At 36.4% G+C, this 68,888-nt stretch overlaps 9 protein-coding genes, 3 non-coding genes and 2 pseudogenes across 12 annotated transcripts in view; 5 read left to right on the forward strand and 9 right to left on the reverse strand.

Moving 5' to 3' along the window:
- LOC116107590 (E3 ubiquitin-protein ligase HAKAI homolog) overlaps nt 1-1,069 on the reverse strand; it is a 3,478-nt gene extending 2,409 nt beyond the window's left edge. Inside the window, exons 1-2 of the mRNA XM_031393885.1 lie at nt 933-1,069; nt 149-456 (exon numbers count right to left, since the gene is read on the reverse strand). Of these exons, the coding sequence (XP_031249745.1) occupies nt 149-403 (255 nt within the window). The 5' untranslated portion in view covers nt 404-456; nt 933-1,069. The remainder of the gene's footprint in view (nt 1-148; nt 457-932) is intronic.
- Nucleotides 1,070-5,019: 3,950 nt separating this feature from the next.
- Nucleotides 5,020-8,474, reverse strand: LOC116107591 (mitochondrial uncoupling protein 1). The gene is made up of 9 exons (XM_031393886.1): nt 8,058-8,474; nt 7,313-7,531; nt 7,136-7,214; nt 6,796-6,929; nt 6,612-6,710; nt 6,410-6,514; nt 5,959-6,033; nt 5,610-5,696; nt 5,020-5,352 (listed from the first exon to the last, which is right to left on the reverse strand). The coding sequence occupies exons 1-9, from the start codon at nt 8,139-8,141 to the stop codon at nt 5,317-5,319; spliced, it is 918 nt and encodes a 305-aa protein (XP_031249746.1). The 5' UTR covers nt 8,142-8,474; the 3' UTR covers nt 5,020-5,316.
- A 6,766-nt stretch (nt 8,475-15,240) lies between these two features.
- Nucleotides 15,241-20,150, reverse strand: LOC116107598 (neutral ceramidase 2). Its single transcript, XM_031393894.1, has 9 exons — nt 19,792-20,150; nt 19,291-19,499; nt 18,602-18,931; nt 18,150-18,414; nt 17,799-18,069; nt 17,569-17,694; nt 16,925-16,988; nt 16,488-16,657; nt 15,241-16,045 (listed from the first exon to the last, which is right to left on the reverse strand). The coding sequence occupies exons 1-9, from the start codon at nt 20,133-20,135 to the stop codon at nt 15,497-15,499; spliced, it is 2,328 nt and encodes a 775-aa protein (XP_031249754.1). The 5' UTR covers nt 20,136-20,150; the 3' UTR covers nt 15,241-15,496.
- A 4,573-nt stretch (nt 20,151-24,723) lies between these two features.
- On the reverse strand, nt 24,724-26,378 carry LOC116107592 (60S ribosomal protein L35a-1-like). The gene is made up of 5 exons (XM_031393887.1): nt 26,273-26,378; nt 26,145-26,180; nt 25,837-26,065; nt 25,699-25,741; nt 24,724-25,016 (listed from the first exon to the last, which is right to left on the reverse strand). Exons 1-4 carry the CDS (start codon nt 26,302-26,304, stop codon nt 25,700-25,702), a joined length of 339 nt encoding a protein of 112 aa, XP_031249747.1. The 5' UTR covers nt 26,305-26,378; the 3' UTR covers nt 24,724-25,016; nt 25,699.
- Nucleotides 26,379-27,366: 988 nt separating this feature from the next.
- LOC116107597 (protein SSUH2 homolog) lies at nt 27,367-30,862 on the forward strand. Its single transcript, XM_031393893.1, has 7 exons — nt 27,367-27,483; nt 27,581-27,796; nt 27,909-27,978; nt 28,691-29,022; nt 29,228-29,369; nt 29,716-29,841; nt 30,260-30,862. The coding sequence occupies exons 1-7, from the start codon at nt 27,462-27,464 to the stop codon at nt 30,645-30,647; spliced, it is 1,296 nt and encodes a 431-aa protein (XP_031249753.1). The 5' UTR covers nt 27,367-27,461; the 3' UTR covers nt 30,648-30,862.
- Nucleotides 30,863-43,181: 12,319 nt separating this feature from the next.
- LOC116107593 (O-fucosyltransferase 19-like) lies at nt 43,182-46,965 on the forward strand. Its single transcript, XM_031393889.1, has 8 exons — nt 43,182-44,080; nt 44,664-44,736; nt 44,833-44,903; nt 45,013-45,101; nt 45,182-45,314; nt 45,407-45,639; nt 45,716-46,192; nt 46,288-46,965. The coding sequence occupies exons 1-8, from the start codon at nt 43,508-43,510 to the stop codon at nt 46,541-46,543; spliced, it is 1,905 nt and encodes a 634-aa protein (XP_031249749.1). The 5' UTR covers nt 43,182-43,507; the 3' UTR covers nt 46,544-46,965.
- A 2,249-nt stretch (nt 46,966-49,214) lies between these two features.
- On the reverse strand, nt 49,215-51,584 carry LOC116107586 (annotated as a pseudogene).
- A 58-nt stretch (nt 51,585-51,642) lies between these two features.
- Nucleotides 51,643-52,465, forward strand: LOC116107582. Its single transcript, XM_031393843.1, has 2 exons — nt 51,643-51,770; nt 52,268-52,465. The coding sequence occupies exon 2, from the start codon at nt 52,271-52,273 to the stop codon at nt 52,463-52,465; it is 195 nt and encodes a 64-aa protein (XP_031249703.1). The 5' UTR covers nt 51,643-51,770; nt 52,268-52,270.
- Nucleotides 52,466-53,012: 547 nt separating this feature from the next.
- On the reverse strand, nt 53,013-61,146 carry LOC116107580 (annotated as a pseudogene).
- Nucleotides 54,455-54,576, reverse strand: LOC116107601. Its single transcript, XR_004124495.1, has one exon. It is a non-coding gene; the product is annotated as a small nucleolar RNA SNORD14 (small nucleolar RNA).
- Nucleotides 54,643-54,730, reverse strand: LOC116107603. Its single transcript, XR_004124497.1, has one exon. It is a non-coding gene; the product is annotated as a small nucleolar RNA snoR27 (small nucleolar RNA).
- On the reverse strand, nt 54,774-54,868 carry LOC116107602. The gene has a single exon (XR_004124496.1). It is a non-coding gene; the product is annotated as a small nucleolar RNA snoR26 (small nucleolar RNA).
- On the forward strand, nt 57,679-60,005 carry LOC116107581. The gene is made up of 4 exons (XM_031393842.1): nt 57,679-57,857; nt 58,001-58,123; nt 59,241-59,343; nt 59,515-60,005. Exons 1-4 carry the CDS (start codon nt 57,763-57,765, stop codon nt 59,758-59,760), a joined length of 567 nt encoding a protein of 188 aa, XP_031249702.1. The 5' UTR covers nt 57,679-57,762; the 3' UTR covers nt 59,761-60,005.
- Nucleotides 61,147-66,340: 5,194 nt separating the features above from the next.
- LOC116107588 (tubulin beta-1 chain-like) lies at nt 66,341-68,192 on the forward strand. Its single transcript, XM_031393884.1, has 3 exons — nt 66,341-66,833; nt 66,927-67,196; nt 67,295-68,192. Exons 1-3 carry the CDS (start codon nt 66,440-66,442, stop codon nt 67,972-67,974), a joined length of 1,344 nt encoding a protein of 447 aa, XP_031249744.1. The 5' UTR covers nt 66,341-66,439; the 3' UTR covers nt 67,975-68,192.
- The last annotated feature ends 696 nt before the right edge of the window (nt 68,193-68,888 follow it).

Raw genomic sequence — 68,888 nt, forward strand, 5'->3', positions numbered from 1 at the left:
ATTGACCATCACAACCAAGGTTGCATTGTCAATTTATAGAGAAAAATCACTATTCACTTACTCCCTTGCCCTTGTTTAATTTTAAATAAACACTTCACAGTTTCTAAAAAGCAACTAACAGATTTAAGCAGTGATTATAAGAACCTACCAAGCGCCCATAGATAGCAATTGGGAAATCGCAACGAACACAAAAATGGACTCGCTCGCCAAGCTGGCGTCTGGACCTGCGACCCACAGTCTTGACAAGTGAAGCTGCAGTTGCTGCACCAATGCCCTTAGCTACAGGAAGATCAGCAAGAACAAGATGGTCTGGGCACGCAACTGTCACCGTCTCCACGGGCAAAGGCTTCACTGCTCCACCACCATCTGATGATGGGATCTTCCTCAGCCTAATTTGAAGCATTCTTCAACTTAAAAGTTTTTGCCCACCTACTGAATCAGCTTCAATCTCCAAATCTAGTATGTAACAACCAAAAATAATCAATTTCTGCTCTCCTAAAATAATAAAAAAGTCGCTAACTTGAAAATGAATATTCAACTAATTCGATAAAAGCATAAATAGAATCCACTACTCATGAAAGTTGAAAACATTAATCAAAATCCACAAAAGAAAATGATAAGCAGAAAATCCATAAAAATAAAATTATATCCTTCAAATTTCAAAGCGGTGAAACAAGAGATACCCACATGTAATATGCCATAATAATGAATAGAAATATGCAAATAGTGAGAATCAAGATAAAAAAGAATAAAATAAAAGCGAAACAGCGAGGATTTAATACGATTTTTAGGGGAAAAACGAAAAACCTGAAACCCACAAGTTATAAGAAAACAAAACGAGTCCTTACATGCTTCGATTTTCAATGTAAAAATATCACAATAATGTTTAAAGGCACAATTTATGAAGCGGAATAGTAAATAATGAAACTTACCGGCGAGGCTTTGCCAGTAGACAGAAATTTTTGTTTTTCTTGCGACTCGGACTGAGTTCAATTACAGAAGGAAAATGTTTATTTGAGAGTGAAAACGACGACGTTGGCGATGACGGTGACTCGGTGATTGAGGATTAATAGTGCTGTTGGCTGTTGGGTTTTAGGAATACGTATTTATATACACATCATTATACCATTTATTTGAAGCATAATACACACATATAATATTTTTATACAATATAATATGATAAAAAATAATTGACTGATTTTAAATAAAAAATAAACTTTAATCCAACATCATATTGTATGATAAATATTATATGTGCAGTATTACTTTTATTTGAATAGAAAACATGTAAAACTAATTTTGAGAACTTAACCCTAAGAAGATGTTTGGTTCAGGAATGTTAGATTACTGAAAAGATAGATTATCTTAGAAGATTACTAGGAATCTTTAAGAAAATGTGTTTGGTTAGTTGGTGGATATGTTATATTAATATGTTTGGTTATGGGGAATAAATTGGTGGGTATGTTATTTAAATTACTAAATTATCCCTTTTTCAAATATTAATATAATATTTTTTTATTATTAATTTTTGAATAATTTTTTTTAACCCCCAATATTTCAGATTTAGTTAAAACACCCTCGCTTATATAAAACTTTAATTTATTACGAAATCACCGCCATCTCCTGCCGCCACCGCAAACCACTGTCGGAAGTCTCCGAAAGTCCCCATCAGTCGCTCGCTGTGACCAAGAGGCTCCACTATGGCCGTTTCTAGCCATATTGATGGCCGAAAATGGCCATGTCAGGCCAAATATGGCTAGATCTATTCTGGCCAGATCTGGACAAGATCTGGCCGTTAACAGCCAGTTCCATCGATCTAGCCTGATATGGCCAGAAACTGCCATATCAAAGCCTCCCGGAGCCTCCCACCGAATCTCGTTCTTTTTTAGGGACTCCGACGACTTTTCGGCGGCGGTTCGTGGTAGTTGGCCCGTTGTCAGCAGTGATGGCTGGGTGGCAATGGTGGTCTGTAAATTGTTTTAAATATAAGGGCATTATTGTCCAAAATTTTAATTAAACAAGGGTAAAATTGAAATAGGATATTAATGTAAATTTCTTTTAAAATAGGGGCATTATTGTCCAAAATTTTTATTAATAAGGGATAAAATTGTAACAAAAGAAGATAACTCTGGTAATCTTAAAATGTTTAAGAAAATGGAGGTAATCAGATTACATCCAATATTATCAATAATAATCACTATTGGTATTTGAAGATTACCGGTATCTTATATTACTTGACAACCAAACATGTTAATCAAGTAATATAAGATCACTTACCCCCAGTAATGTCAAATACCCTTCAACCAAACACATCCTAAGGGTGATCTTAGAAGTTGACTCTCTTCGTTGACTTTATAGATTTGAATCTGAAGACCACTTATCATTTTGTGACTTATTTGGTCATTTACTTTTATAGGGTGTTCATGATAATTAATAAAAGTGTATGTAAATAGGTCCGAACACCCCAACTACCAAAAAAAAAAAAAAAATATTGAGGCCTTAACAAACTTCACCGGGATTTAATTTAAATTATACTACTATAATAACTATAATTTTTTTTAAAAAAAATAAAAGTTATAATAACTACGATTGTTTATATATATATCTATCTAAATTGTGCTAAAGGTGCAAATGGTTTCAGTTTTTCTATTTTTTTTATTTTTTAGAAAAAAAAAATGAAATAAATTCAATTGATTTAAAACTTATTTGATTTTTCTTTTTCAGTAAATCAATTGTGAAATGCTTTTTTATTTATTTTCTAGAATGTCCAATATCTCTGTTTTACATCTTTTATACGAAAATATTCTATTTCCATAAGGTCTTCTTGACTGTTATTCAAAATGTTGAATAATGTATATATATTGGACTTTTTAAGACAATTATAGATCCTGTGAGACAATTCTGATTATATATATATATATAAATTTTAGTTTTATATTTAAAAAGAGACTATAGATAATATTATATATTAGATCCGTATGTATGTATGTAGAGATGCTAATTATGGAAGTAAATTATTGTTATTATTATTATAATGCATAAGTTTATAAATATGTAAAAAAATGAACCATTAATAATATTTAATTAATGTTAAATTTTAAGAGCATAAGGGTCGTTTGAGAGTTTCATGATAGTGGTTATGAAAGTAAACAATCATAACAGTTTTGAGTATAAACCACTGTAACGATTTTGAAAGGTTTTTAGTAGTGGTTTTTAAAATATCCAACCTATGCTTGAGAGTTCATTTTCTAACGGTTCTGACAGTTTTTTAAAATGATAAATTTACTTATATACCCATAAAAATACCTCAACTTCAACCAATACTCGAAAGTTTTGTTTTTTCAATTATAAAGTAAGAGTTTTTTTATTTGTTTTCTACTTGTTAGTATTTTATAACTTCAAATATGATAAAATCTTTTTATCCTTCTTTGCCATTCTTTGCAACATCTAAAATGATTGAAAAATTGTAGCTCCACTTCTTCAAAAAAGTATCTAGAAATAAGATTTTAATAAATTTTTTTTATGATTGTTTAAAATTATTTAATATTTAATATGGTTAGAGACACGTATAATACGGTTAAATATTTTTTTGGATATAATTAAGATAATTTTATAAGGAATAAAGTATTTGTGAAATAAAATTTTAAAACCAACCAAAATATCTAGATTTGAGGTGTTTTATAAACCCCTAAAAAAATACACTACACGCTTTAAAACACCTCAAAAACCAGTCTAATTAAAAACCACTCAAAACCAATGAAAAAAAAATCCAAAGCAGACCATAAGGAATCATCAAAAAAATTTCTCTCCGAATTCGGGTAATGGGTGATTCAACATTTACCAAAAAAAAAAATATATTATTATATGTGAAAAATTGAAATTAAAAAAAAAAAAAAAACTTCTTATCAACCAAGTTCCAACATTGGAAGTGGACTAATACTAAGACAAAAGCAAAAATAAAAAAAAGCAGAATAACTAAAATAGTATGAGGATTTACTTTGAGATTGAATATTAATTCATTATTCATTCATACTTTATTTATTCCAGTAACTTTCCTTCAACCAACCAGTATTATATATATTGGAACCAAAATCTTCTCCTTTAATGGTAGAAGACAAGAAATTTTATTCTATGGAGAAGCTTTAACTAGTAAAAAAATAACAACTTTATAATTTTAAATGGAACCACCAAGAAGAAAAAGTAGCATTTCGGACCCCATCCATGGGGGTAAAATCAGCAATATCAATTGAAACAATGTTGAATCCCAGAAATGAAATTCACAATTATTGATATAGTTTCTGAGTTCCTAAAAATCTCTTTTCATTTGATTGTGTCTGTCTCTTGCCGGATTCCTCATCTTAATAGTTAAAATGAGAAGAAGAATGACTCCTGAGGACTTTATTATTCCCTGTATAGCTTCCATGGCAATCGCTATGCAGAATTCATGAACTAAAGCATTGATCATCACGCCTTTAAGCTCAAGATGATTCTATGCTTCTCACAAATTTTTTAGCCTGTCATGTAAAAAAAAAAAAAAAAAAAAAAAAAAGAGAAAAAAAATAAGAAAATCACTCTGTCATCGAGCACACATAGAGACAGGAAGAATAATTCTATTCAGGCAGGAACCTCCTATTTCCCATTATAACACCATAATTAGCTCAACCCTAAAGTTGACGAATTTCGCCTTCTCGCAGCTATAGGGGATGAAGAGGATAAAACNAAAAAAAAAAAAAAAACTTCTTATCAACCAAGTTCCAACATTGGAAGTGGACTAATACTAAGACAAAAGCAAAAATAAAAAAAAGCAGAATAACTAAAATAGTATGAGGATTTACTTTGAGATTGAATATTAATTCATTATTCATTCATACTTTATTTATTCCAGTAACTTTCCTTCAACCAACCAGTATTATATATATTGGAACCAAAATCTTCTCCTTTAATGGTAGAAGACAAGAAATTTTATTCTATGGAGAAGCTTTAACTAGTAAAAAAATAACAACTTTATAATTTTAAATGGAACCACCAAGAAGAAAAAGTAGCATTTCGGACCCCATCCATGGGGGTAAAATCAGCAATATCAATTGAAACAATGTTGAATCCCAGAAATGAAATTCACAATTATTGATATAGTTTCTGAGTTCCTAAAAATCTCTTTTCATTTGATTGTGTCTGTCTCTTGCCGGATTCCTCATCTTAATAGTTAAAATGAGAAGAAGAATGACTCCTGAGGACTTTATTATTCCCTGTATAGCTTCCATGGCAATCGCTATGCAGAATTCATGAACTAAAGCATTGATCATCACGCCTTTAAGCTCAAGATGATTCTATGCTTCTCACAAATTTTTTAGCCTGTCATGTAAAAAAAAAAAAAAAAAAAAAAAAAAGAGAAAAAAAATAAGAAAATCACTCTGTCATCGAGCACACATAGAGACAGGAAGAATAATTCTATTCAGGCAGGAACCTCCTATTTCCCATTATAACACCATAATTAGCTCAACCCTAAAGTTGACGAATTTCGCCTTCTCGCAGCTATAGGGGATGAAGAGGATAAAACATACAGTTGCAAACAGGTACAAATCAGGATAATAAAAAAGGTTAACAATTACCTGCTCTAAGGTTAAAAACATGATTACGTTCCAAGATCCTAGCCTTCCGAAGTTTGGGATAAAGCCCTTATAAAATGCAAGAGGCCCCTGCAACAAAAAATCAAATGCTGTAAGCTGAAGACTCTTCTGTTTGGGGTTGTTGCCTTCACTCAAGTACTCAAGGGGTGACACATTAAAATCAAGAACCAGATAAATTAAATGCCTCAACTGCGAAGCATGAAGGGAAAAGGTTTATATTGTAATGCAAATAAGAATGTAATAAAGTACGCTTTTATACCAGTAGTAGAATAGAAAAAATTGTCTCATTAACAAAAGAGTGTAAAAAGGATATGAGAAGAAGCAAGCATACATCATTTTTCAGAGTCTTAATGAAACAATCCAGTGTGCTCTTATAAGCAGAATCCCCCATCATTCTAGATTTAACCTGTAAAATAAAAATAAAAAACAGCGAAATCAAATAAATTAGCCTGATGTTAGGACACTTAACAGAAGCAGGCAAGTCAGTAAAACAGTTGACAGACAAACAGATAGCCATATCCTTTACTCCCGAACCATATTAAAAGAAAATCAAGCCCCAGCCATGGTATTTTCTCATATGAGCATACTTTAAGAGTATAGCCCACCGATTTTGTATAGTTGCTTAGAAGATATAGAGTCCAAGAGTAATTTGCAATATTTACAATCATAACGTAAATTGCTATGCATGTTCTCTTTCACAAAATTACATGATAAAAGTGGAACCAGAAATACTAGATCATTATTTATCTGAAAGAATTCAGAGGTGAAAGTAGATAGAGTACCACATCAACTGGAGAACCAATACAGACAGCGACAAATCCGGCTCCAAGACCAGAAAGGAGATGAGTGACAACATTATCTGTGAACCCTGGGATTTTCAGAATTGTCTGCATTCGAATATATATATATATTTTAGAATTTGAATAAAAGTCAGAATTAAGATGAGAAAGGTTCAACAACAAGACAAATTTTTGTTTAGCTAACCTGCTTCACTTGATCATAACTGGCTAGTTCAGCTGCATTTATGATAGCATTTCGTGCAACATTAGGTCCAAGTCCAGTCCAAAGAGCCCCAACTCCTTCCTGAAAGTCAGAACCGAGTTAGGAACACAGGATAAAGTTAAAAGCATCACTCCAATTTTAATTTTTCCAGGGTTAGATGCACAACCTGTCTCATAATTGTAGAATAAGCATTCAATGCTCCTGAATAGCGCCTTGGCACACCGGGAGGTAATTTTCCTTCAGCTTGAAGTCTTACTTTGACAAGATCAGTTGGATTTGCAATTGTGATTGCTAGAGCACCTATTGATGAGACAAATCTTAAGAAATCAGAAAATGAAAAGGTACAAAAGTAAATTAAAGCATTTCTTGAGTAAGAAAAACATCCAACTATACGATTAAAGTCAACTTATATCATATACAAAAATCCAATAAATGTTGATAAGATTTTTCCTCTAAACTTGAAGAAGCGAAACATAATTCCAAAAATATTCAACCATTATACTTACCAGTCGTAAGCCCAGCAAGTATTTTCTTGGATAAAGGAACATCTCCAACAAAGTCACTACCAACATAGAAGTTTTTAACCTGTCGAGGACACGGTCGACAACCATGTATCAGATATTAGAAAGCAAAGAAGATATCTATGATAATAAGTGCACATTAGATGGCGAATTAAAACCTACAGGCTCATACAATCCAATCCTCAACCCTCCAAATAAGCATTGACGATGCAATCCAGGTACAATTCCTTTCCAGAGTGCCGCTAGACCTTCTTCCCGAGCAATAGTACCAACTGTTCCCAACAAACCCCTGTATTTCGGTAAGGCCAATGCATCTCCAGCTACACCTTTCTTTTGCAGCTGAAGCCTAACTTTAGCAGTGTCCAAAGGAATAGTGCAAATCTACACATAATCACATAAAATTGGATAAGTAAAATGTGTTTCAAAGCCTACATATACTGGAATTCAACAATTAAGATGATAGTATATCAATGGAATTTAAAAAAAAAAAAAAAAAAAAACAGTTAAACAAACAGCACGGAGTTTCTCCAGGCCCAAATTGATCAGCATCTCCATAAAATATTTTCCCAAACATATCAATATGATTCGCCAACTATGAGAAACTTCAACGTTAAAATCAAGATTACGAGTTGATTGTTACAGAATACATACGGATTTGAAGATTTGACTTTACAAACAAAAGCCATTGCGTTCAAAATTTCATTTTTGATGCATTCAATACGAAAACTAAAATACCCATAAACAACATAAGATAAAAAAAATCCAAACTTTGACTATTTGCAACCATTTTTCGAGTAAAATATTAAAACAAAGATCACAACAAACTCGATCCAATCGAAACGTCTCAAAGAAACGCATGATCAAGTGATACATAAAACAATGAACAAGACTTCGAGTTGACACACACCTCGGCGAAACAAGCGGCAAAAGCGCTACTGGCGAAAGTACCAGCGAGGGAAATGTCCGATTTACCCTTGGAATCGGCCACCATGTTGAAGGCCGAGGAAATGAAGAGTGCAGAGTGCAGTTGGTGAGTGAAATGGAGAGAAGAGTGGAGATTTAAAAAGAAGTTTAAGACACAAATATGGAGAGATAAAAGTGATGGGGCTAATACGACGGTGCGTTTTGTGGTTATGAGAATCTCGGGAAAAGCAACCAACTCGAAGAAGATGGTTGCCCAATTGGGTACTTTTTCTGGCCCTCTGTTATGTTCTGCTCTGTTCTCTGCTCATCGCCATCAATTCTCTCGTTTATATAAGCCAATATTTTAACGTTACTGATTTATTTTGATATAGAAGTTGAATGGTGTTGGATACAATCGTCATTTTAGTAGAGCAAAAGGTCGCCTTGTGGGATTGTGATTGCTCAATCCGTCAATGTGAGGAAATTAGTTTTTTTTTTAGCAAGTAATTAACTTTGTTAGCAAAACAGGAGATAAAGTTGAAAATGGTAATTACAGTCAGAAATGTTAAGTGGAAAAGTGGCTGTCTTTATTATTAATTCAATTATTATAAAGTATGGAGGATGATGAAATGGGTAAGAGTCTGAGTCAGATATTAGCTGGATGTTTTCAATATTTCCAATAACTTACCTGTTGTTCATTTTAAAATCTGCTTTGTTAGCAAAATAAGGCGGACAATTTGGGATTCTGGGTTTTCTATCCTTTTATATTTTGGCTACAAAAAGGGGGCAGTAATTGTGATTTTGTGAAGGCATAAAAGAATATGAAAAGTCCAAATGGACCACTTGGGAATGACAGTGGGTTGCGTAGGAGGGATAGAGATAGAGATAGAGATAGAGATGCCTGTTGACTGTTGTCGTTCCATCTTGCCACCAAATCCCATAGATATGAAGAGTTGTGGATTTGAGTCACCATTTCATTTATGTTAACATGGAGAATGGCCTCAAATAACCCATTTGATTGCCAGGCCCGGAGGCACTCAATTTATGCTTCCTGGTAAGATAATTCAGATGAGTCTTATCAATTAATCAGCTTGTCCATCTTTATGACGCGGAAGAACTTTTTAATTAAGATCCCATGAAGTTTTCTTCTGTTCGTATAAATCACTGTTATTTATTGAGATCTTTACTGAGATTGTAAGACAAAGATTGAAAGATGAAAGTAAATAGATTGTATTGTTTCTGAATTCTTACAAAAAAAAATGGCCACCTTGGTACCTTCAATGTAGAATAGAACACCAAAGACCAAGTAATTACTCATAAAGATTTGCCATCCTGTGCTCAGCTTTGGTAGAAACAGATGGAAGTCTTCTTCTCTGGTTGCTATTAGAAAAAAAAAAAAAAAATATATATATATATATATATATATATATAATTGCATAAGGCATCGACCAGAAAATGTATTAAAGCAACAGCTGTGAACAGCCTGACTCAGTTTGCAGGAAATAAAACAAGATAAAGAGTGTTCCGTCTTATTTATTCCTCTTCTTGGCTTAACCGTACAAAACTACAACTATTAGCTGTGAGTTTGTAACACATCATCCCTTCCATAGCACAGGATTTCTAAAAATAATGATTGAGACAATGTCAGGGACCAAGAATCATGGGATGAGAGTGATTGATTCTTACCATCAACAATTAAATTAATGTTATTTCCTTTCGATCAATGTTATTTCCTTTTAATAATTTTGTGTTAGAATTATCTAACAGTAATTTTCCTTTTTTGTAAGAATAAGTTATTGCCTATTCCATCAAAAGCTGTTCAGCTATTTAATAGCTTGAGGCCAAGAATAAATAATATATGATTAGTATTATCTTCAACCTTGTGTTGATTTGGAGTTGTGGTTTTCCTCGAATTAAATCAAATAAGAAAGCCTAAGATCCCTCGAAGTGTCTTACAAAATTCCATCATAGGTAGAGTATGTAAGAACAATCCTTGTTCTCTACCCATTCATAAACCCATTATGAGGTCGCAAACTCTGGCACGTAACAACTTGGTATTAGAGCCAGGCATGTCGAACCACCGTCTCGAGCAAGTGGAGAATGAGCTTGGCTCATTGGCTGTGGGCCAAAAGGAACTACAACAAGCTATGAAGGCTAGTGAAGAACATCTTTTGAAACATATGGAGAGCATGTTTGCTCGTTTTTCTACGCGTAGTGGAGGATATGACGATGATGCCGAGTCCTCTCGTGGACCCCGTCGTACCCTTTCAGGAGGAGGTTCTCTTGCACCCAAAATCACTAAGTTGGACTTTCCACGCTATAATGGCATGGATGATCCAACTGGGTGGATTTGTCGAGTGGAACAATTTTTTCGAGTTTCAAGGCACGAAAGAGGCGGAAAAACTCCCCATGGCCGATTATCACTTGGATGGGGATGTCCAATTGTGGTATCAATGTTTCAAAAATCGACGAGAAGGCATCAATTGGGAAGTTTTCAAGTACGAGTTACATTTACGATATGGGCCTTCAAGATACCAAAATTTTTTTGGGGATCTCACCAAGCTTAAGCAAACAGGAAGCATCCGCGATTACCAAAGGGACTTCGATCGTTTGTTACATCGAGCTGGCCATTTGTCCGAAGAACCACAAGTTGGGTGTTTTGTGAGCGGGTTAAAGGAGGCAATACTAATGGGGGTGCAAGCATGTAATCCAATTTCATTGTCTGCCGCTATCGATCTTGCACGACTCTATGAGTCTTGTATGTATGACCAACTGAAGGGAGGGTAAATGGAACCTCAGAAGGCTCCATCCACCATGGAACATCCACCCTTACCTTCAGCATCTCTTACCCGAGATAGTATCCCCATCATCAAGAGGTTGAGTCCGGCTGAGTTGCAAGAAAGGAGGACGCATGGATTATGCTTCAATTATGATGAAAAAATTTCCTGGGCCATCATTGCAAGAAGTTAGTTTTAATAGAAGGAATTTTTCCTTCTATTGATGAGTCGTTGGAAGAGACTACCATAGAGGAAGAAGAGGAAGAAAAGATTCCCAAAATTAGTTTTCATGCTATTTTAGAAAATGTGACACCTTAGACCATGCTTTTTTTTTTTGGAAAAATTGGAGATTCTGTGGTTACAATATTGGTAGATTGTGGTAGCACTCATAACTTTTTGAATTCAAAGTTAGCTACCAAAATGGGAATTTATCCTACAAAGAAAGGAGAATTTTTTGTTCAAGTGGCGGATGGAAATAAAATGAAAAGTAAAGGATTGTGTGAAAGGCTCCCTATTTTAGTGCAAAATGTTCAATTGCACGTGGATTTTTACCTTTTACCGGTGGAAGGATGTGATGCCATTTTTGGAACTCAATGGCTTAAAAACTTGGGTCCAATTATTTGGGAATTCAATGACCTATGGATGAGATTTTGGTGGGAGGGGAAAACAATAGAGTTACATGGGACAAGAGGGCCTATCAATAAAATCATGGGTGATCGTGATTTAGAGGAGCTGTTGCGGAAAGGAAAAAAAGCTTTTTTCTTGCAATTCAATTCCTTAAAAAGTGGATTGGAGATCAAGAGAAACTCTCTCCCACTCTACCCCATTACCAGCAGCACTTCACCCACTTCCTCAGCCATTCTGGAAACTTGCAAAAAAGGAGGAGAAATTGAAGCTCTTGGTCATTGACAAAATCTCTCTCCTACTGAGGCCACAGTCTAGTAGAATTGAAGACACGCTTGTCCTTAAGGACAGGATTTCTAAAAATAAAGATTGAGACAATGTCAGGGACCAAGAATCATGGGATGGGAGTGATTGATGCTTACCATCAATAATTAAATTAATGTTATTTCCTTTCAATCAATGTTATTTCCTTTTAATAATTTTGTGCTAGAATTATCCGATTGTAATTTTCCTTTCTTTGTAAGAATGGGTTATTGCCTATTCCATCAAAAGCTGTTCAGCTATTTAATAGCTTGAGGCCAAGAATGAATAATATATTATTAGTATTATCTTCAACCTTGTGTTGATTTGGAGTTGTGGTTTTCCTCGAATTAAATCAAATAAGGAGGCCTAAGATCCCTCGAAGTGTCCTACAAAATTCCATCATAGGTAGAGTACGCAAGAACAATCCTTGTTCTCTACCCATTCATAAACCCATTACGAGGTCGCAAACTCTGGCACGTAACAACTTGGTATCAGAGCCAGGCATGTCCAACCACCGTCTCGAGCAAGTGGAGAATGAGCTTGGCTCATTGGCTGCGGGCCAAAAGGAACTACAACAAGCTATGAAGGCTAGTGAAGAACGTCTTTTGAAACATATGGAGAGCATGTTTGCTCGTTTTTCTACGCGTAGTGGAGGACATGACGATGGTGCCGAGTCCTTTCGTGGGCCTCGTCGTAGCCTTTCAGGAGGAGGTTCTCTTGCACCCAAAATCACTAAGTTGAACTTTCCACGCTATAATGGCATGGATGATCCAACTGGATGGATTTGTCGAGTGGAGCAATTTTTTCGAGTTTCAAGGCACGGAAGAGGCGAAAAAACTCCCTATGGCCCGTTATCACTTGGATGGGGATGTCCAATTGTGGTATCAATGTTTCAAAAATCGGCGAGAAGGCATCAATTGGGAAGTTTTCAAGTACGAGTTGCATTTACGATACAGGCCTTCAAGATACCAAAATTTTTTTGGGGATCTCACCAAGCTTAAGCAAACGAGAAGCATTTGCGATTACCAAAGGGACTTCAATCGTTTGTTACATCGAGCTGGCCATTTGTCCGAAGAACAACAAGTTGGGTGTTTTATGAGCGGGTTAAAGGAGGCAATACGAGTGGACTTGCAAGCATGTAATCCAATTTCATTGTCTGCCGCTATCGGTCTTGCACAACTCTATGAGTCTCGTATGTATGACCAACAGAAGGGAGGGTACGTGGAACCTTAGAAGGCTCCATCCACCATGGAACATCCACCCTTACCTTCAGCATCTCTTACCCGAGCTAGTATCCCCACCATCAAGAGGTTGAGTCCGGCTGAGTTGCAAGGAAGGAGGACGCGTGGATTATGCTTCAATTGTGATGAAAAATTTTCCCCGAGCCATCGTTGCAAGAAGTTATTTTTAATAGAAGGAATTTTTCCTTCTATTGATGAGTCGTTGGATGAGACTACCATAGAGGAAGAAGCGGAAGAAAAGATTCCCGAAATTAGTTTTCATGCTATTTCAGGAAATGTGACACCTCAGACCATGCGTTTTTTTGGAAAAATTGGAGATTCCATGGTTACAATATTGGTGGATTCTGATAGCACTCATAACTTTTTGAATTCAAAGTTAGCTACCAAAATGGGAATTTATCCTACAAAGAAAGGAGAATTTTTGGTTCAAGTGGCGGATGGAAATAAAATGAAAAGTGAAGGATTGTGTGAAAGGCTCCCTATTTTAGTGCAAAAGGTTCAATTCCACGTGGATTTTTACCTTTTACCGGTGGAAGGATGTGATGCCATTTTTGGAACTCAATGGCTTAAAAACTTGGGTCCAATTATTTGGGAATTCAATGAGCTATGGATGAGATTTTGGTGGGAGGGGAAAACAATAGAGTTACGTGGGACAAGAGGGCCTATCAATAAAATCATGGGTGATCGTGATTTAGAGGAGCTATTGCGGAAAGGAAAAAAAGCTTTTTTATTGCAATTCAATTCCTTAAAAAGAGGATTGGAGATCAAGAGAAAATCTCTCCCACTCTACCCAAATTACCAGCGGCACTCCACCCGCTTCCTCAAGCCATTATGGAAACTTGCAAAAAAGGAGGAGAAATTGAAGCTCTTGGTCATTGACAAAATCTCTCTCCTGTTGAGGCCACATGGGAGAATCTGGTAGAATTGAAGACACGCTTTTTCCTTCAGGACAAGGAAAATTTTAAGGAGGGAAGAGTTGTCAGGGACCAAGAATCATGGGATGGGAGTGATTAATGCTTACCATCAATAATTAAATTAATGCTATTTCCTTTTGATCAATGTTATTTCCTTTTAATAATTTTGTGCTAGAATTATGCGATTGTAATTTTCTTTTTTTGTAAGAATTGGTTATTGCCTATTCCATCAAAAGTTGTTCAGCTATTTAATAGCTTGAGGCCAAGAATGAATAATATATGATCAATATTATCTTCAACCTTGTGTTGATTTGGAGTTGTGGTTTTTCTCAAATTAAACCAAGTAAGGAGGCTTAGGATCCCTCGAAATGTCCTACAAAATTCCATCATAGGTAGAGTACGCAAGAACGATCTTTGTTCTCTACCCATTCATAAACCCATTACGAGGTTGCAAACTCTGGCACGTAACAGACAACCTCCGTAAGGGCTCCTTTTTGCATTCCGCAAAACCTGCAGGCTGCAGTTTTGATTCTAATGAACAGTCGGTATATGCATATGGCAATTTTCAGTAAAAGGGTGGAAATGCATGCCTGGAGAGTGAAAACGAATTAATGGCGTGGGGTTGGTCAAGTTCACAAAATATGCTAAAGAATCATTGAAGACCAGATACCAAACAATTTTAATATCAAAGTTTTGCAAGAACAGTGCAGTTATGGATGCTATGTCCTATAAAAAATAAACGTAATGTTTATGATAAGAAACTGTCAACTGTAATAACTACCAAGCACAGCTGTCAGCTGGAACAGTAGATATGACTTGGCAGCTGACTCCGCAGAGGTGAATTCTAGTAACAGCTCCCTCGAGCTGAGCAAATTTCGTTAACTATACAGTACAAACTAACTCTGAATTTTCCTTCCTTGGAAATCAAAACCTCACTTGTACATCAGGCGATTCTTTTAGAGTTTAGCTTTCCCCTTTGAAAATTAATTGAATCATTTTATTTGATTAAAGAGGAGAGGGGTGGCGTTTGCCCTTTCATGCTGGTCAGCTGCTTGGAAATTGGAATACTTTGTAGGGCATGCAATAGTGAAATCAGATGGTCGCTGTCTGATGGTTGTATTTGTATAAGGTGTTTCAAACTTGCAAATAAATGGCTGGAGAGAAAGATCCATGTTGGTGGAGATTCATATTAGATGGATATAATTATCAGAAATGTTTCAAGAATTTTCAGGTGTTTTTCAATCTGAAACAGTTTGAATTGTGATCAATTCCATGCATTTCAATTTTTTATCGATACATTATAGTGAGAAGAGAAATTTCATTTATCTCATCGCTTAAAGCGATGAATAAATAGCATAAACTTCAAAGCTAAGCAGGCATTTAACAAAATCTTGAATAACAATTAAAACCCTGCTAAAATTTCTGACAGACAAGAAATATATAAGGTTTAATGGCTGGTAAGATAAATATATTTTACAGCCATAACTTGGTTATCTACTTTCCTTCGGAGAACTATGTGATCTGAGAACAGATATGAAATAGTGTTATATACTCTGTTAAATAATAATGGCTACTTCCTGCACCTCATCCAACGACAAAGGCACTAGAGGAACCTGTGAAATAGTGGATTGAACCAAGGAGAGACTTTGAAGCACCAAAATGTGTTATTCTATACACACCTGAAACCGCTGATTCTGGAATCCTCCATTCTATTGTTGCAAAACTCTGAGGACTGAGTTTTGCAGGCCTTGACCACTTAAATCGTAAGCAAAAGTCATCATCGTCATAAGCTGGAACCCATGTTTTCTTGTTCTGAAGAATTTCTACAAGTGCAAAAGTGCCCTCTGTCATGAGGTCGTTCCTTGGGCAAGCAGACCAGAATGTGACTGTCACCATGTCACCTCTCTTCAAGGTTGAATTCGGAGGTACATCAGTTTTAACGTCCCCAAAATTTGCATTACCAGGGGTTGCATCAACAACCACTGGCGTTAATAAGCTAATTTGCTTATTAAGGAGATCTGGAGGCTGCGGGCCTGGCTCAACAGCTTGACCACTGACGAGAGCTGCTGCTAGTTTCTTGAACTCCTGAATGTAGGCACTGAGAGTGTGTGGACCATAAAGGGTGGAAGCTCCCTAAAAAGGTTCCGGCCACAAATGGATCAGACAAAAATTACTAAGATTTGAATTCTTTATATATCCATGAGACAAAATTTGCATATTCTTCATATTCCTCTGATGTACTAATGGACCCGATATCATCCAGAGGTACACACGCAAGGGCAAAGAGGCCACCTGTACCCATATTAAATTCCCTTTTTGCCCCCTTTGCCCTTGCGTGTGTACCTCTGGATGATATCGGGTCCATCACGTACCAAGTAAAATGACTCTGAGTCTTAGAGGAGATGGCATGAATTTTGGTCATCACTCCTTTTGCCAATTTTGGAGGTGTCAAATACTTTTATCAGATACCTAAACTCTGGAACTATATATATGCTTTTACTAAAATAAATATAAGAAAGTGCAATGCAAGAATTTTGTCATGAATAAATGGTGCATGCTGAACCAGTGTACAGACCTCGTATCGCTGCACCTGGTACTCTTCAAAGGTGGTCACGTACTGTGAATATGTATTTGTCAGCCCAGCAATGACAATATGGACATTGCTGTTGAATTTTTCTCTACCTCCAGAGATGAGCACCGACTTAACAGCATCACGAAGACGCCTGCCAGCCATGGTAGTGAATTCTGCAAGAAACAATAAATTGGAAACATGAAAACCACAGTAGAGAAGGGAATATGCTAACTAGTGAGATGATTCTTGCAGTGAAAAAGTAAAACACTCTTCACGGGATTCAGTACATTAAAAGCTATGGAGTAAAGAAACTAGGACCAATCAATCTATGGCTGTGTAGCATTTTGTTTCCAGGACTGAATAATTTTCACCTCACAATGTGAATGTTCTCATGAATATTAGAGAAAAAACTCGAATAAAAACATTAAGGTTTCCATCACCTCCAGGTACACATAGAATAACAAGTTGCCCTATCTGCAAAATTTGGACTGGGAGTATTGAAGGCTGCATAAATAAATGAAGATAAAATTGTAAGCACAATAATCAACCCATATTTACAGAATTTCAAACCTGGACTACCTTGTAAATCATCTCAAGGAACCAAACATTTAGAATGGATCAAAATTGTTTAAGCAATCTTTTAAGAGCATACAACTGAAACACTAATGACCAGCACTTCATGTGCAATCCACCAACATCAGAGAATAATCTTTTCAATATTAAAGAGGCCAAACATCATTTTAGAATGTACTGTATGCCAAAGATCAGTTAGAAGTTGCTGGAAGTGCCAAATTGTGTTGAAAACAGAAAAAGCAACAAGGAACAATTAAAACAAGTTCAATATACATGATGATTTTATGTATATGCTTCCACACTGTGCCATGGACTCAAATTCCAGCATTTGCATCAGTACAAAAATATATTATGATGCATGACGCCTTGTTTGTGATTATTCAATATACTGAGGCTCTAAACTCAATCGGACTAATCCCAGGTGGAGTGTCCCAAACATGTACAGACTTATCTGAAAATTATGGGTTATTTTAATCACATATAATAAGTGCAAGCTAAATTGGATACTCACTGCCCAATCATATGGAACCTTCATTTCACCAGTGTCAAGCAAAATAGGCTTTGGACGCTGACAATTGACCTGTTCCTGATCTGGAGGTTTTAGCACATCCCTCACCAACTTCCAGAAGGGATTCCCCTGAAAGAACATCCAAATTAGAATCACTTCAGAATTTTGGAGATTCACCATCCAAGGAATTCTATATAATTGAAACAAACATGCACCAGTAGCTTCTTACTTACTTGGTCATCTCCTTGCTTGAAATCAAAAGCTCCAGGCCCATCGGTTGTTCCTGCTGCAAAAGCAAAGCCCATGGCTGCTGGGCATGTTTTGACCACCTCAGTACCGCCACCCACATTGGGAAGTGATACCTCAATCTTGGAAAAATCTATATAGGTATGTCGGTAGCCAACCTTCCCTTTCAGCTGCTCAGTTGCTTTACTAAACAGTTCCACAGCTTTTCTGAATTGCTTTTCACCAATAATACGTGTGCTCTCAAATTCATCAGGGTAACTGCAAAATGAACATAAATTTTATACTTGAACAAAAATAAAGAAGAGAAAAATATTTAGACTCATATTATTAGTAAGTACCCTGGTCCTCGACCATAACACAATTCATTTTTCCCATTGCAGGTGCTGTGATTGAAGTCGCAAGGCAGTCCGCTGTCTGTGCAAAAGGCACCAAGAGTATTTGGGCTTACGTCACCACAATTTGATTGGCAGAATGCAGAAACAAATTGAGGTTTTTTAGCCTGTTCTAAAGACGTCCTGACTCGGCTTGCAACACTCATATATCTTGTTGCAGGTTGTCCATGCAAAGGCTTAAAGGACGCAGCAAGTTTCATCAACTCAGTGCCTGTTTCAATAACTCATGCCTTGACTTCTTGCACATAAAATAAGGTTCAATTTCAAATAAGGCTTATTTAAAATTTTATCCTATTGTATTGGTAGCTCATGTTCTGGTTAAAAACATCTGATGAGTTTCATTGAGCCAACCTTTCATCACTGTATGCATGTGTTTCAAACAGAAGGAATTTACTTACGGTTTTCTTGAGGGTCAGGAATAATGCTTGATACTCTGCGAGGGATTCTGTCAGTTCCGGATCTATTGGAAACACTCTGTTTGAACCAATCCTCCATAAATCTTGCTGCAGCTCCTTTGTTGTCACCACTAATCAATGAATTTGTACGACTCATAGAAGTTCCATGAGTTGCAAACCAGTTAAAGCTACCTATTCCTCCCCACTCATTATCTACAAACTTTATGAGGGTCATTTCTTTATCAACATCGTACTTATATTTACTCCGCTCGGCTGCAGGGTTGTTGAGATAAGAACTTGGACTACGGTTCACACCAGCATCCAAGATTTCTCCTACAAATGCATTACAAGAAGTTAGAACTGAAAGATAATCTCAAAATGTAAAAGGATCGTATCTAAAGCAAGATAGGAAGCACAATATATATAACTCATAAAATAACAATCCAACCAGCTGACAAATGTTAAGCTATAACCCCAGTCCCAAAGCTGGGGGAATGGGCAAAGTGCACTATCCCATCCTAAAGCATGTACTATCTTATGAGTGTTTATAGAGTATCAAACATGCACAATAAAAAGGTGGGACATATAAAGAACAACAGGCCTGCACATTATCCAATACAGGAAAAACAGATCAGGTCACGCTATGATGCAGCAAATAGAGAGAGTTCATGATTTTGAGTAATCAACCTTACCTTTATTAACGTAAATTGAACCTGGCCGAAGATTCTCATGAGCTTGAATAATGCTTTTCTCAATACCATCAACAATTACATCAAACGACTGGTGTACAAAACCAAGAGAAGTTACAATATACACTACATACTGAAGATAGCCTCCAGGTCCAGCATGAGTGTGAATACCACTGATAGCAACATTTTGCTCTGTATAAAGGTCACCATACCTAAACAAAGGAAAGATATAACATCATGTTCAAAATGTTAGAGCAATGGAAGCTGACAGATAAATAAGTGAAAGCCCTACAAATATACTCCCAAGGTGAATGCAATTCAACATGCATTCAATAAGCTAAAAGTTTCTCATTGTCCGTAGATAACTTTTTCAGCATGCAGGCACAGAAAATTAGCCAATATTAATACTATAATGAATGATTCCCAACAATTCATGTTTAAATTCTGGACAACAATCTACAAACACATATCGAATTCATATACCTCATTAACTTGTAAAATTACCTTGCTTTTAGTCGCTCAAGTACTTTAATTGTAAGAATTTGTGAGGCCATGCAGGCATCAAGATTCACAAATACTACACGGTTTCCCTGAGGTTCTGCCACAATAAACGTACGAGCTCGTAATCTGAAGTGAATTCCAGATGTAACCTGTTCTGAATTAGCATATCCCATCATATTGACATCAGCAGCTGGCCCTGTTATGTCATAGCTTCCAAGGCTAATCAAATAAGCAGAAGCTGAAAAAGACCCTCCAAAATTTTGGGTAGACAATAACAAGAAAATTGAGAACCAAATGGTTGCAACTGGCCACTGTAGATGACCACAGCAATGAGATAACATCTTCATAGACTTTCACAAGCAGAAAGTATCCTTCATTCACTTTTTTCAATCCTTCAGAAATGAAAAAGACAAAAAAAAAAAAAAAAACAAGGGAGATACGTGTCATTCTAGAAAGGAAAAAAATCCTAAATCAAACTATGAGATGAAGCACCAAAGGATTAAAAAAAAATACAACTCGGTCATAAATCTCCAGCATTGGTTTCTTAGAGGTGTTTATCTGAGCTTATCAAAATTAGCTATAAACAACAAGGTTTATAAGCTAATAAGCATTTAAAATTTTAAACAATTATGTGTTTGATTAAAGTATTATAAGTAACTGATAAGTAGTTAACGTGTTGATAAAATGTGGCTATAAGTATATTTTATTATAAAATAAATAAAAAGAGTATTACATTAAACAAAGGTATACTATGAAATTTTAAAATTAAACAGATAAACGTGGTAATATACTTGGTCAAACTAGCTTATAAACAAAAAAAATGTAAAAAAAAAAGTACCTCTCCCCAACTTTTTTCAGCTTATAAGTTCAAAAATGTTATAAACAAATAGGTCAGTTTAATTTTAGAGCTTATAAATTAGTTTGACCAGCTTATAAGCTTAGACAAACATCCTTTTAATCAAAGCTTATACACCCTGTTAATCGAAGCTTATACAAGAACCTAAAAATTACAATTCTTTGCCATTTGATAATGCTCCATAAGAGATGACCGGTAGAACAATTTTTTTTCTTTTTTTTACAAATACATGCTTCATATTTTAAAATTAATAGTTCAGTACGTGAAAGAACGAAGAGAAAGCATCCGGGTTATAATTGAAGAACTCTCGGATTTTATTAAGTGAATCTTATTCAAAAAAATAAAACTCTTGCAAAATACTTCTATTATGCAGGCCAGTTTAGTGTTTTCACTACTCATATCATCATCCAAATCTTCCAACAATAGCATTACATGCTCCATTTTAATATCTGTGACAGTCGCCATCAATTTTTCTACAAATATTGTAACAATTTCTCATCTAATCACCCCAATAAAAAAATAAAAAAATAAAAAAATAAAGACCTTAATCAACTCCGATTCCATTGCATTGCCAAAAGAGAGAGTTGCTGCTAAATAACTTCAATGTACATAACTTTCACAACCAGAAAAAACCAGCTTCAAGTAGACTACGATAGCTAAAGTATGAACATTGCAATCACTAAACAAAGAAAAACAAGTAGCAGTACAAATCAGAACAACAATATAAAGAATAAGAAAGCTGAGTTACTTACTATTAGCAACAAAGATGGAACTTGAATGTTGAAGAAAAAACCGAATCACGTGAAAGCGAAGCAAACTGAGACGAGAAAGGCTCTACGAGAGGCAGCTTTATATATTATTATTAATAATGACGCTACAGTGAGTGACAGTGAGAAAGGGTAATGCTCCGCCACAGCGGAACCTAATTTCTTCGATTGTGGGGTCGGCAAAGAAAATGGAAATCGCCAAGTGTAATCAACGTACAAGCCATAATAAATCAATGATGATCTCTTGCATATATTATATATAGATTAAGATTACACTTAATCAATTATATTTTATTATTATTTTCATGCTTCCCACTGTTAGATTTACTGTTATTTCACCAAGAGTTGGTCAAAGAAAACATTTTTATTCCGAAAACGTGGAATATACACAATTACATAACAGAAAAAAACAAAAAGAATTTTAACAGATTTAATACATTTTAGAATGTAAAGTTCATCATCTTTTTCGTAATATATTTGTTTTCAATATATTTAAATGTTTCGTCTTGTATTGAATGTAATAGGCAATTTTTTCCTAGCTTTAACACATGAACATGATGAAGAGATAACGGAGAGTCGCGTGTGGTGCGCCACTACGAAGCTTGAGGAATTGTTGTGTTGCGTTTTTGTCCTAAGCATTCACAAATGGGTTTCTTAATTAAGTTGGTAAACCAGTAATGGGGACGGCAACACTTCAGCATCAAGTCTTCTGATCTGATCTCAAATAATTTCACACTGAACTGAGCCACCTACCAAGCCCAACTCAACTTGTGATTTTCTCCACTGCAATCATTATGTATTTTTGTAAGGCTCCAGGCGTGCCGACTGCCGACATGTATGAGCTGTTTTTTTTATTTTCATTGTTATTCACTCGGCAGTACAGTGTGGTAGGTTATACAATACATATGATTTCATGTAAAGAGTCAATTGCTTCTCCTGAAGATGCATTACGCATATGATAAATCTACGGCTGTGATTAGAGATCAAGGCATAATTAATTGGAGAAGAATTCTGTTACTTACGATTTAATAGGAGTAGTTTACTCCAAATGCTGATTCATACAACCACTTGGATGGTCCCAATCTTAATGCTTATTTATTCAGCTAACTGGAAGGCCACGTTTTTGCATTGAAGGCTGGACTTGGAGCGCGGTGACGTAGCAGAAAACCTCATACGACATAGCAGAAAACCTCATACGGGTTTGTACCGTATAGTTTTAAGCAAGTCTACTAAAGAAAGAAAATCCCAAATCCATCGTCTCAGAGACATAGATCCAATTCTTCTGTATTATTAAACCCTTTCTTAAACAACAACACAATAACTCTATTGAACGAATTAATTTGTTAACACAATAAGGTTTAGTTTTATTAGATTATGAGTCATGTGACTTAAAAATAATAAGGGGGCATTTGGTAGGGAGCATATGACGCTTATATCATTTTATATTACTCGATTATCATGTTTTATTGTCAAGTCATATAAGATTCAATACGAATAGTAATTACTATTGATAATATTAGAAGTAATCTAATAATCTCCATTTTCTTAAGTATTATAAGATTACCAAGGTAATCTTAATTTTGCTACAATCATATCCCTTATTAATAAAATTTTAGAACAATAATACCCTTATTTTTAAATTAATTTTACATGAATCTACCTTTTACCATTTCACCCCAATTAATCAACTTTTTAGACAAAATTACCCTTGAATCCAAAACAAATTACAACCCACTCAAGCCATCACCAGCACCCACCTGCTGCAAGCCAAACCACCGCCAAAAGTCTCTTAAAGTCACCGTGAGTAGCCTACCATCACCAGGAGGCTTTGATATGGCCGTTTCCAACCATATTGATGGCCGAAAACACCCCAATCGAACTAGATCTAACCACTACTTTGGCCATTCCCGATAAGATCTACTCTAATTGGGATGTTTTCGGCCATTATCTTGGAGCCTCCCGGTGATGGTGGGCTACTCACGACGACTCTAGGAGACTTACGACAACAGATGACGGTGGCAGACAGTGGCTTGGGGTGATGAGGGTGATTTTGTTATAAATTAAAATTTTATATAAACAGGGTGTTTTCCCTAATCTGAAATGTTAGGGGTCAAAAAAAAAATTCCAAAATTAAAAATAAAAATAATAGTATATCAATATTTAAAAAAAGGGCAATTTAATAATTTAAATAACATACTCACCAATTTATTCCTCCTAACCAAACATATTCATATAACATACCTATCAATTTATTTCAACTAACTAAACATATTTTCCTAAAAATTCCTGTAATCTTCAAGATAATATAAGATTCCAATAATCTAACATTCCCTAAACCAAACGTACACTAAGATATAAACCCTTAAATTCAAGAAATGATAACAATTTTTTTATATTTTTTATTACATCCTTATAAAATATTAAAATGAGGAGTATTTTAGTTTTTAAACAGAAAAAACATCTCAATTAACAGATTATGTAAACATTTATTAAGTTTAAAGGGGGGGATAAATCCTAGTAATTTATAATGTAAGACCTAGACAATAGTTGACAACTTGACATAAGGTCTTTTTCTCCTATTATTGAATCTATCCAAATAGGATTAGGTAAAGGTCTAAATTCGAACTAAACAACCCTTCCCTAATCATTAATACAAAAACCGAACTAAATTTTATAAATTTATAGTTGAGAAATGACTCAATTATTAAGAAAATCCAGTATTTGTTGGCAAAACTTCAAATTATGATACATAATTTTACAAATAAAAATACTCCTCTATTGGTTAAGTCTATAACAAAACTATCTGAAACCGATGCATTCAAAACCTTTTCATTAAGATTTTATACTTGGGTCGAATTGTCATCCCTAATAACAGAATCACTAGGGAAGCTCCATATCACGGGTACACCTTCCAAATAATGAGCAACTTCTGTTTCTTAAACAAACGTATTTTGCATAACAAAAGTAGCAACCAAAAACATTATATACAATCTTATCAACAATTTCTGCTGCATAATCCATGTTTATTCCAGAAAAAGATTTGAGTACTACCAAACAATGATCAATTTCTATTTAAAACGTTGCCTCGGGTTGGTCAGGTGACATCTCTTTGCAAAGTGTCATAATCCTGTTTATTACAATCTTTTCAATTATTCCACAATTATATCCATGTTTAACATATTTCCTCAATGTCATGTCACAGTGGAAAAATAGAGCAGTAAAGAAACCTAATTAGTAACAGGTAAACAACGCTTCTCAGTAGCTAAATGACATTCATGACAATATTCAAAATGGAAGATTAAAACCAACATATGAAATAAGAAAGCTTTACGGTCATTAGAGATAAACTTCTAACAAAATTGAGGCATATTAAGAGATGAAGAAACTTAAAAGCTAAATAGCAAAAATTTCAAATGACAAAACTAAGAATAAGAGTTATCCTTGTTGTTCCAAATACAAACTACCTGAACAGATGCTGAGCCAAAACAGCTAGCTAGTATAACTCCCGCATTGAAAACCTTGAAACTTAGCTCTTAAGAGAATAAATCCCAAATTCAAAAGATACACCTTAGACTGCCATTCTAGAATCTACCTGGACCCTGTTGCTGTACAACAAAAAACACAAACTACTGTAAAATTAAATAAATATATCACAACTTTCAACTACTGCAGAGAATTATACTTAAATATCCACAAATCAAACCAAATCAGCCTATAATTAAAAATAAATAAATAAATAAAACTCAAAAAGATTTATATATTATATGGTTTCAAAACCCAATCATGTTTTTTCTAATTTAATAAAAACTACAGACATTTATATACTTGAATTTGGAAAAGGAAAAATCTATTTCATTCCTGATAATTTTCTAACAAACTAAACAAGAGTATCAGGATCACCATGTTCTCCTACATAATTACTCAAAGAATGCAGATTGAGAAGAGGTAAATATTCTTAGAACTTCTCTCCCAGGGTATTTCCAACGATTTTCTAAGTATATAACTATAGTGGAATCCTAAACACGACTCTAAATGTTTCCGCACAGTGCCACCTACAGGTCAGGAAGTTAAGTTCACTTCAGCTAGAATGCACAGGAGCAAATATTCCTAAACAACAAAAAAACAGAATGCTAACCACAACTCTATCCTAACAGAATCTAGAAAAGGAATATACCACTAAGCACATTGAAACCATTACTCAACAACCATTTGACACAATTTTAGCAAATAGAAACCACACTTTATGGCGTCAAAACCATAGTAAATAAAAAATAATTGATAACATACCTCATATGTTGCTAGGATACATGAACACCCTTACTTTGTCTCCCTGTTTAACAATTAAAACCACATCCATAATCAAAACTCAATATTCAAATCAAAGCCAACAAACAGAAAAACAAAAATTAATTGATTATTGGTTACCATGGACTTGGGAGGGAGATTGGATTTGAACTTAGCACGAACCACGCCGCTATTACCGTGAGGTCTAACGACTTTTCCCCAAATGCAGCGATAATGGGAACCATTCTGCTTAGTCTTTGCCTTGTAAATGTAAGCCATCCGTTTGCCGCAGTACCATGCCACCTCTTCCTTTGTGTTCACTCCCTCGATCTGAATCAACGAGGTGTTTGGGTACTGGTTCGACTTCGACCTAACATCCAAATAAATTACAAATCAATCAAACACTTGGCTAACTTCAAGTACAAACCAAGTGGTTTATTTTTCCTTACCTTTTGTATCCAAGAACTGTTCCTCGAACATAGAGTCTGTGAACAAAACAAGAGTAAGATTAAGTGACTTTGTCGAAATAATTAGCGATTAAGAAACGTAAACAGAGTGTGAGAGATAAGAGTTCGACCTGACGCGCTCGCCTTGCCTACCCTTGACCATTTTTTTCTGTTTAAAGCTCTGCCGCCCGAGTCTGCGAAAGATGAAAACCCTAGTAAAAGACTCGAATCGATATGAGCGAGAGGTCTATATACTTCAAAGGCAGAGATCCGGTGTGGGTAAGAGTATATTATGTCATATGCGCCCAATTTTTCTTTTAATTGTTATTTAATTTATATATAATATACTATTTATCCACGCTTAAATTTATACAAAAGAAATTTGCTTACCATATACAAAATAGCATGACATCGTAAATTCGAGATTATTGGACCCAATCTGTTATGCCTTAAAATAATGAAGGCTGACGTAGACATGCGTCAACGAGGATGAGTTAGAATTCAAAAAGATGTTGATCTAAACGTTGTCACGCCGTCTAAGGAAAGAGAGGGTAAGGTTGTCATAACATGGCAGGTAAAGGTCTAGGGGTGAGTGGCTAAAAGTCACCCGCCTGTCCAAGTCCTGTACAGTTTAAAGATATATTTCATGCAACCAGCTAATAGAAAGTAGGGTAAGAACTGTATAACATTTGCTCATTGATAGACCTGTAATCATTATCCAGAAACCTCTTACTATAAATAGAGAGCTTCCCTCTTATTTTTCAGGATTCTAATTCTGATAATATAAACACATACTCTCTCTCTCTCCCTCTCTGTATTTTTGTTCTCTCTTATCATCACATGTAATCTGATTGTAATATTTCATAAATAAAAAGACAATGGATATAGGATTCACTTTGAGCATGCGAACCGCTTTAAAAATTATCTCTTTTTTATTTATTTCATTTTCTAGTTCGTTTAGCACTTTATACATACGAATAGTTGGTGTCAAAATCAAGTATCAATACACTTCATCAGCCCATGGGCCACTAAACAAGATTCGCGGACCAGATTAGTCTACAGTGCCACATATGAAAAGCCCAATGAAGTGGATAGACAAGACTGCCAGATCAGCTCTGCCACGATTTAACTCGTTCACACTTATCGCCGTAATCGCACGAAGAAGAAGGTACACTACAAATGCAGCATAAGTAACCGACTAAAAAACGTGTGGAACCGACACCCCTTGGACTCCATTATTTCCTTACTCCCTAAGCAAATTTCTCAAAATAAATAAAAACTTTCCATTCATCTCTAATCAGAACTCACACACTACACAAGATGCAGGAGCCTCTACTCTCTGGTACACTGCTCTTCCATTTGTTTTGCATTTTCATCTCTAATTTTTGTAATTAGATCATTTAATTTTTACGAAATTTTGATTACTTATTTTAATGAAGAGAAAAGGAGTTACTCGGGAGAGAACTCAGAGAAGGAGAGCGAAAAATGGAGCTCGTATCAGCACGTGGGAAGAACAAACTCAATTATTCCAACTGCTTCGTTGGCGGGAACCGAAGTCAGCGTTGAAGAAATTCGATCAGCTGCCTCTTCTTCCGATCACTACCCTCCGTCGATTCACGCTCCTTTGATTAGTTCACCAGAACCCGATCCTCAACGTACGTTTATTCTATGTATTCAAATTAGAAACTTAATATTAATGTTTGGTTTCATCATTGTATTGTTTAATTGTTTGTTTGGATTCGTTTCGTTTACTTGTGCATTTTGCAGAGCAAGATATTGTGTATCAAGGCGGGTACTACGGAGGAGATTATGGTAGAAATGTGAATGAATTTCGGCGGTAAGGCTGGATTTTGTGTTTTTTATTATGGAAGCATGAATTTTTTGGGTGTGATTTAGAGTTAAATTGAGTGGTCAACTGGGAAGCTTTATGAGTTGTGTGGTAAATTGAAGCATTCATTTAGGGTCAAATATCTTTATTTGTAGAGGATTTTAATGCATTTTGATGATCGTATAAATCTGTTTATATTACTGGGTGGTGACTGGTGATTTGTTTGATATTTCGTCCCTGGAGTTTGATCTTCATATCTAAAAGCAGTTAAAGTTTTTACGTCATGCACAAAATACTGAAATAGAAAAGGTTACTATAATAATTGTTGGACAATAGTAGGATTTGGTTTAAAAGATGTATTGGTTTTCTTATCCTGCAAAGACAGCATTGACAAGGGTTTTAATGACCCTTTTTTCTTACCTGGTTATGTTTTTCCATGTGTTGTTATTTATATAAATTTTTTTACATATCATTGAAAAATAAATCCAGTAGTTATTATTGAAAAGATATGGGGAGTCTGGTTTTAGTCATGGGTGAATTTTCACTTCTGTCTGGTGGAAATGAGTCGTATGACAGTGTAACGTTCACGTTTAGTCGAGATCTCTAACCGTACATCAGGTCTCTTGTATGTCTCTTTGTAACAGATAGAGATTCATTTTATATTTTTATTTTAGCTGGTCATACCAGTAACCTTCTTATCAATTGAATGATGTACATGTAGGCAAATATTGGATGAGGTTGAGATAAGGGAGTTGCTCATTGATCATGTTGGTCATCGTTGCTGTTGGGGAAGTCGTCCTGCTCGGACATGGAAGATTCATGCAGTAGAAGACTGCAATGTCTATGTGGGAACTCTTGAAACATTCATAGAGGAGAGGGAAACTATAAGAGAAACAGAGCCTTACCTTGGTGGCAAATTTGATGGAAAAGATAATGAGCCCAAACTAGGCATCTGGGAATTGGATCTAAAGTCACAATTTCCTGTTCTATTTGTACCTCATGAAGAAACACGAATGAAAATTCCTCGTTCTGAAACCATCGAGAAATGCCCTGGTAATGATCCTTAAACGCTTTAGGGTGATACAACAGAATTTTCAGAAGTAGAAGTTTTTTATTTATATTTCTTTTCTACTGTTACCTGCAGTCCCCCTTTGGCATTAGTTCCTTTCTCTTTCCTGTTGTAAATTTTCAATTAGATGCATGCAAGTACTACACAGTTTCCGTGTTTATATAATGTTGAAGTTAAATGGATGTGCAGGCTGTGCAGGACGAGGGAATATCGTATGTCGCACTTGCAATGCAGATCAAGAGCCTGGATCTTATAAGGAAAACCAGATGACTCAGTGCCCTAATTGTTATGGGAGGGGTTTAATTGCTCATAAAGATGGATCTGACACAATGTGAGCTATGATTTGTTTTATAACAACGTTATACAACATATATTATCTTGACCAGTAAACTATTTTTAAGCATATGGATATTCTTAGCTGATTTCAAAATCTAACGTATGGATATTCTTATAAATTTAAGCATGGATTATTGACCAGTAAACTATTTTTATAGTGCACATAACTAGTGCCTAAAAAAATTTGTAAGTAGATTTTACATTTTCCAGCTTACAAGCCCCATATGTTCTTAGAAGGTTACTTCACAGTTGGTATAGTTTCACTAATAAGCTTGTAGTCAGTGCTCCTAATTCTTCTCTTCTCCTACAATTATGTTTATGTAATAACTTTTTCTCTGCAGATGTGCAAAATGCAATGGAAATGGAAAAATTCCTTGTGCAACTTGTGGATCTCGTGGGCTTATAAAATGCGAGACATGTCGTGGAAGTGGTTCTTTCTTGACACGCAGTGTTGCCATTGTTAGATGGTGAGTATACAGTTGATGGTTCTAATAAATCATATCTGCCACACGGAAGCTACCCCACCCTAGCTGAACTTCTCCATTAAGCCCTTCTTTTAGTTTTAACACAATATTACATTTTCATAAATGCCCTATAATGTTTATGTCTTAGCTTACTGTCTCATATAATCTCATGGGTGCTCTCGTCACATTGTTAGAAATGTCTTTGTAATGGTATTGGGCAATATTGTGAGGATAACATTTATGATAATACCCTAGTTATTAATTTGCTGCTTTCTGACAGATATCTATTTCCAGAATATTGCAAGTTTTCTTGAAAAATATTAAAAATATATATATATATATAAATAAAAAATTGTAAGCTTATACATGCCCTAAACTACTAAACTGCATACTGAGGGAGAAAATATATATTTCTTAACAGGAAGACTCTTTCCACTAGACAAGTAAGTGCAGCGAGCGGAGCAGCGTCTGTCCCAGATGAGGTTTTCCACAGAGCAAAAGGGGTGCAGTTGTGCAATACTCAGGCATACCAGTGTTCTCCTGCCTTTTTTGCAGACTCTTTCTTTCTGAACAAGTTTTCTTCTGAAGTCATTGCAGAAAGGGCTCCCATACCTCCAACTGCAAGGGTTATATGTGAAAGGCATACAATCTCTGTTGTTCCGGTGACACGTGTCACCATGTCTCATCGAGGAGGTCGATCCTTCAGTTTCTATATCATTGGTTGTAGCAGGGAGGTGTACTTGAAGGACTACTATCCCGCTAGGTTTTGCTGGGGGCTTTGTCCTTGCTTAGAGTGGTTAAAGTTGTAAAAAGGCAGATTCCCAAGTTTGAAATCTAGTCATTTATGCCAACTGATGTTGTGTGAGTTACTTTTTTGCATGAGTGGCAATAAGTTGGCCTATTTTTCTCTTTTGACAAATTGAAGATTGTATAAGAATAAGAAGTTTGTCTCTTTTGAAGGCTGTAATTTTTTATGATTGTTTTTTTCATATTCACATTATACATAATGATCTAATTAACTGTTTGATGATTAGTTGAATTTCACTACTCTCCCTTTGTGGCATCAAATTAATGGTTGCTTTTTGCAGATCCTTTATCTGAAGTCAAATGGCAGAAATGAGTTTATTCGGCATTATTTGCAATTCCCTTGAGATCACATCTCTATTTCTCTATTTCTCTATATGGAATTGGTTGTGTCGAAGCAAACTAGGGCACTTGATGGACAATCTTCTGATCCTTCTGATAGGACCACCTGCAAATCAATTCAACACACAACCAAAAACAAGAACAAGCGTTGGACAAACTATTTTGTATAATCTTTAATCTGAATATTACTCAGACAATATGTAATTGACAATTGGAAGAAAAATGAAATAAGAGCAGTAGTCGGATAATCCTTGCATTTCTAGGAGCCAAGGACCTCCATTGTTTACTCTAAAAAATATGCTCCCTTTGGGTACACTTTTTTTCCTAGTAGGCATTGTAGGATAGTAGGGATTTTGGGCATCTCTTTCTCTCTTGCCGTGCCACCTACCCCTGGAATCAATTGTGCATGTCGGTCTTCGCCTGCCCACCCTTTTGAAATGCCTTGTATTAAACAATATATATACTAAGCTTTCCCGTAACTACCTCTCACTCACACAATACTCGCACCCACATCACACCTGCAGACACATGGACCTTACCCTTTAACAACTATCCTCAATGCCTATTACATCCCTTAAGTGTGTACACCTTATGCACAGCAGGCCTATCAATACCCCTCCCTTGGAGATTCACCTTGTCCTCAAGGTGAAAGTGAGGAAAATGTGCATGTATCACCTCATACGACTCCCAAGTGGCTTCAAACTCAGGTAAATCTTTCCATTGGATGAGGACCTCCCTAGAACCATCCAGGAGAGTATGCATAGATAAGAAGATAGCAGGTTGGACCATCAATTCTAGATCTTCAGAAAGGAATTCTGGCAGGGGTTGGATTGGAACAGATTGATGCAAACTCCACTTGAGCTGAGAAATATGGAAAACTGGATGAATTCGTGTCGTGAGAGGCAAAGCAAGTTTGTAAGCCACTTTCCCAACTCGTTCCAAAACAACATAAGGCCCATAGAAGCGGGGGCTGAGCTTCTTGTTTAACTTTCTGGCAAGAGTTTTGAACCTATATTGCTGTAGCTTCAAAAAAACAGAGTCTCCAGGCTGGAAACAATCATCTCTCCTATGTAGGTCCGCATTTTTCTTCATATGACCTTGAACAATGGCCAAGTTAGCTTTAAGCTCCTTTAACATGGCATTCCGCTCAGCCATCTGTATATTTACATCTTCCACGGCTGAGGGGCAATCTGTAAGTTTCAAGAGTGTGGGAGGATCTCTCACATAGAGGGCCTTAAAATAGGTCATCCTGGTGGAGCCGTGGTAAGTGGTGTTGTACCAAAATTCCACCTATGTAAGCCACAATGGCCACTGTCGTGGTTGAGAGCTATAGAAGCATCGGAGATAAGCCTCAAGGCATCTATTGACCACCTCGGTCTGACCATCGGTGTGCGGGTGGTATACCGAGCTAAATTTCAAGATGGTTCCAACAGCCTTGAATAATTCCTGCCAAAATTGGCTCATGAAAACCTTATCTCTGTCCAAAACAATGGCGTTCGGGAAACCATGGAGCTTGACCACTTCTTTAATAAATATGGCAGCCACATCCTTTGCATTGTAAGGGTGACCAAGACTGAAGAAGTGACTATATTTGGTGAGCCAGTCAATATGGTATCCACCCCTTTGGAACGCAGTAATCCACCAATAAAGTCCATAGAAATGTCCTCAAAAACTTGACTTGGAATAGGCAGGGTTGTAGAAGTCCTACTGGCTTTAATGATGACTGTTTGTTAAGTTGACAAATGGTACAAGCCTTGATATATTGTTGGACATCCCTCCGAATGTCTTCCCAATAGACCATATTGGACACTCTCTTTTATGTTCTAAAGAAGCCGGAGTGACCCCCACTAGGACTCCGGTGGAACTCCTCTAATAACCTTGAAATAAACTTGGATCCCTTAGGAATGACCACCCTATTTTTATAAAGTAGGCAGCCCCTACGGAGTTGGTAGTTGGGTCGACTAGATGAATCAAGGAAGAGGTCTTGTATGATCACCTGCAATCTAGGATCTGTTTGTGCCTTTGAAGCAAGGTCTTCATACTCAGAAAACTAAACCACAAACAAAGCCGTCAACTCAGCCCCTTCTTCCCTTCATGAGAGAGCATCTGCCACTCGATTTGAAGCCCTCAGATAATAATGAATTTCAAAATTGAAGCCCATGAGTTTGGAGATCCATTTGTGTTGTTCAGGGGTTTTGGCTCTCTGATCCATTAAGAATTGGAGGCTGCGCTGGTCTGACTTTATTATAAACTTCCTGCCAAGCAAATAATGACTCCACTTTTTAATTGCAAAGACGATGACCATTAATTCTAGCTCGTAAACTGATTTGAGCTTGACTGTGGACGAGAAAGTCTTGCTAATAAAAGCTATTGGGCAGGATTGTTGCACCAAAACAACCCCAAGTCTCTACCTGATGCATCTGCCTGAATCTCAAACGGAAGTGAAAAATCTGGGACAGCCAATACAAGGACAATAGTCATTGCCTCTTTAAGCTTATCAAATGCATTTTGGGCTGCCTCATTCCAAGTGAAGGAGTCCTTTTTAAGTAATTGAGTTAGGGGTTGTGCAATGGTACCATAACCCTTCACAAACCTCCTATAATAACCCGTCAATCCCAAAAAACCTCTTAAACTCTTAACATTCAGCAGACGTGGCCAAGAAACCATGGCCTCAACTTTCTTCTGATCTGTCTCCACTCCCTTTTAAGATATCAAGTGGCTTAAATACTCCAATTTATATTGGCCGAAAGAACATTTCTTCTTGTTAATAATTAACTCATTTTCCTGCAAAATCTAGAAAGTCTAACGTAAATGTTGTAGGTGAGTGGCGATGTTTGGGCTATAGATAAGGATAACGTAAAAAAAAACCAGGATAAATTTTCATAGGGCAAGTCTAAAGATTGAGTTCATTCAAGCTTGGAAGGTTGACGGGGCATTGGTAAGGCCAAAAGGCATAACGAGGAACTCGTAATGTCCCTTATGAGTTTGAAAGGTTGCTTAGGCACATCTACTTCTCGTACCCTGATTTGATGGTATCCTAATTTTAAATCCAACTTAGTGAATACTGTAGCCCCAGCCAATTCATCAAGCAACTCTTCAATTGTCGGGATTGAGAATCTGTCGGGTACTGTGAGGTTGTTTAATGCCCTATAGTCTACACAAAAGTGCCAACTCCCATCTTTTTTCTTGACTAACAGGACAGGGCTTGCATAAGGGCTAGTGCTAGGCTGAATAATTCTTGCAGTTAACATCTCCCCAACCAGTTTTTTGATTTCATTTTTTTGGAAGTACGGGTACTTATATGGCTTGACATTAGGGGGTTTGGATCCTGGCTGAAGTTCTATTGCATGGTCGTGGGTTCTATGGGGTGGGAGTGTGGTGATTTGATCAAACAGATGGCTATAATTTTCTATCACCCTTGATACTTTAGGATCTATTTCTTCTTGCACTGGTTCTTCTTTCAGTCATATAGCCCCAAACTCGACTACATAGCTAGTCCCTAGAGATTGCAAGGATCAGACCATTGCCTTCAATGAAACCTCCGTCTTCACCAGCGAGGGGTTTCTTTGCAACATTACTTTTTTTCCCTCCTAGTCAAATTCCATGGTTAGCCTCATCTAGTTGGAACTCTAATCTCCCAAAGTGCTCAACTACGTAATCCCCAACACTACATCTGCGCCACCTAACTCAAAAGGAAAAAATTCCTATTGGATCTCAAGTCCCTGGAGTTTCAACCGAACGACTCTACAGATTCCTTCCCCCTGAATGGTACACCCGTTTCCCACCATTACTCCAAAAGATCTCCCCTTATCTACCTTCAATCCTAACTTTTGCACAAGCTCATGAGAAATGAAATTGTGGGATGCCCCACTGTCAACCAACACAACCACGTTCTTAACTCCAATTTGGCCCTCCAATTTCAGAGTTTTATCAGAAGAAATACCCACAATAGAGTTCATTGAGAGTGCTAATGGATTACCTTCATTATTAGGCTCATCGTCTGGTTCTGTCTCGGGTTCCAGTGAAGCTAAATCTTCGTCATCCATGAGCAAAAGCACTTGAAGTGACCTGTTCTTACACCTGTGATTAGGACCAAACTTTTTGTCGCCACGGTAGCACAACCCACGTTCACGCTTGAATTGGATTTCCGCTTCAAAGAGTCGCTAAAAATTGTCTCCCCTATTATTGGATCCTGTCATCTCAGTCAATCGCTCTCTACTCGAAGCTCTTGCTTGGAGTCAATGAAATGAAGCTTGGATCTAGAGGCTTTGAATTGGTATTCCACCAATTTGAACGTGGCAGATCCGAGTTTGGGCTAACCCAAGTGTAAGACTTTATCCTTCCCATTTGGTTTTTGTTAATTTTGGGCCTATTTCTCTCCATAACCCAATTCCTCTCTTCCACCCGATGGGCTTGGTCCATTAACCCAAATAAAGTTTTGGGTTGGCTCAGCCTTAATTTTGCCTTGATGTCCTCCTTTAACCCATTAGCGAAAATTCCCTTCAGCAACTCTTCTCCCAGCTCCTTCAATGGGCCAACATGAGCTTCAAATTATTCTCTATATTCAGTGACTATTCCTTCTTGTCTCAAAGCCACCAAAGCTTCATATGTAAATCCCTTAAATGATGGGCGAAATCGATCAATCAGAGCTGCCTTGAATGCTTCCCATGACCGAAATGGAGTTCTGGATTCAACCCATTGATACCAACTCAGAGCTCAACCTTCCATGCAAACAGCGACCGCTTCTACCATATGGTTAATGGTGAAGTATCGATCCGCTCTAAAGGACCACCCGAATGGGTCAGCACCATTAAAGATTGGCAAATCAAGCTTACGATTCTTCTTTTCCTCTTTCCCAACTTCACCACTGATCTCACGTTCTTGCCCCTTGTCATCACCGGAATTTCGATTCTCAGCGGATGATGATGAGTTCTCTTTCTCTCGGTATCTTCTTTCATATCTTTCTTCCTTCATTCGCATTAACTCACGCATCTCCGTTAGATACTCCTTAATGCTACCCATATCGATTTTCAACGTACTCATGTCGTCCTTCACAGTCTTCATTTCCTTCTCCACATTATCCATTCTATTCTCCATCTTAGATTTTACCATTCCCCAACCTTGCTCTGATACCAATTTGATAGGGCCACCTAAAAAATCAATTCAACACACAACCAAAAACAAGAACAGACGTTGGACAAACTATTTTGTATAATCTTAAATCTGAATATTACTCAGACAATATGTAATTGACAATTGGAAGAAAAATGAAATAAGAACAGTAGCCGGATAATCCTAGCATTTCGAGGAGCCAGGGACCTCCATTGTTTACTCTAAAAAATATGCTCCCCCTCTTACTAAGCTTTCCCGTAACTACCCCTCACTCACACAATTCTCACTCCCACAATACTCACACCTAGACCTGGCAAAACGGGTTTAGACCCGCGGGTCGGTCCGTACCCGAGTAAAAAATATAGGGTATGGGTTCAATAAATTAAACCCATTTTTTTGTGACCCGTACCCGTACCCGGTCCAATAAATTACGGGTCATACGGGTGAACCCGTGGGCACCCGTATAAGCCAAGGCTCCTATTCATTTCAATGTCTAAATGAATCCCTAAAAGTTTTTAATTTTTTATCACAGACTTCACAGTTCACACTCACGCTTGACGCCTCCCTCTCACGCCTCCCTCTCACAGAGTCACAGTCATCACGAATCGGAATCACGAATCCCTCTCACAGAGTCATAGTTCACACTCATGCAGTCACGCCTCCCTCTCACCTCTCCCTCTCTCGCATCTCATTAGTCATCAGACTCATCACGAATCAGTCTCAGATCGCGGCCGCATCGTCACTTCGTCATCAGTCTCTCATCAGTCATCGACTCATCAGTCTTCTTCGATTAATATTCGTCACTTCGTCACTTCGGTAACGAAATAGAGACTCAGAGAGAGATCAGAAGCGAAATTCGGCAAAAACAAAAAGAAGGCTGAACCCAGGTGACGCCTATTGTAGTGTAGTACCTGGGGCCGCACGACTCAGGCAGACTCTTTTATAAACTGAAATTTTGTCTTCTTTGGTATATTATTGCGATTGATGTACTAATCAATTACTTTAATCCTCTTTCTTTTATTNCTTTCCCAACTTCACCACTGATCTCACGTTCTTGCCCCTTGTCATCACTGGAATTTCGATTCTCAACGGATGATGATGAGTTCTCTTTCTCTCGGTATCTTCTTTCATCTCTTTCTTCCTTTCTTCGCATTAACTCATGCATCTCCGTGAGATACTCCTTAACGCTACCCATATCGATTTTCAACGTACTCATGTCGTCCTTCAGAGTCTCCATTTCCTTCTCCACATTATCCATTCTATTCTCCATCTTAGATTTTACCATTCCCCAACGTTGCTCTGATACCAATTTATAGGGCCACCTGAAAAATCAATTCAACACACAACCAAAAACAAGAACAAACGTTGGACAAACTATTATGTATAATCTTCAATCTGAATATTACTCAGACAATATGTAATTGACAGTTGGAAGAAAAATGAAAAAAGAACATTAGCCCGATAATCCTAGCATTTCGAGGAGCCAAGGACCTCCATCGTTTACTCTAAAAAATATGCTCCCCCTCTTACTAAGCTTTCCTATAACTACCCCTCACTCCCACAATTCTCACTCCCACAATACTCACACCCACATCACACTTGCAGACACATGGACCCTACCCCTTAACAACTATCCTCAATGCCTATTACGTCCCTTAAGTGTGTACACCTTATGCACGAGAGACCTATCACCTTCTTCGACATTAAAGAATTAGAGAATGTCATGACTGATTTCCTAACAGTGAGGGAATGAAAATAAAAGAAAACTCAATGAGAAAATCCTGGAAATTTTTGTTAAAATGGTATAAATGCCCAGAGGGAAATTTGTTATTGCTCCGCTCTTTTGATTTCATATTTTTTCATGATGTTCTTTTAACAAATCATATTTGTTGTTTTATTCAGTTCTTCTAAAGTCTTGTGTGTTTATATAGAAAAGTTCGAAATTGATGAATATATCATATCATTTATACATCTATCCAACAATATCGAATTATATATATATATGTATATATATATATGGTCATTATATATATATATATATAGTATAACTGTTTTACATGAGAGTTTTTTTCTCATAACTTCACAATTCTTGCAAGCAGCTGCCTTTTTCTGTCCTCCTTTCTTGAATCGCTGCTTTTGGATTGAACTTGATCTGTTTCTCTTTTATTTTAAACACACTATTTGGGCCCCCTTGGGCCTCAGTTTTACTTTGTTTCATTTTAAGCCGAAATCCCAGCGATTAACATTGCAAAAGATGGAGTGACAAACTGACAAAATCAACAATCACAAAAGTCAAAACCCGAGTATTATTATTTATCACTATAGAAATCAGAAGGTTCAGCGTTGAATCCTGTAAAGTATTTTCCTGATGACATATTTTACTTAAACAACACCTGTCCTCAGCACACCCCAGCTAATAACCGAACCTTCTATTCCCTTGTACTATCCTACAGAGTTGAGCAATTATTTAGTAATTTATCCAGCTCGATCAGACATTAATTTGTAGAATTCATGATTTCAGATTCTGTACAAGAACTTTCCAAACCCATCCAGCCCACAGGCCCCACCTAACTCTTGATAACGTTGACGTATGAGTGGAGACCCATTTCAATCCAATTTTTATTTTCTACACACGTATCTTAGTTCAAGTTTAAGTCTCCCCCGTACATAGATCAAAAACGTGTGGACCTGGCTAATGGTTTTCTGGTCTTATGTAACGGGTCAAGCATTCTGTTATTTTTCTAGCCAAACTTTTTCGTTTTTACTTTTCTAAGCTTTCATATATTTCTTTTCTTTTAACATATTTTAAACATTTTTTCCATTGTTTTTTATATTTGATTCTAATCAATTAAGATAATCTTTTAAGGGAAATTCAAAACTGTATTCAAATTGGATAATGACTTAGCTTAGGTAACTTGGTTGAAGGTATGTTGATATTTATATGAATAAGCGACTTTTTCTCACCTAAGGTTCGCCTTAACGATACTTTCATATCCAAAAAATTTTAAAATACTACTTTCACACTCAAAGTTAATATTCTCTTCGTCACCACCATTTAAACCAAGGGCGGATCAAGCCCACTTTTGGGTGAGCTCTCAATTTAAAAAAAAAAAATATTAATATATATTTTTTTTAGATTTTGGCCTACCTTAACAAAAATATTAATATGTAATTAGTTTTTATTTTGGCCCACCCTAAAAAAATTTTTGGATCCACTACTGATTTGAACCTCCGGTCTTCTCTCTACAAAAACTCTCTCACTCCGACATTTAATTTCTCGTCAATTGCTGGCCACTGTAAAAATAGAGTTTCATGTTCTTAGCTTATTTCTAACAGTGAATATTCAATTAGTCACCACTAGTAGCGGGTCCAGAAATTTCTGCTAGGGTGGGCCAAAGTAAAAATTAATTATACATTAATACTTTTATCCATTAATATTTTTGTTAGGATGGACCAAAATATATAAATTATACATATTAATATTTAAAAAAAAAATTTGAGGGTAGGCCAAAAAGGCTGGATCCGCCTTTGGTCACCACCATTCGATCAATCGATCTCCACTCTATAAAACGCCTCCTACCCTAGCTCCTGCTAATTCGTTGAATATCGGTTGAGAAAGTGAAATATACTTTGAATATTAATGGAATATTAAACTTTGGGTGGGAAAAAGTCGTTTACTCTATTTATATATTATCAAAGAACCAAGTCACAGTAATTGAAGGGTTAATCGAAACCATATCTTCATCAATGTCCTCTAATGAATTTTAATATAAAGTTTCAAAAATCATATACTCTAATTAATTGGATCCTTTACTCATGTGATTCTTGACGTGACAACAAGAAAGGCTGCAATGGCTCTGCGAATGCGACCACACAAAATTAAGGACGCATTTAATCTTATTCTTTTGTCAGAAACCAACTTTTACAGTCTTCTTCTTCTTCTTCTTCCTTCCAAGACGGGGTGGTCTAGGTCCTCCACTAAGCTATAAGATTTATGGGCTGACTGAGACTTCAACTAGCTTATTTTTCTGCCTTGTCTATTATGGTCTAATTAGTGCCTAATTATTCAATAGCTGTAATCATTTGACTGCTACCCATAACTTGATTTTATATATATATCGTATGATCTTTTAACATACGTTTCAAGAATTATGTATTTTATTTCCTCAATAAATAAAGGCGTGACATTATTATTACATGCATATGATCTAATATTTTTATTACATGCACCTATTTAATTAAAACTATACAAATCACATTTATTAATTTCGATTAAATATTTTCTAAATGAAAATTTTATACATTAGAATACAAGAATTCTTATATGTCATACACTATATTTTGTGTTTTTTTTTTTTTTTTTATTTAAAAAAATTGGACCAAAATAACCCGCAACACACGCCAGAGAAAAACAAATCAGAAAACGTGCCAACTTTAACCTCTGCAAACCCAAATTATTCTCTCTTTTTTTTTTTTTTTATATATCTCTCCGCGTTAAGTTATTTATTTTATGATCATGCTGTTGTGGTCACTCTATCATATGACGTGATTGGTACCGCACTATCTGAGCAAATCCCAAACCTCCCCAATCTATGATATTACCTTGCTTCCTCATCCTGATACCCTCCAAGTGTTGACTAATCAAGAAATGCAATCGAATAACAATCATAATTCATAAACTTTTATTGTCGGCGCATCAACTGATGCATCTCGCGATGCATGTGATAATTGCTCTGCCACAGCTCACTGGGGACACCCTTCGAAATCTAACGGCTAACAGAATTAAGGAATAATTAAAATAATTCGCCGACTAGATCTTTATATTCATAAGGGACTCAAAGACTTTTTCAACATACGTAGAGGTACGGACTACCGTGTCAATAATATATATAGTGGCGGGTAGAGATAAATAAAACGATCAAAGCAGTGTCGTTTTGTGGTATAAAAATAATAAAACAAAAGTTTATTTAAAAAGTAGATAATTACTTTAATGGGTACGGTTCATGTGTGACTATTGGTTTACTCTTTCACGACAAGAAATTATATTTAATCACATGAATTTCTTGGCTAATTTCAACCTTCTCATAAAACCCTTTTTTTTTCTTCCTTAAAGTCTCATTAATTATCGCCTTTTTTTTTTTTTTTTTGGCAATGCTTATTTAATTTTTTTTTTGTGATCGGAGTGTTCGGGTCAGCTTACGCGTATTTCAACAAATTTTTCGAAGCCCTGAAGTTGACAATCGGGTAAATCTCCTCCATGGTCACTCCTATTAGCAACTTAAGGAGATCGAACTCAGTATCTCTTGAGTAATACACCTAAGAGTTTTAATTGACCATTGGGTCACCTAGTGATGGTTGTCAATGCCTTACCTTACTTCCAATTTTGCCATTGATGTAAAAGACAATTCTCTTAAGGGCGTTTGGTTGGCGGTAATGTCAGATTATTGGGGTAATGTCATTTGATATTACTTGATTACCATGTTTGGTTGTCAAGTAATATAAGATTCCGGTAATCTTCAAATACCAATAGTAATTACTATTGGTAATATTGGAGGTAATCTGATTACCTCAATTTTCTTAGGTAATCTGAGATTACCAAGGTTATCTTTTTTTGTTACAATTTTATCCCTTATTAATGAAAATTTTGGACAATAATGCCCTCATTTAAAAATAAATTTACATTAATATCCTATTTCAATTTTACCCTTGTTTAACTAAAATTTTGGACAATAATTTCCTTGTATTTAAAACAATTTACAGACCACTGCCACTCAGTCACCACCACCACTGCCACCCAGCCACCATCGCCTACAGCGGCCAACCACCACGGACCACCTCGGAAAACTAGCCAGAGTCCCTAAAGAAGAACGAGTTTGAGTGGGAGGCTCCGGGAGTCATCGATATGGCTGGAAAAGATCGATGGATCTGGACGTTAATGGCTAGGTCTGTGGCCGTTAACGGCCAGATCTATTCCAGCCAAAATAGATATGGCCGTTAACGACCAGATCTATTGCAGCCGAACGGGTCCGTGGCCGTTAATGGCCAGATCTCGCCCAGATCTGCCCGATAATGGCCAGGGATCTGGCCATTAACGGCCAGATCCACCTATCTAGCTGGAAATGGCCAGAATAGATCTAGCCATTTCCGACCAGATCTGGCCTGATATGGACGTTTTCGACCATCAATATGGCCGGAAACGGCCATATCGAAGCCTCTTAGTCACGGTGAGTTGCTGCTGGGGACTTTTGGAGACTTCCAGTGGTGGTCTGTGGTGGCAGCAGGCGGCGACAGGAGGTGGGGGTGATTTCATAATAAATTAAAGTTTTATATAAGCAGGGGTGTTTTAACTAAATCTGAAATATTGAGGGTTAAAAGAAATTATTCAAAAATTAATAATAAAAATAATATTATATTAATATTTGTAAAGGGGACAATTTAACAATTTAAATAACATACCCACTAATTTATTTTCCATAACCAACCATATTAATATAACATACCTACCAACTGACCAAACACATTTTCTTAAAGATTTCCAGTAATCTTTCAAGATAATCTATCTTTTCAGTAATCCAACATTCTCAGTAATCTAACATTCCTGAACCAAACGCCTCCTTACAGTACGCGGAAAGTAAAAGAATTCAGTTATATTTACAAATATTCAGTTAATAAGTTCATAAATGACATTAATTGAGGTCAATTTGTAGGGGTTAAGTACTCAAGTTTAAATAAACTTAATTTAATTATATGCTCTATATTTGGTAAAATATTTAAAGGGTACCTACCCCATAAATGAATTGAGTTTTGAATATATATTTTTTATTAATAAAAAAGAATATAATTGAGTTTATATAAAGTAAGAGTTACGACTTGAGAGTAGTTTACATTACTTTACCTAACACTCATGTAGAATAAATTAATTTAGTAATTAATTATAGATTAGCAAAAGAATTAGTAAAAGCCATAAAGTTAATAATGACCGTAACTAACAAAACCAGTATCAAAACACTAAGTTATAAAAGTATGAGTTTGAAGTTTCCACGTTAGTTAATGGTAGAACACTATATATGGAATTGAACACCGTCAACTTCAACCAAGACGAATTCATTCAAAGCCTCTACCGCCCTTACATTTCGGACCCTCACAGCTCCAACGATTCATACACAAAAACATAAATAAACCAATACCAAAAAGAAGAAAAAAAAAAAAACTTCCAACTGACGGTTCCCTCCCTTTCTCTCCCTCTCCAAACTGCACGTTTCGTTTCCTTCACTTTCTCTCCATTTCCCTCACTTTCTCGGAAAAGAAGAAAACGAATAAACAAGACGAAACGAAAAGTGTTTTTCGTTCCATTTTTTATCGCTGAGAATTTTTTTTTTTTTTGTTTTGGTCCAGCAACGGGCCATGTGATATGTCGTCCGGTGGTATAAACAACACAACAAACGTCGTCGGTAGCCCATTACAACCAGGTAGTGGGCCCAAAGCGACAAGAAGACGCGTGGCAGAATTGTTTGACGCCGACAGGCTTTCTTCCGAGTATTCATATTACATATCGGACGAAGAGGACAACTGTAACGGCTCTTTTGCTGGGGTCCACAATCACAGCCACTTCCATCATCCTCATCATCATCATCCATTGATTAAGTATCGTTCTTTACGCAGACAAATATTCTCGTGGGTGCCCGAGACGTGGCTGATTAAGATAGAGGATAGGATTCATCATTGGACGGATACGATGCTTCAGAGTTTGAGATTCGGACGGAGCTTGGCCCGGAAAATTGTATGGGCATTTATGTTGTTGGCCTTGGTTTCAGTTGTTTTTAAGGTTTCGTTTTTGAGTAGTTACGTCGAGATTAATGGCAAGAGTGGAGAAAATGGCCACGTCTTCTTGCAAACCATTAAAGAAGATTGGGCTTCCGCTCAGCATATTGTTGCTGAACATAATGAACCCTCCATGCCCATGCGAGTTCTGGAAAAGATATCTGTAAGTATAACAGGAATTTTTATTTTTGATCTTTTGTTTGGTTGCCCAGAAAACGGAGGAAAAACGGGTGTTTTTCTTTCTTTCTTTTTTTAAAAAAAAAAAGAAAAAATCAAAATTTAACTCTATTTTTTTAATGATTTTACATTTTTTTTTATTTTTTTTGTTTTTTATGTGGAAATGGGGATGAGTTTCTGGAAAATTTGTTAATGGTTTATGTTAAACTTTTGAGTTTTGACTCAAAGGAGGAAGTGGGTGGCCCGGAACTGGCGCATTGAATTTTATGAGGGCGGCATTTGACCGAACAAAAGTCACTGTTTCTGCCTGCTTGCTTACGATTTTTAGATGGCCGTCATTTTCCTTTATGCCTTTTCCCTGCTGATTTCACATTTATGAACATTCATAAAAAGTTGCCTTTGACGTTTATTATTGGAATTTTCTGTCCTTCTTGTTGTTAGCAGAAACTTTGAGCTTTACTACCATAGTTTTCAGTATATTTTGTTTTTATCTGATCCTAATAAAACCAAATCGTTTTTAATTTTTATTATTAGTGGACTAATTTGTTTGTTTTTTCATTGTGTTTTAGACTCCGGAAATCTGGATGAAACCCAACAGCGATAATTTTTATCAATGCATAGCTCCCTCTAAGAATCAAAAAAGTATGAGCTGTTCTACTTTTAAACTTGATGATAATCATCATCTCCACACTTGAATTTGATTTCATCTGACTGTTTCAAACTTGAACTTCTTTGTAGAGACAAATAAGAACACAAATGGCTATCTTCTAGTTCATGCTAATGGAGGATTGAATCAAATGAGAACTGGGGTATTTTTTTTTTTTTTTTGCTCTTTCACAAAGCTCAATATTTTCCCAGAAATGCTTTTTCTTTTCTTACTTTGTCTCACTAATTCAATACGATAATTGACACATTCAGATATGTGATATGGTGGCTGTTGCAAAAATAATGAATGCTACTCTTGTTCTTCCCTTTCTTGACCATGAGTCATTTTGGACCGACCCAAGGTATTAATTTTAATTCAATTGCATTTTTGGTCATTTTGGTTATTGGTTCTTCATCTCATTATAATATCTCTAATCTGCAGTGATTTCAAAGATATTTTTGACTGGAGACATTTCATGAAAGTTCTAAAAGATGATATTGATATAGTGGAGTATTTGCCATCACGCTATGCTGGGAAGAAGCCCTTAGTAAAGGCTCCCGTTTCATGGTCCAAGGTCCGGAAATACTGTCCAAACTTTGAATACATAAAAATATTGTTCTTTGTTTCTCTGTTTCTGGGATTGTATCTAAGATAATCCATCTGCAGGCTAGTTATTACAGGAATCATATGGTCCCATTATTAAAGCGGCATAAGGTGGTAAAATTTACCCACACCGATTCAAGACTTGCCAACAATGGCCTTGCATCCTCCATCCAAAGGCTTAGGTGCCGTGCCAATTATGAGGCTCTCCGGTACTCCAAGGACATTGAGGACCTTGGAAAAGTTTTGCTTGATAGACTTAGGAACAATAGCACGCCCTTCATTGCTCTGCATTTAAGGTACTATTGAAGCACCACATTTAGTAGTTTCTCAGTTGATACGTTCTCAAACTAAGTAGATATAATTTGATTGCAGATATGAGAAGGACATGCTTGCCTTCACTGGCTGCAGCGGCAATCTTACTGCTGAAGAGGCTCAGGAACTTAAGCTAATGAGGTATACTGTTAAACATTGGAAGGAGAAGGAGATAGATGGAGTAAAACGGCGACTCCAAGGGGGATGCCCAATGTCCCCCAGAGAAGCAGCTCTGTTCCTCAAGGCCATGGGTTACCCTTCCACCACAACCATTTACATTGTTGCAGGGGAAATTTATGGTAAGAATAGCATGGAAGCCTTCCGTTCAGAGTTCCCAAATGTCTTTACTCATTCCACTCTGGCCACTGAAGAAGAGTTGGAGCCCTTCAGACCATATCAAAATCGCCTTGCTGCCTTGGATTATATTGTGGCACTTGAAAGTGATGTTTTAGTTTACACATATGATGGAAATATGGCCAAGGCAGTGCAGGGGCATAGGCGATTTGAAGGGTTTTCAAAGTCCATCAACCCTGACAGGTTAATCATCTTTCTTAGCTTTTAAAGGGTGTTTTTTTGTTTGTTTGGAAATTGGAACCTAAAGTACTGACCACTGTTGTGTTTTATTTTTTCAGGCAAAATATTGTTACACTTGTAGATCAATTGGATGCGGGTGAAATAACTTGGCAAGAGTTTTCTTTGATGGTTAAAAGTTTACATTCAAACAGGCTGGGAGCACCGTACCCTAGACAACCGGGAGACTCACCCAGGCATGAGGAAAATTTCTATTCAAATCCTTTTCCTGGTTGTATCTGCAACAGGACTCGGGAACAAATTACCAGCCTGAACCATGAGAAGATGTTGAATGCAAGAGCTGCATCACAAAAATAGAGTGTTTTTTGGCAAGTATAAATGTGGCTCACACTTGGATTACACAAATCCGTTGCTTAGTAGGTGGCTGGTAGTATGGGAGAATTCGAAATTGACTTGCATTTTGCCGGAGAATGTAGCAGCCGCAAGCAGGGTCCAGAAAGTTTCTAAGACTTCTCATATTCGGAGAATGCTAGTTTTAGTTTTTGTTATACGGAGAGAGGACCAATCCTGCAATTAGGAAAGCAGAAAAGGTCATGTATAAATCTGAGAGAGATTAGTTACAGAGGAATAGGGAGAACATACGAGATACAAAATCCCTGTTAGTTATAGCATTCCATTTATTTATTATTCTTTTCTTAATTTGGTACAACCAAATTAGGCAAATTTAAATGTACCATTCGATATGGTTCATAATAGAAATTATTATATTTTTCTCCAGATATTCTTTGATTTTTTATCATTTGCCCATTTGCAGTTTGGTATCTTCGCTTCAATTAAAGAAACAAAATAAGTTTTAACATTTAAAAACTAAATAGATTGAAATTTGAAATCTGGGCAAATGGCAATACTTATCACAAAAACAAACCCATCAAGGCAAGAATCAATATTAAAGTTATTGGTATTTGACGTTTGGCACTTGACAGAGACAGATTGATAATGGACATAGATAATGGACAGAGGCCTAACCAGAACGGGCAACAATTATGACCATCTTCGCATTAATGGAAGACTTCATATGAATGTTTAACGACAAAAATAAGAAAAAGCAGGCCATTATCTCACCAAAAGGACTTGTCTTGTTAATATTAGATAGTGGAAGCGATTCAAATTTCAAACAAACATCATTTATGCGCCACTAATGTTACTATCTTAGCGGGAGAGCAAGAGCTACAATCGTCAGAATAAAGTCGAATATCACTAAATTCAAAGGTGGAAAATTAGGTTAACACTCAAAGGGCGTTTAGTTGAGGGTTATGTGGGATTATTGGGGTTAAATCATCTTATATTATTTGATTATTATATTTAATTGTCAAATAATATAAGATACTGATAATCTTCAAATACCAATAGTGGTTACTATTGGTAATATTGAAAGTAATCTGATTACCTCTATTTTCTTAGGCATTCTAAGATTACCAGGGTTATCTTTTTTTGTTACAATTTTATCCTTTATTAAAAAAATTTAGGACAATAATGTCCTTATTTTTAAATTTATTTACATAAATATGTGTTTTACTATTTCACCCCAATTAATTAACTTTTTTGATAAAATTACCCTTGAATTCAAAACAAATTGCAACCCACCCAAGCCACCACCCCCACCCACCTGCCGTCGACAACCGTCGCCGCCATTGGAACGACTCACGGGAGGCTGAAAATGGTCATCGTGCATCGATATGGCCATTTCCGGCTAGATATCTGGCCGTCAACAGCCAGATCGATGGCTGTTGACGGCCACGACCGTTGACTGCTAGATCGATTGATCTAGCCATTAACGGCCATCGATCTGACCGTCGTCGGCCAGATATCTAGCCGAAAATGGCCATATCGATGCACGACAACCATTTTCGACCTTCCGTGCACTATTAGGTTGCCGACGGCCTACGGTGGTTGCTCGCGGCAGGCAGTGGTTGGGTTTGTGAGAGTGCTTTATTGATTTTTCAAACTTTTATTATGAGTTTGTTTTTGCTAAGTTTTTAAATGAAAAAGGGTTATAATAATCCAAATAATAATCAATATTAAAAAATAATATAATAATAATATTTAATTAGAGGACAATTCAATAATTTAAATAACATACCCACCAATTTATTCCTTCCAACCAAATATATTAATCTAACATACCCACCAATTAACTAAACACATTTTCCTAAAGATTCTCAGTAATTTTCAAGGTAGTCTAACTTTCCAGTAATTCAATATTCCTTAAAACTAAATCAGGTCTACTGGTTTCCATACTGAGCAAAATCCGTCGGTAGGAATCACTTTCTTCCTTAAATCTGTAGGTAATTAGGCCATACGATTTTCCTTAACGATTGAAGTATTGATAATAGGAGCTGAAAATCCAGCATATGCAAGAATTCACTCGTTGAGAAAATTCATTGATAGACAGCGAAAACTACTTAAGAAATCCAGTTGTATCAAACAGACTTAGGAAAAAAAAAAAAAAAAATTCCTACACCAGGAATGCCCGAAGAATCATGCATTGTTCGTTGTGAGAATGCATGCAAATTGGCAGGCACAAAAGGGCCGACAAAGAGAAGTTCTTCCCAGTGGCTTATCACAATCATATGGAGGCAGTTCGGCTAAAATTTTGTCACTCTTACAAGATAGAATTCGAAACAAATTTCCTGGGTTAAACGACTGGAAAATCTGACTGAAAAGATACATTGGAGACACAGAGAGATAGAGATTGAGAATTGGAATTGGTCAGACATAATAATAAATTTCAATTACAAAATGATAGTGTACAAACCATTCCTGGCCTACAAAACTTATATAACATCAAAGCTAACTTATCAAATAGTACCTCAAGAGTGGATGGAACTCAACAGAGTTCGTAACGTACCATTTGATGCAGCCTTTCTACAACATGGAATCTCACTCTTCCTAATCAGATATGAATTTTCGTAGTCTGCCTGGGAACTAGCATATTGCATCCTCGCAACGTGTTATCTTTGGCTCTCAACTACCACATTGAAGGGACATAGACCTGTTCTTTCAGATTTTGAGTTGCACTTTCAGGGGGAAAACCTCTCACCCCACCAATCGTCCACTGTGCAAAATCCCTGAGGCAATTGCAAAGCGAAGCTGCCTCTCCAAAACATCTTGATCTTTAAACATCTCAGGGTAAGTAGTCAGCTTTCTCAGAACACAGCAACTACTGCATACCCGAACCAGTCCTATCACAAGTGACGGCGTTATGAGCACACTTTCAGTTCCGACCACCACACCATCAAAGAAGGGGATAGTAATGAATCCTAAGCGTTCCATCAGTCACAAACAAAAATTTAAGTCTATCGTGCCATAATGGAGAAGTTTCTCAGGGGTATAATGATAATAATCCCGCCGCCTGTGCTTCGTTTGTTCATAATTTTCAGCATATATTTGTGGCCTGTAATTCTTTTCCTTTCATAATACTCTTCATCAAAAGAAACTCCAGCTCTTGCCTTGAATCTCAATAATGTCAGCTTCATTCCAGGCTTTCTTGATCATTCTCGTGTCTCATCACGTGATCTCCACAAAGGCAATGGCAAATTCAAGTCAAAAAATATAAGCCCCCCAAACTTCTTAGACAAGCAATTGCCTTAAAAAGTGTTGCCTCCATGATCGGGGAGGTCAGAACTTCAGAAGTAAAGTGGAAATTCTAGCCTGCAGTACATTATATAACAAACATTCCAAATCCGTCAATCAACAGTTCATCTCAATATTGTTTCCAAAATTTACCATACAATACAATTACCAGACTGCTCCTACCATTCTACATCTTTTTCTCCTCTGATCACGAAATTAACCAAGAATAATGGTAGGCATTGAATACAGGGCTTTCTAACAGTATAATACCGACCAATATTTTCAGTTTCCTTTTTATGAAACTATAGTAACCTAAAACATTGTTGTAACCTGTTGGAGTTGTCGACACTTCAGCATTGATGAGTTACGCGACGCATTCAGGGGTGGGTTCCACTGCCTGGTCAGTGGGCGGGGTCCTAAGGGCAGCGCCCCAATCCTGTGGCGGTTTGGGCTTTCTATGTATAACGCAAAGAATTTCTTTAAGTATTAATTTCTTACTGGGTTTGGGCTTAGGATAGAAATCTTGTAAAAGTAGGATTAGTCTCTTAAACTAGTATTAACACACTTTCTCTTGAATAAGTGATAGCAAACTTAATTGTAAAACAAGAGAGATGAGAAAAGATTGAAATAATATTCACTCTGCTGGACTTATCTTACATTGGGTGAATAAGAGCAAATTATCTCTTTATTTTGTTCAAATAGCGTGGTAAATTAGAAGAAATCTTTGAATATACATAAATGAATTTGAATCCTTTTTTTTAAATGCTGTTAATCTAAAAACTTAAACCTCAATTGAATTTCTAAACTTTTTTACCTCTTTGAGGACAGCCAAGTTCAACTCAGAGCTAGAAGTGAATCCTCAGCTGCGGCTTTAACAATCTCAGTCCTCATCTTCCCATTCTCAATTTAATCTTCATATACGTACCAAGTCCTTCACTCTCATCAAACTTCACGGCGCGTGTCTGCACCCTCTCTTTATTCATCATCAAAACCAACTCATCCCGAAATCTCCGCCCCAACTTCCCCATAAAAGCCGCTCTCCCGCCCAAACGCACGTGAGTATCGCCACGTTGGACGGTGGTCCACCCGGGGCCCTAACAAATCCGGCGGGTCCCATTGTAGCATCTTCCACGTGGAGTAAAGTCCGGTGCATTGGTTGTCGTGCACTCTCACCGTAGGCACAAACTCCTTCTTGTACAGCGCCGAAGCAGCAGATTAAAGGAGGATCATCGTACAGAAAGTCCATGCCATCATCGTAATCTCCTAAGTCTTCGCTCGAAATCCATTGTGACAGTCTCTTTAGCCTCAACCGCGCCGTTTTCGTCTTCGCTTTTTCGCAACGCCTGGTGTTCTTTGTCGAAGGAGATGACATGGCTCTTTACGTCCACGTCGACTTGGTTTCGGAGATTCAATTTCAACAGCTCCATTGGTGTTATCATCTTCCAAATTGGATGCTTTTGGCGGGTTCAGTAATATACGAGGATTCAAATTTCGTTTAAATGCATTTGGATTTCGAGATTTTTCTAGAAATTGACTTATCTTTTTGTTAGGGGTTAGAAGTAATGAGTGAGAGAGTGAGAGTATTGAAGATAAGGAAGAAGAAGAATGTCGCCATTGTGTTAGGGTTTATCAGGGTTTTCTTCCTTGTGTTTCAAAATTTATCAGGTTGTATTTTCGGGCCTGAAAATCGGGCCGGTCACATTGTCTTATCGACTGACTGTTTCTCTGTTTTATAATCCAACGGCCAGTAGCTCTCTGCTTGCATGACCGAGAACGTATTTAGCCGTTGGATTATGAATATTTGAGTCATGACCTCATGATATTGCGAATCGTTTTGCTTCATGAGGTGGTTTTGTTTTGCATGTTCTTATAAAAAATCAGAAGGGTTGAACTCTCAACTCATTATCTGTTGACAGGAAGTAGTTCTCTTCTTCGTCTGTAATTGTGGCTGGTGAGAATTCTTTATCATCTGATCGTTGTTTTTTCTTTTGGGAAGTAGTCTGAACGGCTCAGTCTTGATGTTATTGAATTGTTGTTATTGAAACCATAATTCCAGATTTTTTAATTTAATTGTATTGCTTTGTTTGCTAATCATTCTCAAATCCCTGAACCTTAAAATTCTGTTTGTGAAGTTTTAATGGTTTCGCCTGATAATTTGTGTTATGTTTGAAGAACTTCTACTCTTCTGGCAAGCTGATATATACTAAAAACATTTCTTTGTTGGGAGTTCAGTAGATTAAATAAAGATTAGATGATATCTACGAAATCAGATTTTGGAAAATGTTCTAATGATTGCCTTGTTTGTTAATTGAATTGTGATGGAAGAATAATTTTTTTTTAACTTTTTTTGTCATTGAAGTTCCATCGAGTTTTAAACTGGAGACTTCTGTTGATTTTGACCTTATTGTGTTGTCCTGGAATTGAGATATTCAATTTATTTTTCGGTAGAAGATGGGTTTCTGGACTTTGCTGGAAGGTTTTCTGCTCTTTGCTAATGACCTGGCAATTCTGAATGAGGACCGGTTCCTTGCTCCAAGAGGGTGGACCTTGGCGGAACTCCAAGCTGGAAGAAGAAATTCATTCAAGGGTCAAGTCATTGGGCTTATACATGCATGCCAGTTCATGAGATTGCCACTTATACTTTGAATATCATCGTTATCGTAGTGAAGCTGTCTCTGGTTAAGGTTGAAGAGTGAACTGAGATTTGTGGCTTGTGATTAACGCAGTAGATTGTGAAAATTTATATCCTTTTCTTGAGGATCGAAACAAATTCGACAGATAGTGTGTGATTTTGATGAGTTACTGAACTTAGAAGATAAAAAAATCATTTCGTTAAATAATTTTCATGTGGAACTAAATTGTGGTTAGAAAGGGAATAGAATGTCTGCAGACTTCGTTCGAATTGATTAAATTATAGTTTTCTTGTTCCTAATTTGCTATACTTTGTGGGGATTGAGGTTTGCATGAGTAGGGTCATGTTGAACATATGTGATATGAAAATGCATAAAATTTTTTCAGGAAATGTTCAAATTAAACAGTTTTGTGCGATATATTTATTAGGTTTTCACTTGCAGCCGAAGCATACAAATTGACCAAGAAGAAACTACGCAAACATACACAAATGTGAAATATTTACATTGATTCATTTGCCCTGTTACACATCTGGAAAATTAAAGAAAATGACAGTTTAATGCATAAAACAAGAGCTGGATAGTTTATTCAATTTGTTTAAAAACATACTTCATCAGAACTCACATAGAACATTACAGCCTGTCCTCTGCAAATTGTTCATTCAACTGGAATCATAACCTCATTAGTCCTGAAAGAGGGCAAAGTCCAAGGTGGATTATACCTAGCCAGCAAGAACTCCCCAGTGATTTTAAACCCCTCCTCTCCCAAACTCTTCTTCAGATATCCACTTTCTCTTCCACCACATCATCTGTTGCCACTCTCCAAACTCACCACCGATACTTTCTCTCCCCCTCCTCCCTTATCACCCCCTCTTACCACTGGCTGCGGCGCCTCCTCTGCTTCGTATACTTGTCCGGCAATAAAACTGCATGGGCACCATCTTCGTCTCTATTCCACCCCGTTGTCACCACAGGGCTGTCATGGCAATCTTTTCTGATTTAGTAATGACTGGAGCTGTCATACAATCTTTTCAGGCTTAGTGTTCTGCGGATTGCTAAGGTCCAATGTAATTAGCCAACACTGAAAAGCCCCCATCTTTGTTGCCCTTGAATTGAGATGGCTCGTATGTGACTTGGGCCACAACGAGGGTGATATTTGCGGATTTCGTAATCTGAAGTAGATGTGAACACTTCGAATTTTGGGGTTTCGACGCTGATTTTCCCAAAAACCATACCCATGTTGATGAATCTAGTGGTCTTGGTAAAGACTGAAAGGTGGCTAATTCTACCAATGGTGAGAATCTATTTATAGAAGCATAAAGGAAAACGTAGTGAAGAAGAGAACTGCCGCTTGAATCTGGACTTATCAGGCTAGATTTGTCTAAACGTTATTTTGGGAAGGAGGTGAGCAGAGGTTTTGATTTGTGGTGAATTGGAGACGACGTTTGTGGCCATCATCTATCCACGACATCAAGGGACAATCTTTAAACTACCTTACTTAGGATCTTCAAATTAGAGAATTTAGCTATAAATTGAGAAAAATGAACTCATAATATGTCAGCAAAATTCGCTGTAGGTATCATATAATCGAGGCTGGATTGTAGATGCGAGATGAATACCCAGAATTTTACAACTTCAAAATATAGTCTTTCTTTCTTTTTCTTTTTTTTTTCTGTTGTTCTCATTAGAATTTAGTACTGATGCTTCGGCCTAAATAATTTTTCCATAAAGCCTCTCGTCCATTGAATTAAATTTTCGAAACTCATTGAAATTCTTTCATAAATCTCTGTAAACATTATAAAAACAATAGAGATATAAATGTTTAAAATCTCAGGATGTTGTGGTATCTTCAATCCCATTTGGAAGCTGCAGATAGACAGTTATAAGTACCACCATCGATGAAATTATGGGTGAAAAAGGAGGACTGTAAAACCCTTTTCCATAAAGCTTTATATAAAGAACCATGAACATTTTAAATTAAAATCAAAACCAATTAATAAATAAAGGTCTCAGAAATCCAAGGAAGGATAAAAGCAGCAGAAGTTCTCAAGCCTGGCGAAGGCGAGAGCTCTCAGGCGGCCACTGCGAATGTTTTGAGAAACAAGCCTTAAAGGTTCATCATTGACCGACTATAATCCACGCTTCAAAGTCAAACAAACAACACTCAAAAGTCATAAAAAGAAAACGTTGATGATGATCTCAGCGTATATATTTATCTTCAAATCCTTTTAGGAAGTTGCAGATAGATAACGCAGTATATCAGTAACATCATTGATCCGAATAATTAATTAAACAAAAAAAAAAAAAAAAATCAATGAAACAGAGAGCATCTCAGAGAAAAAAATTCCCCGTTGGTTTCTTCACTGGCAATCAAAGTGCAAGGATAACAATTTTATTATCGGCTCATCACAGATGCTCATAAACAAAAATTATCACCACGAATTACAAAAAAAAAAAAAAAAAAAAAAAGACTAAATCACAAATGAATCTAACATCTCGTAGAGTAAATTGGAAATGCTATCGCTGTTCTTAAAAGAATTTATAAGGGCGATGAGCTAAACCCTAACTCTGTAAGGACCTATGAATGGCGTCGGGCCCGTTTGGTAACCCAAGCCTTATGGATAACCCGAAGGCCCAGCCCAAAAATAGCTGATCCTTTATTTCTTAGTTTTTAAATCTTAAACCAATTAATATTACGAAAAAATAATTCACATATTCACATTAAGGTAAAAAAATCAGAGTAATTATTATTATCTGAAGAATCAAGTTACGAACTTATTTATTTGGTGCAATTTAGTAGAAATAAATTATTATGTTGATCATTTGAATTTCATTATTTGTGAAATTACTAAAAGTGAAGCAAATTAATTGAATATAAATATGACTGTGACTTAATTTGTGATTGTTTTAGCTTGTCTCATAATCACTTATAGGCCTACTTTTGAAATAATTAATTTTAAATATAATCCATTAGAATGTTTTTTTTTTCTTAATTTTAAAATTACTTTTATTTTTAAGAGAATATATGAACCATACAAAAAGACTAAAATGAGTATAGTTTGAATTAGTTTTTTTTTTTATTATTAAAATTAATTTCTTAAATAAAAAAATTTTAAAAAAAATGAAAACTACCTAGTGGTAGTCGGTTGGTTCTACCGGTAGGTTCGTCGACCGCAGCTCTATGCAATGGTGCCAACGCTTTGTCGAAATCAGGCGATTTTAAATCGCAAAAAGCTGAAAAAGTTTGACAAAAAATTTAGCGGATTCCTACGGCTTAACGCTAAACATGGCAAAACGGGTCCGAACCCACAATTCAGCCTATATCCGGATAATCAATATAGGGTATAAATCCATTACATTAGCCCCTTTTTTGGACCCGCACCTGTATCCGGATAAAAAATAATGTTTGTTTAAAAAAAAAAAAAAAAAAAGCCCTAATCTCCTAAAATTGAAATTTGAAATCCCTAACTCATCTCGTCTCTCATACTCACTCACGCAACTCCACTATCATTGCTTCTCCAGTCTCCACTCTCTAGAGCCACGTCTGTAGTCTCCACGATCGTCGCATCTCCAATCTCCAGAGCCACAAACACAAATCCACTGTCGTCGCTTCTCTTGACTCTACTGTCACCGCTTTTCCAATCTCCAGAGCTGCAATCTCCACCGTCATTGCATCTGCAATCTCTAGACCACAAACACCACTCCACATTTTGCTCAAGTAACATACACACACACACTGATAAGAATTCATGCAACCTAATTCATACATCACCTTATTTCAATCAATTTCAACTCAACCTAAGCTTTGATTCACTTGCAACACCCTAACACGATTCGGCCAACACTCCACAAGCACACACAACCCTTATATCACTTTAGAACAACACCTTTTATCTAGCTTCAATTAACACAAACTCATTCCACTTGAAATACATAACTCAAATCTGGAACACAACAAAACAAGCTAAACTCGAAAAGTGAGAGGGATGTTAAACAAATGAGAATAACTTACAAGGTAGATGGTCAAGGATCATTCAAGCTTAAAGGACATTCCACCGGCTTGAAGATCAATCCACCACCAAGCTTGGCCAAAACTTGGGTAAAAGAATTCAAAGAAGAGAAACACAATTCTCCATGGAAACGCTATTCATCAATATTCATTGTCTAGTTTATATTATGAAAGAGTGGTCTTTATATAGGCTTTACAAAGTTGAGAATTGCCTTAATTAATATTACATAACCTTACACAAAAATATTAAGGACTAATTCTCCAACATTCATTTACAAAATGCAAACCATACCCATTTAATGCAAAAGACAACCACTCTTTAAATTAAGGATCTATATCCCTAATTGCATTTTACTTAATTTTCCTTCACCAAATTGAATCAAATAGCATCTACACATTGGACTTGAACCAATTAAACTTCTTCCCACTTGATCTTCACGGGTTGGGCTACACAAAAAGACTTGTGCCATGTCTTGAACCTTTAACACATCGTGGATAAGTTTGTGAGCTTCTTTGAATGCTTGGGCTAAATGTTGTCCTCCTTGTAAAGCTTGAGCTTCTTGAATCTTCAATGAATACTCTTGTTTGTTTAAAAAACACAATGGGTTTGGATTCTCATCACACAAATTGGATTAGCATACAATCTTCAGATTTGGTGGCTTTATTTTATACATAGAGTTCAAATTGTTTGCTACTAGCAGTTAAGGACTCTGTAGTTCAAATTCTATGCTTTTGTGTTGTTGAATAGAAGAACTTCTGTTCCATATGCAATTATGTTTAGGTTTTTTTTCTTTGTTGCATCAGTATGCTAATTGATAAAGGTATGTGGAACTTAAGTCCAAAAGACATCTGCTGGTTTTCTGTATAAAGTTGTTCTGTTTATTCTTTTATCTGGACATTGCCAATTATGGGTAAAATAGAGAATGTACTGATGTCTCTGCTTTATGAAATTTTGAGAGAAACAGTATTAACAATGAGCTTCTGAAGCACCAGAAGGTTTCTTTTTATTTTTCCCTTATAAACTCGTCTTGAAGCACCAGAAGGATCACTCGTATAAGCAATGCATTATCATTTATGAATCTACGAGAATATTAAATTATTAATAGTGGATTATGTATTTTTTTTAACTTTTATTAGTGATTTCCGGGGACTTGGGGCTGCAATTTAATGGAGTGGGCTTAAAGCCCAGTACTTTTAGGTTCCTTAAACAGCATCGTTTTGGGTCACTGGCAAGCTCTGCGATACCCCAATCAATGAACTAGAAAGACATCAGGCGAAGAGAATCGACGCATATCAGAGGCATAATGCCGTTAATGAAAGGAGATTTGCTAACTACAACCAGAAGGCTCGTCAAGGGCTTGGCCAAGGCCGAGCCTGTTTGGCTCAAAGCCATGGAACAGTAAGTCTCTTTCTTTCTATTTCTTGATTTAGAAAATATTGATTGCCATCGGTGTACTATTTCATGGATTTTTTTTTTTTAATTATTTATACTAAATGAGATTTGGGATTTTGAATTAGTTTATGGTTGATTTTAATGCTTAGGGCTCCTCCTGCAACTTTCCCAAGAGGTGACGGGAAAGTTCAGAAGATTAATCTTCCTGAGGATGTTTATATAAAGAAGTTCTTTCAGAAGCATCCTGATTCCAAACAACAAGATGCCATCAAGTATGCATATCTTTTCAACTCAATCGCTATTTAGTGTTTAGTAATTGTACTGAGATTGCAAGATTTATTTTGATCTGTTTTAAGGGTTTGTGTTTGCATGTTTTTACTGATATGTGGTACTTGCAGAGTAGTTGCATGATCTCGAAATTTTAGGATTGTGAGAATTCTAATGGGTTGTGGTGTATGTATTTACTGCTAGTGGGAGTGGATAACAGAGTGGTGGTATGCTGTTCATATGAGTGAGACTTTTCATGAGCTTTTTTTATTTTTTATTTAATAGTTTATTTGATTCTTGGGCTTAACTTAGATCAGTTAATCGAGAAGTGATAATTTTATGAACCATGGCTTTACAAAATATTGATTCTCTAGCTATCTTATAGAGGTAGTTCAAGGATGAAGTTCATGCGCCAGTTGCTTGTGCATTTAGGTGATATAAGAGTTTTGCTTTTTTGAATTAGAGGGCATTATTGCTCATTAAAAGTTGTTTTCTTACAATGTTATTTTAATATTGTGTTTCTTTCTTTTCTTTTCTCTCTCTCTCTTTTTTTTTTTTTTTTTTTTTTTTTTTTTTTTTTTTTTTTTTTTTTTTTTTGGGCTAGCCTTTTCCTTTCTTGGTTGTTGAATATCTGTTAGTCTTCTTTGGAAGCTGAGGCTTGCTTTGTTTACGGAGTGAATTTTTGATGGACCGAGGGTGACTAAGTGGTACAAACGAAGGACTAAGTGTGGGCAAAAGGGTAATTGGTAGAGTTGACAGGTGGCATGAGGCATGAAGGGTGTGAGTAGTTGGTCAGAATCTAGAGAGTCAGGAATAAAAGGGGGACATGAGAAGAGTGAGGGATATCTTGAAATTGAGTGAGGATTGTCTTGGGAGGTGCTGGCCCTTGAAGACCAGCTAGTTTCTTGAATATTCTATGAGTACCGTTTGTACTCTTTGTCTGTTTTCTCTCATTCTTTTACTGATTCTTTAGTTGTTGTCTAGTTTTGGTTGTTGTTGGATTCCTGGTGTGGTTGTGATTGTTGTGAGTTACTGGTGATTGTGTGTTTGCAGTAGTTTTGAAAGTGGTATTCATCAATTTCATTGATAACTGGACTAATTTATGCTTTATGTTTCTGGTAGGATTTGTGGTTTTGAACCTGTTCCAGCTCGTATATTTGGTTTGCGGGTGCTTGAGTTGAAGGAGAATGGAGTTAGTGAAGAGGAAGCTATGGCTGTGGCTGATGTATGTTTTCTGCAATTTTCTGCTTAACTAGTTCTCTCTTTTTCTCTTTCTCTTCGTTCTAAGTATTGTTAGTGTTCCTTGATTTCGGATGAATTAATGGTTAGAGAAAATGTAAAAAGTCTGTGTTTTATTTTCCCCGATTGTTAGCATACAATTGTTATATCTTTGTAGATGGAATATCGGGCAGAGAAGAAAGAGAAAAAGAAGGCATACGCTCGATTGAAACAAATTGCACGTCTTCAGGGGAAGAGGCCTCCTCCAAACCCATATCCTAGTGCTATTAAGGAGATACAAGCAGGGGAGAGGAAGTATGTTCGTGATCGTTTCTTTAATCCCAGTGTACTCAAAATGGTGCAAATGCTGAAAGAGGAGAAGGCAGCGGAAACGGAAGACAGAAGGAAAGCGGGTGGCTGGTAATGTATACTCTAAGGCATGACAGTTGATCAATTTAGAGAACTTCATTTCGTCCCTCTGAGGTATGGAGATAAAAATATAATTCATAAGAAGGTTGATATTTGCCTATTCTCAGATATTTTTATCCTGTGAATTAACATTTTCTAGTTTATGATCAGTTTATGATCTTTGATTGACGGGATTATATGATAATTTTCTTCTACTGATGTCTGACATGCTGATTTTTTTTCTTTTTTTTTCCTTTTAAAGTCTAGTAGCGAATTATTTTTGGACCAATAACTAATTTCTATCAAGAAAGAAAATAGAAATCAAAGCTAATAGTAAAAGTCAACTTCAAATGGAAATTTATAGGCCATATACTTTGGTTGTTGGTAATGATCCTGTAATTTTGTGGGTCGATAATAACAATTAGATCTGATCAATAGCTAATGGCCAGATGTGGCAAATATCCAGTTTTTATCTATTTATTATACTAAAACAAGTTATAATCGCTATTGAATTGTCTTATCATGCTTTCACTTTCGCTGTTTATGTTTATTTTATTTGGAACTACAGAACAAAGATGCAGGTAACATTGCACTATCGGTGTTTATGTTTCTAAAGAAGTTAGAAATCCTGTCTGATAGTTTACGAAAAAGAAAAGTCACAACCTGTTCTGGTTTTCCCTCCAAGCTAGGAAGAGGCTATTAGGCCATTATTACTAAACAGCTAACCTCAAATCTGAAATAACAATTGGACCGTTAATTTCTGATAAGATCAAATTAAAGTATGGCATAAAACATAATTCATTTCTTTTTGAGTAGTTTATACTTTATACATTTGGAACCAACTCTTGCACAAGTGGAGATAAAATACAACTCCCAACAACAGTCCACTTCTGAATTCTGATAATGAAGGTTGGAGGACGCTTAAAGATGTGGCAGTGCTTAAGGTTGAAGCTAAAGATGGGATAATGAAGGAGTCGAGTCACCTTGTTTAGTGCAAATGGATGGAGATAGTATTACAGAGGTCATGGAAACGGAGGGAGAACTGGGATTGGTTTGGCAATCTCTGAAGGTAGTGATATTGGAAGGTTTAGAAGATGGACAGGGTTCCGTTTTTGGGTAAATGTGTTAGTATATCTCATTTTCTTTTCTCATTTAGTAATGACTGGAGCTGTCATAGCAATCATTTCGTGCGTAGTGTTCTGCGGATTGCCTAAAGCTCCAATGTAATTAATTAGCCAACACTGAAAAGCCCCCATCTTTCTTGCCCTTTGAATTGAGATGCCTCGTATGTGACTTGGGCCACAACCGAGGGTGCACATTTGCGGATTTCGTAATCTGAAGTAGATTGAATCACTTCGAATTTTGGGGTTTCAACGCTGATTTTCCCTAAAACCAGACCCATGTTGATGAATCTAGCTGGCTAATTTCTACCAACGGCGAGAATCTATTTATAGATGCATAAAAGGAAACGTAGAGAAGAAGAAAATTGTTGCTTGAGTCTGGACTTTTCAAGCTAGATTTGTCTAAGCGTTATTTCTTGGGAGGGTTTAGCATTTGTGGCGTGAATTGGATACGACGTTTATGGCCATCATCTATCCACGACATCAATGGGACAAATCTTCAAACTTACCTACCCAGAATTATATAAATTTGAGAAGACAAAAAAGAGCTCATAATGTAAGCAAAATTCGATTTAGGTATCATATTATAGAGGCTGGATTGAAGATGCGAGATGAATACGCAGAATTTTGACCCTATTTAAAAATATAGAGCCTAAATATAACAGCTGTGTATTTTTATTTTTGTTCTCCTTTAGAATTAGGTACTGGTGCTTCGGCCTAAATAAATTTTTCCATAAAGCCTCTCGTCAATTGAATTAAATTTTTGGAAGTCATTGAAATTCTTTCCCTTCATCTCTGTAACATTATACTAACAATAGAGATACAAGTATCAAAATCTCAGGACGTCGTTGTATCTTCAATCCCATTTGGAAGCTGCAGATAGGCAGTTTATAAGTACCACCATCGATGAAATTATGGGTGAAAAAAGGTGTATTGTAAAACCCTTTTTCATGAAAGCTTTATATAAAAAACACCATGAACATTTTAAAATAAAATCAAAACTAATTAATAAATAAAGGTCTCAGACATCCAAGGAAGGATAAAAGCAGCAGAAGCTCTCAAGCCTGGCGGAGACGAAAGTTCTCATGCAGCCAGCGCGAATGTTTTGAGAAACAAGCCTTAATAAACAGGTCGACATAACCGTTAACGGTCAGAGATCTAGTCGAAAATGATCAGATTAGATTTGGTCGTTTTCTGACCAGATCTCTGGCTGGAAATGGCTATATCGACGCACAACGGTCAGTTTCAGCCTTTCATGCGCCGTTTTGGGGCGGCGGTGGTTGCCGGCAATCGATCGCGGCAAGTGGGTGGGGGTGGTGGCTTGGGTAAGTTGTAATTTGTTTTGAATTTAATGGTAATTTTGTTCAAAAGATTAATTGATTAGGGTGATAGTAAAAGTCATATTCATGTAAATTAATTTACAAATGAGGGTATTATTGTTTTAAAATTTTATTAATAATGAATAGAATTGTAACAAAAAAAAAAAAAAAAAATTATCTTGATAATCTTACAATACCTAAGAAAATTGAAGTAACTAGATTACCTTCTATATTACCAACAGTAACTACTATTGGTATTTGAAGATTACCAAAATCTTATATTACTTGACAACCAAACATGATAATTAAGTAATATAAGATATAACTCCAGTAATCCTAAATAACCCTCCACCAAATGCCCCCTAAAAGTGAGGCAAATTAATTGAAAATAAAATTCGACTATGGTTTAGTTTGGGATTGTTATAGTTTGTCCCATAATCACTTATGGACCTACTTTTGAAATAATCAACTTTAAAACTAATCTATTAGGGTGTCTGTTTTTCTTAATTTTAAAATTACTTTTATTCTTAAGAGAATATATAACCATGTAAAAAGACTGGAAGAGTATAGTTTGAATTAGTTTTTTATTATTATTAAAATTAATTTCTTAAATAAAAAAGATTGAAATTTGAAAACTAGTTGACGGTGGTCGGCTGGTTATGCCGGTAGGTTCACCAACCGCCGCTCTACGCAGTGGTGCCCACGGTTTGTAGAAATCACGTGGTTTTAAATTTCAAAAAGCCAAAAAAGTTTGATTAAAAATTGACCAGATTTCTACGGTTCAATGCCACCATGTTTCAACAAACCTTTGGCACAAACTGCGTAAATTGCCAGTAGGCAACCTTAATGGTGCCGGCTAGGGGTCGGATGCTACTCTATTTTGAATGTGGGCCAGGGCTCATCCTCAAATTTAAAAAAAAAAAAATAATAAATAAAATATTATATATAATTAATTTTTATTTTATTTCACTCTAACAAAAATTTCTGGGTCGTCCTGATGTTGGCAATGTAACTCATTGACTAATTTATGCATTTTCGTTTTTAATATTTTTCTATTTTATCAATCCAATTTAAATTTTTATTTAGAATTTTTATAATTTATAAAATCAAAATTTAGTTTAATCTTAGGATATTTTGATAATTGTTTTTCTAAAAGCTGATTTTGAATCAATAGTTAGAAATACCTACTTTTAAAATCATTCATAAAATAGGTTATGAAAGAGAGGTTATTCTAGAATTCCTTTTAAATGCTTTTAGTTTTTACCAAACACATTTTAATATTGTCTTATACTGTTGATCGACACAATGCCAGCAAACAAATGTGCCTTGAGTGAGGCTTATTAGACAATACCGATACATGTAATGTTTATTATTATTATTATTTTACGGGAGAACGACTTATACATACCCAAGATTCATCGTAACGACAAGTTGGTACCCAAAAGTTTTGAAATGATAAATAGGTACTTTCCGTCATGTTCTGTTAGTGATTTCTGTTTATTACTGTTTTATTATATATGAAAAGACTAAAATGCCCTTAAAAGTTTGAATTTTAGTTTTTTTAAAATTTAAATTTTCAAAAAACCCCTAAGTTTACAATTTTCACTAAATACCCCAATATATAAAATTTTATAAAATAAAAAAAACACTCCCCACCCGCAAGTGCCAGATTCCGCCACCACCGCCGGAATCTGCCGAAAAGTTGCGTTACTATACAGACCCGTCGGATCTGTGTCGTAACGCATCGTCTGGCCTTTTTTCGGCCATCTCGTGGCTGATCTGGCCGGAAAAGGCCAGATCTACGCTAGATCTGGCCGTCGACGCCGCAAAACTCCATATGCGGATTCGAAGGCCAGATCTGGCAGTAGATCTGGCCTTTTCCGGCCAGATCAGCCACGATCTGGCCGAAAAAGGCCAGATCTGGCTGCTGCTTCGACCCAGATCTTGCCTTTTCCGACCAGATCCGTGGCGGATCTGACCGGAAAAGGCCAGATCGGCACGTTACGACACAATCCGACGGATCTGTGTCGTAATGCAGTTTTCCGGCCAGATCCCGGCGATGGTGGCCGGAATCTGGCACGGGGTGGTGGGGGTGTTTTTGTTATTTAACAAACTTTTTATATATGGTGTTTAATTAAATTAGCAAACCTAGGGGTTTTTTTAGAAATTTTTAAATTTATAAAAAAAAATTTAAACTTTGAAGGGCATTTTAGTCTTTTCCCTATTATAAACAAAAATCACTAAAAGAATATACCGGAAGGTACCTATTTGTCGTTTCAAAACCTTTTAGGTACCAACTTGTCGTTACGGTAAACTTGGGTATGCACAAGTCGTTCAGCCTTATTATACACCAAGGTATTTATGGGATTCAAGATGGTTTGAACCTAAAAAATTAATAAATGGAACAAATTTTCTTGGCGATGTATAAACCCTTGGGGTTTACATTTGATGTTATATAGCAAAGACAAAAAGTATACTCTTTTTTTTTTTTTTTTTTTTTTTTTTTTTTTTTTTTTTTTTTTTTTTTTTTTTTTTTAAAGAAGAGTGACTACTTATTCCCACCCAAAGTTTAGCTAAACTCGAGGTTCCCACAATTGCTTTTATAAATTCCAAATTACTATCCTTAAATTATCACCATTTATGATTTTTTTATTAAATAACAGTATAAATACTCTTATTGCCAAACTAGCCTTAAAAATTATTCTTTAAACCCCATATTTTCATGTTGATTTGGCCATTTCCTGGAGCCGGTGACCTTCCCCAATGCCACCAACAACACCCCTGTCCATCATCACCAAAACCTCACCCTTTTCCTCCGAATTAACACACCATCACCTTCGTCGCCGTCCTAACCGTAGATTTGGATATGTTTGGTTTGTTTGATTGTGGAGTTGCTTTGATTGGTAGATTTTGGAGATCATGGGGAATATTGATAATTGATTATGTGTAGCTTAGAGAGGTTTAGATTGATTGTAATTTATTGATGCAAATTTATGGAATTTCTGCCATTCCTAGCTCATTCAAGAAGCTTTCTCGCCCAGAGGCACACCAAGTGCTCAATGAAACGCCCCATCCATTGGGCGCAAAAGGAAGGCCGGTGGACGGCAAACGGTGAGTGAGGGGGACTAATGTGGGGATGGGTTTTGAAAAAGAGAGAATGGGAGTCTAATGGAGGCGATTGGGTGAATTTCCGATGAGTGAGACGATCAAAAAATTGCTGCAAAGACGGAGGTTTGCGAAGTCAAACGCCTCTACTGGGCACAAAAGAAAGGCCGATGGACCAAAAACAGTGAGTGAGGGAAGCTGATGTTAGGGTGGGTTTTGAAGAGGGGAGAATGGGGGTTCAAATTGAGGTTGTTGAGTGAATTTCTGATAAGTGAGGCAATTGGAAAATGGTTGCAAAGATAGAGGTTTGCGAAGTAAAATGGTCGTCGTTTTTCGATGAATGGAGGGTGCTTCGATGTGGGAGGAGGGTGGGGAAATGTGAGGAGGAAGCAAGGAAGAAAAGGGGGGGGGGGGGGGGGGGGGGGGGGGGGGGGGGGGGGGGGGGCTATTTTAGGTGGAAAGGTAGCAAAAAAAAGGCTAAAAACGCCATCGGTGACGTTTGCTAATGTGTGCTAGTCCTACTAAAATATGCCAACCACTAACGTTTGGTTTCAAGAATAAAATAACTATTTTACCCTTTCGTCGTTAGCTTAAATGGTTTTCTGTTAATTTAAGAATAAAAATTTGAAATTTATGAAACCATGAGTGGGAGCCGGGAATTTTGTTGAACCTTGGTGGGAAGATGTCGTTTACTCTTTTTAGAACCTATTTTAATGTTTGTTCAAATTTTAATAAATGCAAATACATGAACAGTTGGCACATGTCTCCATTATTGTTCACCAAAACCAATCAGAAACCGCCAACACACATACCATGGCCATAAGTATTAGGTTGTCTATTTCCATCCAATTCCAGCTGGCTATTTGAAATTCAAACCACGTCTCCATCCGACCGTTACTTTCACAGTTTCACTGACCACTTTAAAAATCACAACTCACAAATCCCGCTTTACATTTCAAATCCCCATTCAAATCCAACCGTTAAAACTAAAACCTTTCATGACATTCAAATCCAACCGTTAAACAAAAATCTTTTATAAAGTACTCATCGTCCCTACCACGCACCCTTCTCTCAAACTCAACTTTAACTCTCTTTTCCTCCCTTTCTCTCTCAAATTTCTTAAAAATAAAACTCTCTTTATCTTCCCAAAATGCGTGAAATTCTTCACATCCAAGGAGGCCAATGCGGCAACCAAATCGGTGCCAAGTTCTGGGAAGTTGTCTGTGCCGAGCACGGTATAGACTCGACTGGACGATACACCGGGGACAATGAACTGCAACTTGAGCGGATCAACGTCTACTATAATGAGGCAAGTTGTGGAAGGTTCGTTCCCAGAGGTGTCCTCATGGATCTTGAACCCGGTACCATGGATAGTGTCAGATCCGGTCCATACGGGCAGATCTTTCGACCCGATAACTTCGTTTTCGGCCAGTCCGGGGCCGGAAACAACTGGGCTAAAGGCCACTATACTGAAGGTGCCGAGCTGATTGATTCAGTTCTTGATGTTGTTCGTAAAGAAGCCGAGAATTGTGATTGCCTGCAGGGTTTGTTCTTAAAACTCTTATTTCTTTTTTTTTTTTTCTTTGCGATTTTGTTTTCTGTTTGGTTGCTAATGTTGTTTTTTACTGATGTGCCAGGGTTTCAGGTGTGCCATTCTTTGGGTGGAGGGACTGGATCTGGGATGGGAACTCTTTTGATTTCAAAAATAAGAGAGGAATACCCAGATCGAATGATGCTTACTTTCTCTGTATTTCCCTCTCCCAAGGTCTCTGATACAGTCGTTGAGCCTTATAACGCAACTCTTTCTGTCCACCAGCTTGTTGAAAATGCAGATGAGTGCATGGTTCTTGATAATGAAGCTCTTTATGACATCTGTTTCCGCACCCTCAAGCTCACCACTCCAAGCTGTAAGTTTCATTTACTACCATTTCTCCGATCTTGTTTCTTTAGAAAGCTTTTCAGATCCGTTTTTAAGAGTGACTGAAGTTGAATATTCGATGGACAGTTGGGGATCTGAATCATTTGATCTCGGCGACAATGTCTGGAGTGACCTGCTGTTTGAGGTTCCCCGGTCAACTGAACTCTGACCTTAGAAAGCTTGCTGTTAATCTCATTCCTTTCCCCAGGCTACACTTTTTCATGGTGGGTTTCGCTCCTCTCACCTCTCGCGGCTCCCAACAATACAGAAACCTGACAGTCCCCGAGCTCACGCAACAAATGTGGGATGCAAAGAACATGATGTGTGCAGCCGATCCGCGCCACGGGCGATACTTGACGGCCTCAGCAATGTTCAGGGGCAAAATGAGTACCAAAGAAGTTGATGAGCAAATGATAAATGTTCAAAACAAGAACTCTTCATACTTTGTGGAGTGGATTCCCAATAACGTGAAATCAACTGTTTGTGATATCCCACCAACTGGGTTGAAAATGGCATCGACATTTATTGGGAACTCAACTTCGATTCAGGAGATGTTTAGGCGTGTGAGTGAGCAGTTCACTGCTATGTTTAGAAGGAAGGCTTTCTTGCATTGGTACACAGGAGAAGGTATGGATGAGATGGAATTTACAGAAGCTGAAAGCAATATGAATGACTTGGTTTCTGAGTATCAGCAGTACCAGGATGCTACAGCTGATGAGGATGATTATGAGGAGGAAGAAGAAGAGGATGTTGAGTACCAGCAGTGATATGTTGTTTAATAATTATCGAGATGGGTGGTTTAATGTTGTCATTTCTGGTTGCCAGTCTTTGGCAATTATAAGAATTAATCTACTGGTTGATGTAGTAGAGAAATATGAATGTTAATTAGAATATTAAGTTTCTTGTTCTTATCTTTCCTATATGAATTTGAAGTTTGAACTTGCAGCTAATCAATGTAAAACCCTAAATTTTCTTATACTGTGAATTGCTTTGTCTGTCTAATTGTTAGGGTCTTTGCCTAGCTTATCATAACATCCCAAAAAAACCCTTTATATAACTCAAACTCTTTATTATAAAGAGTTTATCCATAGAAACAATAGTTCAACAGATTTTTTATTCTTTAAATATAAATTAAAGTATTAGTTTGACTCTTTACATTTAGATAGTCAAATTTTACTCTCTATATCTAGAGAGTTAAATTTCACTCTTTATTCTAATTTTAAAAAATAAATTGCAAGTTTCTATACATTTTATTTATGTATCTTTCCTATTAAGTTTATTTCTTGAAAAAATATATTTTCTCTCCTAAAATTTAAAAAGTCAAATCAATATCTTCTTTAAAATAAAAAGCATCATTGGAGATGTTTTAAACTGGTTAAAGTGAAACTATCTTATAAGTTCTAAAATTAAGCTTTAGGATTTATAAGTTAGACTTGTAAGCAAAAAATTTCTATTTAATTTTAAAATTTCATAATATATATTTATTTTTATATTTTAAATAGGTCATGTTATTATAGTACATTTTTTAGTCATTTTAAAAATAAAATGTACTTCCACATTTTACCAAACGCATCAACTATTTATCAGTCATTTATAAGTACTTTAATCAAATACGTAACTGTTTAAATTTCAAATACCTATAAGCTCAAATTAGCTTAGCATTAGTTATTTATAAGCTAAT

This window comes from Pistacia vera, unplaced genomic scaffold, assembly GCF_008641045.1.
Source record: "Pistacia vera cultivar Batoury unplaced genomic scaffold, PisVer_v2 Contig541, whole genome shotgun sequence".
NCBI classification, from domain to species: Eukaryota; Viridiplantae; Streptophyta; class Magnoliopsida; order Sapindales; family Anacardiaceae; genus Pistacia; species Pistacia vera.

What these genes read in the sequence shown, in the direction of transcription:
- LOC116107582 (XM_031393843.1), top strand. Translation starts at nt 52,271, where the DNA reads ATGGGTTTCTGGACTTTGCTGGAAGGTTTTCTGCTCTTTGCTAATGAC.
- LOC116107591 (XM_031393886.1), bottom strand. Translation starts at nt 8,141, where the DNA reads ATGGTGGCCGATTCCAAGGGTAAATCGGACATTTCCCTCGCTGGTACT. An exon ending in ACTTGCTGGGCTTACGACTG is followed by an intron (nt 6,930 to 7,135) that starts GTAAGTATAATG and finishes TCTCATCAATAG; the next exon opens with GTGCTCTAGCAATCACAATT. An exon ending in GTTATGATCAAGTGAAGCAG is followed by an intron (nt 6,515 to 6,611) that starts GTTAGCTAAACA and finishes ATTCGAATGCAG; the next exon opens with ACAATTCTGAAAATCCCAGG.
- LOC116107597 (XM_031393893.1), top strand. Translation starts at nt 27,462, where the DNA reads ATGCAGGAGCCTCTACTCTCTG. An exon ending in GCAGGAGCCTCTACTCTCTG is followed by an intron (nt 27,484 to 27,580) that starts GTACACTGCTCT and finishes ATTTTAATGAAG; the next exon opens with AGAAAAGGAGTTACTCGGGA. An exon ending in AATGTGAATGAATTTCGGCG is followed by an intron (nt 27,979 to 28,690) that starts GTAAGGCTGGAT and finishes ATGTACATGTAG; the next exon opens with GCAAATATTGGATGAGGTTG.
- LOC116107592 (XM_031393887.1), bottom strand. Translation starts at nt 26,304, where the DNA reads ATGGTCAAGGGTAGGCAAGGCGAGCGCGTCAG. An exon ending in AGGCAAGGCGAGCGCGTCAG is followed by an intron (nt 26,181 to 26,272) that starts GTCGAACTCTTA and finishes TTTTGTTCACAG; the next exon opens with ACTCTATGTTCGAGGAACAG. An exon ending in ATCTCCCTCCCAAGTCCATG is followed by an intron (nt 25,742 to 25,836) that starts GTAACCAATAAT and finishes ATTGTTAAACAG; the next exon opens with GGAGACAAAGTAAGGGTGTT.
- LOC116107598 (XM_031393894.1), bottom strand. Translation starts at nt 20,135, where the DNA reads ATGAAGATGTTATCTCATTGCTGTGGTCATCTACAGTGGCCAGTTGCA. An exon ending in CTTGAGCGACTAAAAGCAAG is followed by an intron (nt 19,500 to 19,791) that starts GTAATTTTACAA and finishes TCCTTTGTTTAG; the next exon opens with GTATGGTGACCTTTATACAG. An exon ending in TATTCTATGTGTACCTGGAG is followed by an intron (nt 16,658 to 16,924) that starts GTGATGGAAACC and finishes TGTTTCTTGCAG; the next exon opens with AATTCACTACCATGGCTGGC.
- LOC116107593 (XM_031393889.1), top strand. Translation starts at nt 43,508, where the DNA reads ATGTCGTCCGGTGGTATAAACAACACAACAAACGTCGTCGGTAGCCCA. An exon ending in TTCATTGCTCTGCATTTAAG is followed by an intron (nt 45,640 to 45,715) that starts GTACTATTGAAG and finishes ATTTGATTGCAG; the next exon opens with ATATGAGAAGGACATGCTTG. An exon ending in AAGTCCATCAACCCTGACAG is followed by an intron (nt 46,193 to 46,287) that starts GTTAATCATCTT and finishes TTATTTTTTCAG; the next exon opens with GCAAAATATTGTTACACTTG.
- LOC116107588 (XM_031393884.1), top strand. Translation starts at nt 66,440, where the DNA reads ATGCGTGAAATTCTTCACATCCAAGGAGGCCAATGCGGCAACCAAATC. An exon ending in GAATTGTGATTGCCTGCAGG is followed by an intron (nt 66,834 to 66,926) that starts GTTTGTTCTTAA and finishes CTGATGTGCCAG; the next exon opens with GGTTTCAGGTGTGCCATTCT. An exon ending in CAAGCTCACCACTCCAAGCT is followed by an intron (nt 67,197 to 67,294) that starts GTAAGTTTCATT and finishes TTCGATGGACAG; the next exon opens with TTGGGGATCTGAATCATTTG.
- LOC116107581 (XM_031393842.1), top strand. Translation starts at nt 57,763, where the DNA reads ATGCCGTTAATGAAAGGAGATTTGCTAACTACAACCAGAAGGCTCGTC. An exon ending in TGGCTCAAAGCCATGGAACA is followed by an intron (nt 57,858 to 58,000) that starts GTAAGTCTCTTT and finishes TTTAATGCTTAG; the next exon opens with GGCTCCTCCTGCAACTTTCC. An exon ending in AAACAACAAGATGCCATCAA is followed by an intron (nt 58,124 to 59,240) that starts GTATGCATATCT and finishes TGTTTCTGGTAG; the next exon opens with GATTTGTGGTTTTGAACCTG.